The following is a 72,089-nucleotide window of genomic DNA, read 5'->3' as shown; positions in this document are numbered from 1 at the left end:
ACTATTTTGCAATCTTTACTTTTTTATCTATACAACAAAACTACCAAAAATATTTATCTTATTATCTCTATCAGATCTCACTTTTGCAAGTGGGCGTGAAGAGATTGACAACCCCTTTATCGCGTTGGTTGCAAGGTTCTTATTTGTTTGTGTAGGTACTAGGCGACTTGTGTGTAACCTCCTACTGGATTGATACCTTGATTCTCAAAAGCTGAGGGAAATACTTACGCTACTTTGCTGCATCACCCTTTCCTCTTCAAGGGAAAACCAACGCATGCTCAAGAGGTAGCACACCCCACTCCGCCAGCGCGGCGCTGGTGGCCCTCGGAGAAGAGCGCCAGGTCGAGGGCCTGCCAAGTGGAACCACCAAGCCGGACGAGGCAGCGCAACACCAAGGTGATGCTCCTGAGGCAGCGGCAGCCCCAGCGAGTCATCAAGCCCTTGAAGCCGGAGATCCACAAGAAACACCTCAGCCCCCGGGAGCCGAAGACTCCGTCAGCTCTCCCGCCCTTATCGAGCACCCGGTGTACTTCGTCAGCACAGTGCTACGGGATACGAGAGCACGATACCCCATGCCTCAGAAACTCTTGCTTGCGCTCCTGGTGGCCTCGCGTAAGTTGCGCCACTACTTCCAGGGTCACCCCATAAAGGTCGTCTCAGCCAACCCGCTGGAGAGAGTGCTATGAAGCCCCAATGCTGCGGGAAGAGTTGCCGAATGGAACATCGAGCTGCAAGCATTTGATTTGGAGTTCAGCACAGCCAGGGTCATCAAGGGGGCTGCACTCGCCGACTTCGTGGCAGAATGGACCGACACCCCAGAACTCGAAGCGGGCGAGAACCGATCCCTCTCGCCAGGGAGTGAAGCGCCAGATGGCTGGGTCATGTACTTCGACGGTGCGTTTGCACGCCAGGACTAGAGCTGTTGCTACCTCTTGAGCACTGCGTTGGTTTTCCCTTGAAGAGGAAAGGGTGATGCAGAAAAGTAGCGTAAGTATTCCCCTCAGTTTTTGAGAACCAAGATACCAATCCAGTAGGAGGCAACGCACGAGTCCCTCGCACCTACACGAACAAATAAATCCTCGCAACCAACGCGATAAGGGGTTGTCAATCCCTTCACGGTCACTTACGAGAGTGAGATATGATAGATATGATAAGATAATATTTTTGGTATTTTTATGATAAAGATGCAAAGTAAAGGAAACAAAATAAAAGGCAAGGAAATAGCTTGTTGATGGGAGATTAATATGATGGAAAATAGACCCGGGGGCCATAGGTTTCACCAGTGGCTTCTCTCAAGAGCATAAGTATTTACGGTGGGAGAACAAATTACTGTTGAGCAATTGACAGAATTGAGCATAGTTATGAGAATATCTAGGTATGATCATGTATATAGGCATCCCGTCCGAGACAACTAGACCAACTCCTGCCTGCATCTACTACTATTACTCCACACATCGACCGCTATCCAGCATGCATCTAGAGTATTAAGTTCATAAGAACAGAGTAACGCTTTAAGCAAGATGACATGATGTAGAGGGATAAACTCATGCAATATGATATAAACCCCATCTTGTTATCCTCGATGGCAACAATACAATACGTGCCTTGCTGCCCCTACTGTCACTGGTAAAGGACACCGCAAGATTGAACCCAAAGCTAAGCACTTCTCCCATTGCAAGAAAGATCAATCTAGTAGGCCAAACCAAACTGATAATTCGAAGAGACTTGCAAAGATAACCAATCATACATAAAAGAATTCAGAGAAGATTCAAATATTGTTCATAGATAAACTTGATCATAAACCCAAAAGAAGATTACATCGAATAGATCTCCACAAGAGAGGGGGAGAACATTGTATTGAGATCCAAAAAGAGAGAAGAAGCCATCTAGCTAATAACTATGGACCCAAAGGTCTGAGGTAAACTACTCACACATCATTGGAGAGGCTATGGTGTTGACGTAGAAGCCCTCCGTGCTCGATGCCCCCTCCGGTGGAGCTCCGGAACAGGCCCCAAGATGGGATCTCACGGGTACAGAAGGCTGCGGCGGTGGAATTAGGTTTTTGGCTCCGTATCTGGTAGTTTGGGGGTACGTAGGTATATATAGGAGGAAGGAGTATGTCGGTGGAGCAACAGGGGGCCCACGAGGGTGGAGGGCGCGCCCCCTACCTCGTGCCCTCCTGGTTGATGTCTTGACGTAGGGTCCAAGTCCTATGGATCACGTTCGTTCCGAAAATCACATTCCCGAAGGTTTCATTCCGTTTGGACTCCGTTTGATATTCTTTTTCTGCGAAACTCTGAAATAGGCACAAAAACAGCAATTCTGGGCTGGGCCTCCGGTTAATAGGTTAGTCCCAAAAATAATATGAAAGTGTATAATAAAGACCAATAATGTCCAAAACAGAATATAATATAGCATGGAACAATCAAAAATTATAGATACGTTGGAGACGTATCAAGCATCCCCAAGCTTAATTCCTGCTCGTCCTCGAGTAGGTAAATGATAAAAACAGAATTTTTGATGTGGAATGCTACTTGGCATAATTTCAATGTAATTCTTCTTAATTGTGGTATGAATATTCAGATCCGAAAGATTCAAGACAAAAGTTTAATATTGACATAAAATTAATAATACTTCAAGCATACTAACTAAGCAATTATGTCTTCTCAAAATAACATGGCCAAACAAAGTTATCCCTACAAAATCATATAGTCTGGCTATGCTCTATCTTCACCACACAAAATATTTAAATCATGCACAACCCCGATGACAAGCAATTGTTTCATACTTTTGACGTTCTCAAACTTTTTCAATCTTCACGCAATACATGAGCGTGAGCCATGGACATAGCATTATATGTGGAATAGAATGGTGGTTGTGGAGAAGACAAAAAGGAGAAGATAGTCTCACATCAACTAGGCGTATCAACGGGCTATGGAAATGCCCATCAATAGATATCAATGTGAGTGAGTAGGGATTGCCGTGCAACAGATGCACTAGAGCTATAAGTATATGAAAGCTCAACAAAAGAAACTAAGTGGGTGTGCATCCAACTTGCTTGCTCACGAAGACCTAGGGCATTTTGAGGAAGCCCATCATTGGAATATACAAGCCAAGTTCTATAATGAAAAATTCCCACTAGTATATGAAAGTGATATCATAGGATTCTTTATCATGAAGATCATGGTGCTACTTTGAAGCACAAGTGTGGTAAAAGGATAGTAGCATTGCCCCTTCTCTCTTTTTCTGTCTTTCATTTTTTATTTGGGCCTTTTTTTATGGCCTCTTTTTTTTAGTCCGGAGTCTCATCCCGACTTGTGGGGGGATCATAGTCTCCATCATCCTTTCCTCACTTGGGACAATGCTCTAAAAATGATGATCATCACACTTTTATTTACTTACAACTCAAAAATTACAACTCAATACTTGGAACAAAATATGACTCTATGTGAATGCCTCCGGCGATGTACCGGGATATGCAATTAATCAAGAGTTACATGTATGAAAGAATTATGAATGGTGGCTTTGCCACAAATACAATGTCAACTACATGATCATGCGAAGCAATATGACAATGATGGAGCATGTCATAATAAACGGAACGGTGGTAAGTTGCATGGCAATATATCTCGGAATGGCTATGGAAATGCCATGATAGGTAGGTATGGTGGCTGTTTTGAGGAAGGTATATGGTGGGTGTATGATACCGGCAAAAAGTGCGCGGTATTAGAGAGGCTAGCAATGGTGGAAGGAAGAAAAGTGTGTATAATCCATGGACTCAACATTAGTCATAAAGAACTCATATAATTATTGCAAAAATCTACAAGTTATCAAAGCAAAGTATTACGCGCATGCTCCTAGGGGGATAGATTGGTAGGAAAAGACCATCGCTCGTCCCCGACCGCCACTCATAAGGAAGACAATCAATAAATAAATCATGCTCCGACTTCATCACATAACGGTTCACCATACGTGCATGCTACGGGAATCACAAACTTTAACACAAGTATTTCTCCCCCTCACTTCTGGTGGCACCAGAGCGCCACCGGGGCCATCATCATCACCGCAATCTACACCACAACTTCACCGCCCTCATCACCAACTCTTCCCCCCTCTATGCAGCGGTGTAACCCCTCTTTTACCCGCTGTAATCTCTACTTAAACATGGTGCTCAACACTATATATTATTTCCCAATGATGTATGGCTATCCTATGATGTTTGAGTAGATCCGTTTTGTCCTATGGGTTAATTGATGATCATGATTGGTTTGAGTGCATGTTTTATTATTGGTGCTGTCCTATGGTGCTCTCCGTGTCGCACAAGCGTGAGGGATTCCCGCTGTAGGGTTTTCAATATGTTCATGGTTTGCTTATTGTCTGCGTTGCGTGAGTGACTGAAACACAAACACGGATAAGTGGGTCATGGCTGCTACCTCTTGAGCACTGTGTTGGTTTTCCCTTGAAGAGGAAAGGGTGATGCAGCAAAGTAGCGTAAGTATTTCCCTCAATTTTTGAGAACCAAGGTATCAATCCAGTAGGAGGCCACGCACGAGTCCCTCGCACCTACACAAACAAATAAATCCTCGCAACCAACGCGATAAGGGGTTGTCAATCCCTACACGGTCACTTACGAGAGTGAGATCTGATAGATATGATAAGATAATATTTTTGGTATTTTTATGATAAAGATGCAAAGTAAAATAAAAGGCAATGGAAATAGCTTGTTGTTGGAAGATTAATATGATGGAAAATAGACCCGGGGCCATAGGTTTCACTAGTGGCTTCTCTCGAGAGCATAAGTATTTACGGTGGGTGAACAAATTACTGTTGAGCAATTGACAGAATTGAGCATAGTTATGAGAATATCTAGGTATGATCATGTATATATGCATCACGTCCGAGACAAGTAGACCGACTCCTGCCTGCATCTACTACTATTACTCCACACATCGACCGCTATCCAGCATGCATCTAGTATTAAGTTCATAAGAACAGAGTAACTCTTTAAGCAAGATGACATGATGTAGAGGGATAAACTCATGCAATATGATATAAACCCCATCTTGTTATCCTCGATGGCAACAATACAATACGTGCCTTGCTGCCCCTACTGTCACTGGGAAAGGACACCGCAAGATTGAACCCAAAGCTAAGCACTTCTCCCATTGCAAGAAAGATCAATCTAGTAGGCCAAACCAAACTGATAATTCGAAGAGACCTGCAAAGATAACCAATCATACATAAAAGAATTCAGAGAAGATTCAAATATTGTTCATAGATAAACTTGATCATAAACTCACAATTCATCGGTCTCAACAAACACACCTCAAAAGAAGATTACATCGAATAGATCTCCACGAGAGAGGGGGAGAACATTGTATTGAGATCCAAAAAGAGAGAAGAAGCCATCTAGCTAATAACTATGGACCCGAAGGTCTGAGGTAAACTACTCACACATCATCTACATTCTATTCAACGACTCGGCATGTGGGGCCTTAGCACAATGACTTCTCGACTGTGTAAAACAAAGATTTTCCCGTCGCTGACAAGGAGGGGGTGACGGCGGCGCGCTTTTTGGCTTGCTCTAGTCCTAGTAGTCATACTAGGTGGTCTAAGCATGTGTAGATTTATTCTTTTTCACATCTCGTGTTCGCCATACTGCCATGACTGTTGATGAATAAACGGTAAGTTATTCACGGGGAAACCCTTGTTGAGCGTGTTTGCGAGAGAGAGAGAGACAGTGTGCGTGTGTGATATGTTAGAGACTGAGGCAATGATAACAGATTCTTTGTGTCTATGTGTGTGGAGGATAGAGAGAGACATGTACATGGGGCTTTGTGTTGTGTAACGTGGAGACACATATACATAATTAGAGAGTGAGTGTGTGAGATACACATGCGGACATGAGGAGAGATGAGGATCCAGATAAATGGGTGTTTGTGCGTGTCTGTGTGTGTTTGTGCATGCGTTTGTGTGTGAGAGGGAGAGAGTGTATGTGGATTAGAGAGACCACTGATGATGTAAACCTAGTATAAGGGAAGGGGGAATGGTGTGACATGTGTAGTAGCGAGATAGCATGGGTGCGGGCGGGGGGAGCAGACTATTTGGAAGAGACATCGAGTGTGTGTGTGGGAGAGGGGTGTGAGAGCGAGAGAAAGAGAGAGCTAGCGACGGAGAGAGAGAGAGGAAGGGAGGGGGCGAGAGGGGTCGTTTGTGTCCATAAATGGTGTATAGATAGGGAGACAATGTTGATGTTGTCCGAAATTGGCCTGTGAACGGAGACGCAAGGGAAGCGAGTCATCGTGTGTGTGATAGGGACTTCATGAGAGATCTAGAATAGATGGTGTAGAGAACAATGTGCGAAATCGAGAACGATTATACATTAGGGAGCTATGCAAAGAGTCACGACATATATGTATACAGGGAAGGAGCTGGGGCGGGTCCGCATGTGGGAGAGATAGAAAGAGGAGAGTGGTGCACAAGGAGACAAAGTGTGCTTGTTTGCAATGGGGGTGGTGTGTGAGGTGAGTGCGCGAGAACCACATAACTAGGGAGATAGACGTTTGGGGGCGACGTTTTGTGTGTATGGGAAATATACACTCTACATAGTGCGTGTGCTTGCGTAAGAGAGATAGCGGGAGACCTAGAGAGTGAGGGAAGAGATGTGTGCATGCCCGAGACTCCGAGAGACAAAGTGATAGAGACCTATGTTGGGGTCCAGACTTTACAAGAGAGAGGGGTGTTAATGTGCCCGTGTGTTGGTGTTTGGGGGAGAGAACGACTTCTCTATGTGTGTGTGTGTGTGTGTGTGTGTGGTGGGGGGGGTTGACTTCAGGTAAAGACTGAGGTGTCTATATTTGAGGGACTTTAGCGTAATTGAGATATTGTGTACTCATGGTTGATCAATTTGTTTCACACTTTGTACTATGAGATAACGATACTTTTGAACATGCGTGATATACCTTGATGTACCAGAATTACAAACCTAATATTGGAATTTTGGAATTCGACTCCATCATTAGCTTTTGTAATTCATTTAAACGGAGGTACATTTTTTAAGCCGGGATTTCGTGATTTCAAATTCATATATCAAACCTAGAGATATACACATACGGGCATGTTCAAACTTTATAATCATCCACTTTATTCATACACATACACATTTTTGCTTTTGTCATCATATTTAGGATAAACACATTTGGAATTTCATTTGAATTGGACCGTATGATGGTATTTGCTTGTAGTAGCTCAATGATCCATATTTGAATTGAATGGACAATCTAAGTTTCGAGTTGGAGACATTGATTTTCAAAACTTGCACTTTTTTTTGCGTGCAAAACAAACAAATTGTCGGCCATGATATCATAGTCGGCCGTGCGAGAGCAGAATACTTATAATTTTAGGCGCCAAAAGCTTTCAAACTTCCCGCTCACATCGAAATATCACGCGCCCGAAAGTTTAGCCCTGCGATATTCCTGTTTTACCCCTGCCACATGAACGGAAAAGGGCTGCTTTGGTAACTCCATTGTTTTCCCCTCTTTGCCCCCAACATTCTTCACCGGAGCCCCTCCCCTTCCCCTCCCCGACCCCCCCAACCACGGCAAGCCGCCGAATCTAGTCCTCCGCCGCAGCGGTGGACCTCACACCCCGCCGGACCTACCTTCCGCACCTTGGAACCCCCAACTGCCAACTCTCCACTTCACCGGAGCCACTTCAGCGACTGGCTTGTCCACCGCTCCAGATCTCCTTGACCGCCATCATGGTCCACCGCACCGGATCTGTTTAACCAGCGCCCTCGTCCACCACAGCGTAGGCCCTTCACTGACTCCCTCGTCCGCCCCTTCGCTGGCCCTTCATACAAGCCCTCGTCCGCCGCAACAGATCCGCCTCACCGAAAGCACTGTACAACACGCCCGCCGAAGCCTTCGTCCACTGCACCGGACCCGCTCCACGGACGCCATATTCAACTCCACCGGCCCTGCTTTACCGACGCCGCAGCCTCATCAGGTTATTTCGATTTGTACTCCTTCGGTTTTTCCCTTTATCGTGCAACTGTTCACTTACCACAGATGAGCTTTCTTGTATGTCGACAGGCGCCGCAATCGTAGCACCGGAGCCGCTTCAGCGACGGCGACAGCCGGCCCAAACTCAACCGCAACACGAGCACCATCAACGATCCTTAGCTATCAAGTATGACAACGATACCCATACGCCGCCGAGGATCAGGTACTATTATCCAACGGCCGGCGCCTACGTTCACTTTCCTAGCATAAGCACCGCACCTTTGAATTTCTTCAGGGCATCATTCAGTTTTTCATGAGACGCGTTATTCTGCTTGCACCTGTAGGGCCATACTTCTGGCAATGAACATGTTACATGTGCTAAATTGCATACCAGTGCACATATAGTTAATATGCTTTAGTTTTGTTCTGATGCCACCTGTTGGTTCCATCAGACTGCTTAATGTTCTCTATGCTTAATTACACATCAGCAAACTAGCATGTGGTTCCGCTGCTTTTTGTTCGTTTTACCCTACATTTTCTGATGCTAGCTATTACATCACTGCTCCGAGCCTCTGTTCATTACTTGTTTGTGTGTTCTTGATCTTCCCAAGTTGCATGACTAATTTGATGCTTCTATTAATTATGGAGCTGCCAACCCCATCAAGCAAAATATTTGTTCTTTGGGGGCTGGCACCTCGAACAAGCATAAAAATAGAGGGAAGCAGGTATATTGTCGTGTATGCACACACCCTTCTTTCATTAGTTTAGATGAACCATTGATGATCAATTCGGACCAGTGCATGCGATTAAAATTAATTTTACCTAAATAGATGGTGCAGAATAAACTACAACAACTAGATTTGCAACCACGGGATGCTGACGATATCTTCAAAGAACATTGCAACAGCAGCTAGGCTTCACAGCAACATATGGTAAGCCAGTGTGTTTTAGTACATGTGAAATGTAATGCGAGTGGGCTGCTTTCTTGGCTTGTGCCCTCAACGTGTAATCCTACCGAATTACAAATAGTTCAGTTGTCTGCTTAGCTGTATTGCTTGATTCGAATGCTTATTTGTTGTTACGCTATACCTGAGTTGGCCAATATGTCAGCAGTGCCTGCTGTACTATCATAAAGAAATGCATGCCTATTTCATTTGAGTCCTTAACTTTTCCTCTCAACTTCATCACAAGACTGTCTTCGTAGTTTATATGAGGCCACACTGTTAAGTGCTTTCTCAGATTATTTCAACTGCTTAGATGCCTTGGCAACTTAAATATAGTGGTTGTACACTCCCTTTCAACTAGGGATGTCAACTGGGTCCCGTTTAATCCCGATTAAAGTCCACTACTGGTATGATAGTTCAAAAGAGTTTTTGTTTTTTGAGGAAAATGAACTAGGGAGGTAGCAAAAACTAACTAGATGGGACTGGCGGATGTCGTTTATTTGCCACTTACATCCCTAGTTTCATCTTACCATTTTAATTTCTTTTCGGCTGATGCTGCTTCGAACCATTTAAATATAGTTTGCCATGCTCGGCAATAATTCGTCCTTCGTTTACCATGTAAGCTTACTGCCTGGATCATACGATAACTATCTCTTACTGATGTCCAGCGGAAACCTTTCAGGATGCCGTTCACACTAGGACACAATGTACAACCCCAGAATCTATTTGTGGAAGCAGTGCGCCATCCATGATACCAGATGGTAGCAGTTCAGAGGCAACACCGCCGGAGAGCAGTCTGAGCACAGATATTATAGTGCTTGAGGCTCTACTAGAGGCAGAAAGAGATGGTGTGGCTGCCATGAATGAGGTAATCTTTATCTTGAGGCTGGAAATTACGGAATTAGCGGCACGCATTATGCAAGCAACCAAGAATTGGAGGAAGTAAGAATGTTGCATTTGAAGACGGAGGAGGTCCTGCAGTTTCTGCTATCTGAAGCCCAAGGTAATCCCGGTTCTTCTTTAGATACCAGTTGAAATTGTCATTAGATTATTGTACTTGCATGTTGTGTCATGTCTCTGAATGGATTATGTTGCAAGACCCCCTATGTTGTCCATGTGTTGTAATGATCCAAATTTTTTAGGCGAGGTAATCCTCAGTACTTATATGATTGACATAAGGTGAACTGTTTTTCGTGTGAGCATATAGTATTGGATGAAATAACTGTTTGACTCAGAGTGTATCCAACCTACTGAATTTGAAGATCACGGCATTTCTAAATCATTATCATATATAAAGGTGGAATAAATCTTTGTTGTGGTTTTGAAGAAATAAATAACAAAACGTATAATTATCTGTGGATATTCGTAATCAAATACAAATTGGATTTGAATTTAGTTTGCCAGGTCCCAGGGCAAACGTGAATGCTAATTCTCCCAAGTTTTGAACGAAGCGGCTAAACACCCACTATAATTTGTGGGCTTCCCGAAGCAAGTGTTTGCGAGATGGAAATTATTGTCTACCCCTGACACTTGACATCCTTATCGACCGGTTTTACACTCCTGTCGATAGGGGTAGACTAGTAACTTCAATCAGACGTGACACGGTGGGCGCCAAACGTGGGCGGCAAAACACATTTGATTCAAGCTCGTCCGAAAGACATGTGTCTCTTCCTCCATTTCCCCATTCATACACGGTGGGCGGCAAAACAAACTCTCCTCGTCCGAAATCGATGTAGGCTAATATTTTAAATAGGGGCAGATGTGTAACTTCCATCAGACGTGACACAACCGCCCTACCTGTCAGCCCCGTTCATACACCGTGGGCGCCAACCGTGGGCGGCAAAACACCCTCTCCTCGCCCGAAATAGTTACCGGCAGATATTTGGGAGATGCGAGATTACCGTCCTATCCCCAACCGACGCAATGTCCGAAATTTTAAACGGGGGATAAGTTCGTAACTTTCCCCCATTTCAGAGAAGCGCGTCCCAAAGTTTGAGATCCCCCCTCCCCTCCATTTCCCCATTCATACACCATCGGCGGCACGACAACCTCCGCACTACGGCCAGCCTCCTCCGTCCGCCACCCCATCCTCCACCTTGCCGGAGCCGCTACCCCTACCCCGTCGTCCACTACAAGAGGTGGACGTCTCTCATCCACGGCGCTGGACTAGGATCCTTTCATCGCCTCCTCTCGCTTCATTGGCGCCGTCGTCCACCTTGCCGTTGCCGCTCCTACGACCGCCTCGTCCACGGCAACAGGATATATCCCCCGACCCGTCCGTCTGCCGTCTAAAGTCTTCTTCCCCGCCGCTGACAGCCATCGCACCTGCAGCACCCTCAACGTATCAGCATAGGCTTACACGGCGTCGCAAGAGAGGTGGTACTCTTCCGTATGTGCTTAAGTTATTGATCTCACCCGAAAAATAGATCGTAATTTGTTTACTGTACTTTTCTTGTCCGTACCAAATCGTAGTGGCTAGTTGAAAGCAAACATTGGTTGCAAAGTAGCTTTGTCCGGTTTGCACCTTCAGATCCGCCATGGCACGGGCACTATACTCGTAAAGCTTATGGTTTCCCCCCTTTATATTCACTACCATCATCGTAGGTGCTTCGTGTCGTGCTAGCACTGCTCCTCAAGACCTCAACCCAAAGCTTACGTGTTGAAATACGAATCTGATATGATGCTCATATCACTAAAACAGAGAACATTTAATTGGTCACCTAATGTTCCTATATTCGTTTCGAAAAGCATGTGCGCCACCCACTGGTCCAGCTAGCTCCACTTTCCTGATTTTTCTCTTGATGCTTAGGGTTTTCCCCTTTTATCTACTCTACTATGATCTGCGTAGGTGCTTTTTGTCGTACTAGCATTACTCCACCCTTCAAGCTAAACAACACAACACTCATAATTCGAAAGCTTAGTTGTTCAAATATGATTGTGATATGATGCTGATATTAGTTAACCGACACATTTAATTGGTTAGCTAAAGGTCCCACTTGAGTTTCCAAATGCATGTCGCGACATATAGAGAGACAACATAATTGCATTTCTTTGTCACTTCTTGACCGTACTTTCTTGTCCATACCAAATCTTAGTTGGTATTTCAAAGCAAACATCGGTTGCTAACTACCCTTTGCGCGGTTTGCAGCTTCAGATCTGCCATCCCACTGCCACGGTCAACACTGTACTCATCATGCTTATGTTTTCCCCATTTTATGATGACCACAATCAACCTACATGGTTCGTGTCGTAATAGCACTGCTCCACCCATCGAGCTAAACAATCTTAGTTGTAAAAATTCATATCTGATATTATTGCTGATATTAGTAAAACTGAGAGATGTTTAATTGGTTAGCTAAATGTTCCTACTTTAGTTTCGAAATGCATGTGAGCCACATATGGAGAGACCGGAAAGAATAGTATTTCTCTGTGCGCTCTGGTTCATCATGGGTGGCCAACCGACATTGTATTGAAAGACTTATAATATCTTCAATCTGCTTGCTCTTCTTTAAGATGATACTCTTCTCTTGCGGTCGACTGGTCAGGTCGAGTTGTTCTCCCTTAGTATATTTTGAATCTGTCAGGTCAGGTCGACTTGTTCTTCTTTACTATATGTTGAAGCTATCATCTGCGAAGTGTCATCACTTCTAGAGCTCTCATATTTTGAGTAGTAGGCCACATTATATTAATGCACACAACAAATTACAGCATGCATGGCATCTTTTAAAAGAATTGCAGAGATAGCACAAAGGGGTTTACAGGGAGGCAGTATTGGATTAGAATCACTTCTGCATTACAAAGAAAATCTCACTTGTTTTTATGTTTTCATGCATGTCAGATATTGAACATTATCAAAATGAATATGAGAATGGGCGCATGAGAGGAATATTGCGGAACGATCCACTGGCTAACAAACTTGGCATGGTGGAGGATGGCCTATCTTATTCACCCATCAAGGTGCTTGCTCTAACTTTGCAAAGTTGTATTGGTCGCACATATTTTGCATCTGACCTCTTGCATTACTTCTACTTTGTTACACCATCTGCTTAGTTTAAGCATCATATATGAGTATATGCCATACCTATCCATTTTCTGTACCTATTCCATGTGTCGTCACACTATGTTTTTCCAGTCAAATTTGTTCTTTCGTAATAGATGTCCAAAAGGAAGAGGGTGAGTGCAGATCCTCAAGGAGTACAAACTAGGTATTTGGAAAAGGTAGTGATACCTGTTAAATCAGATAGATCAGCAGCCATAGAAAACACAGGCCCAACTGTACCACACTTTACCCCTACTCCAGTGGCCAAACCCCTATTAGAACTGCTGGGAGCCCAGCGTCAGGTACTGTCTATGATATCAATTCAAAATTTGAACTCCTAAATTTCTGCTTGTGCCTTACCTTCTCTCTTGTATGAAAACTAATTTCAAATGAATCTCCTTGCTCAAAGGATCATACGATCTCAAAACAATAATGGGCTCTGCATTGCTCTTGTCAGTACCTCTCTCCCTTTTGCCTTGTAACGCTGTACTTAATTAATTGCTATTTGATTATGTATCATCAGTCTGCACCTGAGCTTCATTATCATCTGTTTCTTCCAATATTATTTGATCTATATTTACTCTTTGCAAAATGTAGAATAATGGCAACGCTTATAAAGAATTTTCTTTGGGGAATTTATTGAATTATCCTTCCATCAACATGGAGAAGGGCTTTGTCCAGCCCGTGTTAACATGTAATGTAAGTTCATCCTTCTCAAGCCTTCAAACTTTGTTCTAGTATAGATTTGGATAGGCATCATTTCCTCCACTGCTGTTTGCTTTGCTGTTTACATCTGATTGGATGTTTGCAACAACTACCAGTTTCAAATTGTAGTTGTAAAAACATGTTCCTTATGTAGAACAGATCCATTTATTTGCTTATATAATTGTGAAACCTGTTACGTGTCTCCTTGTTTCTCTTTCAGACTCGTATCTCTTACGCCAGGCAGAACTTTAGGGAAGATAGTGAGCCAAACCATCTTGAGGACAGCGAGATGACCCCAAGGTCCTGTCTTGATGAAGACAGTGAGTTGAAGCTACTCACCAGCAGGTGTGAGACAACCTCTGTGCAGTCGCTGCCTCAATCAGTTCGACTTCTTCAGTCTCAACTTAAAGCGGAAAGGCTTGCTTCAGCTCAGCTCCGACTTGAAGTCAAAGATGCAATGAAGATGTCAGAGGACTGTCGTGCGCACCATCATGCCTTAAATCTAGTGTTGATGCATCTATCGTTGACACAACTGAGGTCTACTCATCTTCTTCAGCTGTTTGGGGGGCCTGACGTGGCCAGGCATAGTGCCTTCTGAAGTGCTCTCAGTTTTGTATATTCTTTTGTCGGCGCGTTTATTTGCACTGGTGGCGAACTTTGATGCTCAGTGGATGTAATATGTGTGATAGCCGTGATAGCCTAGCGTAAGTTGCTTGCTTATTTATTTCCTTGTTGTCTTGTTTATTTGTTTGCTTGTAGTCATTGCAGTTCTTTTTCCACGGTTTGCTAGTGGCTGCAATAACCTATTTTTTAAAACTAGGCCACAATAACCATGGGCTAATATTTACTGTAGTGACATTGGGCCTCCTACGAGCCGTAGAAACAGTGGGCCTTCTACGGGCCGTAGAAACAATGGACCTTCTACGGGCCGTATCATCAATGGGCCTTATACCGGCTGTATGATCGATTGGCCAAACATGGGCCAAACAGACCGCATTCTGGCCGTAAATGGGCTAGAGTTGGAATCGTCCGTTCATTGGCCGACCATAACGGTGTTGGGGAACGTAGCAGAAATTCAAAATTTTCTACGCATCACCAAGATCAATCTATGGAGTCATCTAGCAACGAGAGAGACGAGTGCATCTACATACCCTTGTAGATCGCGAGCGGAAGCGTTCAAGAGAACGGGGTTGATGGAGTCGTACTCGTCGTGATCCAAATCACCGATGATCCTAGCGCCGAACGGACGGCACCTCCGCGTTCAACACACGTACGGAGCAGCGACGTCTCCTCCTTCTTGATCCAGCAAGGGTGGAGGAGAGGTTGATGGAGATCCAGCAGCACGACGGCGTGGTGGTGGAAGTAGCGGGATCCCGGCAGGGCTTCGCCAAGCGCAAGCGGGGAGGAGGGAGATGTGTCACGGGAGGGAGAGGGAGGCGCCAGGGCTTAGATATTGCTGCCCTCCCTCCCCCCCCCACTATATATATGGCCAAGGGAGAGGGGGGCGCAGCCTTGGCCCTTCCTCCAAGGAAGGGTGCAGCCAGGGAGGAGTCCATCCTCTCCAAGGCACCTCGGAGGTGCCTTCCCCCTTTAGGACTCTCCCTTTCCCTTATCTCTTGGCGCATGGGCCTCTTGGGGTTGGTGCCCTTGGCCCATATAGGCCAAAGCGCACACCCCTACAGCCCATGTGGCCCCCCGGGGCTGGTGGACCCCCTTGGTGGACCCCGGGACCCCTTTCGGCACTCCCGGTACAATACCGATAATGCGTGAAACTTTTCCGGTGACCAAAATAAGACTTCCCATATACAAATCTTTACCTCCGGACCATTCCAACTCCTCGTGACGTCCGGGATCTCATCCGGGACTCCGAACAACTTTCGGGTTACCGCATACTAATATCTCCATAACCCTAGCGTCACCGAACCTTAAGTGTGTAGACCCTACGGGTTCGGGAGACATGCAGACATGACCGAGACGACTCTTCGGTCAAAAACCAACAGCGGGATCTGGATACCCATGTTGGCTCCCACATGTTCCACGATGATCTCATCGGATGAACCACGATGTCGGGGATTCAATCAATCCCGTATACAATTCCCTTTGTCTACCGGTATGGTACTTGCCCGAGATTCGATCGTCGGTATCCCGATACCTTGTTCAATCTCGTTACCGGCAAGTCTCTTTACTCATTCCGTAACACATCATCCCGTGATCAACTCCTTGGTCACATTGTGCACATTATGATGATGTCCTACCGAGTGGGCCCAGAGATACCTCTCCGTTTACACGGAGTGACAAATCCCAGTCTCGATTCGTGCCAACCCAACAGACACTTTTGGAGATACCTGTAGTGCACCTTTATAGCCACCCAATTACGTTGTGACGTTTGGTACACCCAAAGCATTCCTACGGTATCCGGGAGTTGCACAATCTCATGGTCTAAGGAAATGATACTTGACATTAGAAAAGCTCTTAGAAAACGTACTACACGATCTTGTGCTAGGCTTAGGATTGGGTCTTGTCCATCACATCATTCTCCTAATGATGTGATCCCGTTATCAACGACATCCAATGTCCATGGTCAGGAAATCGTAACCATCTATTGATCAACGAGCTAGTCAACTAGAGGCTTACTAGGGACATGGTGTTGTCTATATATCCACACATGTATCTGAGTTTCCTATCAAAATACAATTCTAGCATGGATAATAAACGATTATCATGAACAAGGAAATATAATAATAATCAATTTATTATTGCCTCTAGGGCATATTTCCAACAGTCTCCCACTTTCACTAGAGTCAATAATCTAGTTCACATCACCATGTGATTAACACTCACAGGTCACATCACCATGTGACCAACATCCAAAGAGTTTACTACAGTCAACAATCTAGTTCACATCACTATGTGATTAACACTCAATGAGTTCTGGTTTGATCATGTTATGCTTGTGAGAGAGGTTATTAGTCAACGGGTCTGAACCTTTCAGATCCGTGTGTGCTTTACGAATATCTATGTCATCTTGTGAATGCTACCACGCGCTACTTGGAGCCATTTCAAATAACTGCTCTACTATACGAATCCGGTTTACTACTCAGAGTCATCCGGATTAGTGTCAAAGTTCGCATCGACGTAACCCTGTACGACGAACTCCTTTTCACCTCCATAATCGAGAAAATTCCTTAGTCCACTAGATACTAAGGATAAGTTCGACCGCTGTCATGTGATCCATTCCCGGATCACTATTGTACCCCTTGACCAACTCATGGCAAGGCACACTTCATGTGTGGTACATAGCATAGCATACGGTAGAGCCTACGTCTAAAGCATAGGGGACGACCTTCGTCCTTTCTCTCTCTTCTGCTGTGCTCAGGCCTTGAGTCCTACTCAATACTCACACCTTGTAACACAGCCAAGAACTCCTTCTTTGCTGATCTATTTTGAACTCTTTCAAAATCATGTCAAGGTGTGCGTTCTTTGAAAGTATCATCAGGCGTCTTGATATATCTCTATAGATCTTGATGCCCAATATGTAAGCAGCTTTATCCAGGTCTTCCTTTGAAAAACTCCTTTCAAACAACCCTTTATGCTTTCCAAAAAAATTACATCATTTCGGATCAACAATATGTCATTCACATATACTTATCAGAAATGTTGTAGCGCTCCCACTCACTTTATTGTAAATACAAGTTTCTAACAAACTTTGTATAAACCCAAAAACTTTGATCACTCCATCAAAGCATATATTCTGACTCCGAGATGCTTGCTCTAGTCCATGGAAGGATCGCTGGAGCTAGCATACCTTTTAGCATCCTTAGGATCGACAAAACCTTTCTGATTGTATCACATACAACCTTTCCTTACGAAAACTGGTAAGGAAACTTGTTTTGACATCCATCTGCCAGATTTCATAAATGCAGCTAATGCTAACATGATTCCGACGGACTTAAGCATCGCTACGGATGAGAAAATCTCATCGTAGTCAACTCCTTGAACTTGTGAAAATACTCTTTGCCACAAGTCGAGCTTCATAGACGGTAACATTACCGTCCACGTCCGTCTTCTTCTGAAAGATCCATTTATCTCAATGGCTTGCCGATCATCGGGCAAGTTCACCAAAGTCCATGCTTTGTTCTGATACATGGATCCTATCTCGGATTTCATGGCTTCTAATCATTTGTCTGAATATGGGCCCACCATCGCTTCTCCATAGCTCGTAGGTTCAGTATTGTCTAACAACATGATATCTAAGACAGGATTACCGTACCACTCAGGAGTAGTACATGTCCTTGTCGACCTACGAGGTTTGGTAGTGACTTGATCCGAAGTTTCATGATCACTATCATAAGCTTCCACTTCAATTGGTGTAGGTGCCACAGGAACAACTTCCTGTGCCCTGCTACACACTAGTTGAAGTGACGGTTCAATAACCTTATCAAGTCTCCACCATCCTCCCACTCAATTCTTTCGAGAGAAACTTTTCCTCGAGAAAGGACTCGTTTCTAGAAGCAATTACTTTTGCTTCCAGATCTGAAATAGGAGGTATACCCAACTGTTTTGGGTATTCTTATGAAGATGCATTTATCCGCTTTGGGTTCGAGCTTATCAGCCTGAAACTTTTTCACATAAGCATCGCAGCCCCAAACTTTTAAGAAACGACAACTTAGGTTTCTCTAAACGGTGTCGTCTCACCGGAATTGCGTGGTGCCCCTTTTAAAGTGAATGCGGTTGTCTCTAATGCCTAACCCATAAACGATAGTAGTAATTCGATAAGAGACATCATGGTATGCACCATATCCAATAGGGTGCAGTTATGATGTTCGGACACACCATCCCACTGTGGTGTTCCACGCGGTATTAATTGTGAAACGCTTTCCACAATGTCTTAATTGTGTGCCAAACTCGTAACTCAGATATCTCTATGATCATATCATAGACATTTTATCCTCTTGTCACGACGATCTTCAACTTCACTCTGAAATTACTTGAACCTTTCAATAATTCAGACTTGTGTTTCATCAAGTAAATACACTCAGCATCTACTCAAATCATCTGTGAAGTAAGAACATAACGATATCCACTGCATGCCTCAGCACTCATTGGACTGCATACATCAAAATGTATTACTTCCAACAAGTTGCTTTCTTGTTCCATCTTACCGAAAACGAGGCCTTTCGGTCATCTTGCCCATGTGGTATGATTTGCATGTCTCAAGTGATTCAAAATCAAGTGAGTCCAAACGATCCATCTGCATGGAGTTTCTTCATGCATATATACCAATAGACATGGTTCGCATGTCTCAATCTTTTCAAAAACGAGTGAGTCCAAAGATCCATCTACATGGAGCTTCTTCATGCGTTTTATACCAATATGACTCAAGTGGCAGTGCCACAAGTATGTGGTACTATCATTACTATCTTATATCTTTTGGCATGAACATGTGTATCACTACGATCGAGATTCATAGGTGCAAGACCATTGAAGGTATTATTCAAATAAACAGAGTAACCATTATTCTCCTTAAATGAATAACCGTATTGCGATAAACATAATCCAATCATGTTTATGCTCAACACCAAATAACAATTATTTAGGTTTAACACCAATCTCGATGGTAGAGGGAGCATGCGATGCTTGATCACATCAACCTTGGAAACACTTCCAACACATATCGTCATCTCACCTTTAGCTAGTCTCCGTTTATTCCGCAGCTTTTATTTCGAGTTACTAACACTTAGCAACCGAACCGGTATCTAATACCCTGGTGCTGCTAGGAGTACTAGTAAAGTACACATTCATATAATGTATATCCAATATACTTCTGTCGACCTTGCCTGCCTTCTCATCTACCAAGTATCTAGGGTAGTTCTGCTTCAGTGACCGTTTCCCTCATTACAGAAGCACTTAGTCTCGGGTTTGGGTTCCACCTTGGGATTCTTCACTAGAGCAGCAAATGATTTGCTGTTTCATGAAGTATCCCTTTTGCCCTTGCCCTTCTAGAAACTAGTGGTTTTACTAACCATCAAAAATTGATGCTCCTTCTTGATTTCTACTTTCGCGGTGTCAAACATCGCGAATAGCTCAAGGATCATCATATTTATCCCTGATATGTTATAGTTCATCACGAAGCTCTAATAGCTTGGTGGCAGTGACTATGGAGAACCATCACTATCTCATCTGGAAAATTAACTCCCACTCGATTCAAGCGATTGTGGTACTCAGACAATTTGAGCACATGCTCAACGATTGAGCTTTTCTCCCTTAGTTTGCAGGCTTAAGAAACTTGTCAGAGGTCTCATACCTCTTGACGTGGGCACTAGTCTGAAATCCCAATTTCAGTCTTCGGAACATCTCATATGTTCTGCGACGTTTCAAAAAACTGTCTTTGGTGCCACAATTCTAAACCGTTAGCATTACACACTGAACTATCACGTAGTCATCAAAACGTGTATGTCAGATGTTTCGCAACATCTACAGACGACGCTGAGGTTCAGCACACCGAGCGGTTTATTAAGGACATAAGCCTTCTGTGCAGCAATGAGGACAATCCTCAGTTCACGGACCCAGTCCGCATAATTGCTACTATCAACTTTCAACTAAATTTTCTCTAGGAACATATCTTAAATAGTAGAGCTAAAGCGTAAGCTATGACACAATTTGCAAAGACCTTTTGACTATGTTCATGATAATGAAATTCATCTGATTATTTAATGAACTCCCACTCAGATAGACATCCCTCTAGTCATCTAAGTGATACATGATCCGAGTCAAACTAGGCCGTGTCCGATCATCACGTGAGACGGACTAGTCATCATCGGTGAACATCTCCATGTTGATCGTATCTACTATACGACTCATGTTCGACCTTTCGGTCTCTTGTGTTCCGAGGCCATGTCTGTACATGCTAGGCTCGTCAAGTCAACCTAAGTGTTTCTCATGTGTTCCGAGGCCATGTCTGTACATGCTAGGCTCGTCAACACCCGTTGTATTCGAACGTTAGAATCTATCACACCCGATCATCACGTGGTGCTTCGAAACAACGAACCTTCGCAACGGTGCACAGTTAGGGGGAACACGTCTCTTGAAATTTTAGTGAGTGATCATCTTATTTATGCTACTGTCGTTCTAAGCAAATAAGATGTAAACATGATAAACATCACATGCAAATCATAAAGTGACGTGATATGGCCAATATCATCCTGCGCCTTTGATCTCCATCTTCGAGGCGCGGCATGATCACCTTCGTCACCGGCATGACACCATGATCTCCATCATCATGATCTCCATCATTGTGTCTTCATGAAGTTGTCTCGCCAACTATTACTTCTACTACTATGGCTAGCGGTTAGCAATAAAGTAAAGTAATTACATGGCATTTTCATTGACACGCAGGTCATACAATAAATTAAGACAACTCCTATGGCTCCTGCCGGTTGTCATACTCATCGACATGCAAGTCGTGATTCCTATTACAAGAACATGATCAATCTCATACATCACATATATCATTCATCACATCCTTTTGGCCATATCACATCACATAGCATACCCTGCAAAAACAAGTTAGACGTCCTCTAATTGTTGTTGCATGTTTTACGTGGCTGCTATGGGATTCTAGCAAGAACGTTTCTTACCTACGCAAAAGCCACAACGTGATATGCCAATTTCTATTTACCCTTCATAAGGACCCTTTTCATCGAATCCGATCCGACTAAAGTGGGAGAGACAGACACCCGCTAGCCACCTTATGCAACTAGTGCATGTCAGTCGGTGGAACCTGTCTCACGTAAGTGTACGTGTAAGGTCGGTCTGGGCCGCTTCATCCCACGATGCCGCCGAATCAAGATAAGACTAGTAACGGCAAGTAAATTGACAAAATCGACGCCCACAACTACTTTGTGTTCTACTCGTGCATAGAAACTATGCATAAACCTGGCTCTGATACCACTGTTGGGGAACGTAGCAGAAATTCAAAATTTTCTACGCATCACCAAGATCAATCTATGGAGTCATCTAGCAACGAGAGAGACGAGTGCATCTACATACGCTTGTAGATCGCGAGCGGAAGCGTTCAAGAGAACAGGGTTGATGGAGTCGTACTCGTCGTGATCCAAATCACCGATGATCCTAGCGCCGAACGGACGGCACCTCCGCGTTCAACACACGTATGGAGCAGCGACGTCTCCTCCTTCTTGATACAGCAAGGGGGGAGGAGAGGTTGATGGAGATCCAGCAGCACGACGGCGTGGTGGTGGAAGTAGCGGGATCCCGGCAGGGCTTCGCCAAGCGCAAGCGGGGAGAAGGCAGATGTGTCACGGGAGGGAGAGGGAGGCGCCAGGGCTTAGATATTGCTGCCCTCCCTCCCCCCACTATATATAGGGCCAAGGGAGAGGGGGGCGCAGCCTTGGCCCTTCCTCCAAGGAAGGGTGCGGCCAGGGAGGAGCCCATCCTCTCCAAGGCACCTCGGAGGTGCCTTCCCCCTTTAGGACTCTCCCTTTCCCTTATCTCTTGGCGCATGGGCCTCTTGGGGCTGGTGCCCTTGGCCCATATAGGCCAAGGCGCACACCCCTACAGCCCATGTGCCCCCCCCCCCGGGGCTGGTGGACCCCCTTGGTGGACCCCCGGACCCCTTTCGGCACTCCCGGTACAATACCGATAATGCGCGAAACTTTTCCGGCGACCAAAATAAGACTGCCCATATATAAATCTTTACCTCCGGACCATTCCGGAACTCCTCGACGTCCGGGATCTCATCCGGGACTCCAAACAACTTTCTGGTTACCGCATACTAATATCTCCATAACCCTAGCGGCACCGAACCTTAAGTGTGTAGACCCTACGGGTTCGGGAGACATGCAGACATGACCGAGACGACTCTCCGGTCAATAACCAATAGCGGGATCTGGATACCCATGTTGGCTCCCACATGTTCCACGATGATCTCATCGGATGAACCACGATGTCGGGGATTCAATCAATCCCGTATACAATTCCCTTTGTCTACCGGTATGGTACTTGCCCGAGATTCGATCGTCGGTATCCCGATACCTTGTTCAATCTCGTTACCGGCAAGTCTCTTTACTCGTTCCGTAACACATCATCCCGTGATCAACTCCTTGGTCACATTGTGCACATTATGATGATGTCCTACCGAGTGGGCCCAGAGATACCTCTCCGTTTACACGGAGTGACAAATCCCAGTCTCGATTCGTGCCAACCCAACAGACACTTTCGGAGATACCTGTAGTGCACCTTTATAGCCACCCAGTTATGTTGTGACGTTTGGTACACCCAAAGCATTCCTACGGTTTCCGGGAGTTGCACAATCTCATGGTCTAAGGAAATGATACTTGACATTAGAAAAGCTCTTAGCAAACGAACTACACGATCTTGTGCTAGCCTTAGGATTGGGTCTTGTCCATCACATCATTCTCCTAATGATGTGATCCCGTTATCAACGACATCCAATGTCCATGGTCAGGAAACCGTAACCATCTATTGATCAACGAGCTAGTCAACTAGAGGCTTACTAGGGACATGGTGTTGTCTATATATCCACACATGTATCTGAGTTTCCTATCAATACAATTCTAGCATGGATAATAAACGATTATCATGAACAAGGAAATATAATAATAATCAATTTATTATTGCCTCTAGGGCATATTTCCAACAAATGGGCCATCGTTAATAGGCCATATTTGATGACACTATGAAAACGGCCCAACGTATTAACGGACCACAAACGGGCCGACTATAACGACAGACTGAATTTGGCCCACAAGCAGAAAATGACAGTAACGGGCCGTAAGTAAACGAATGCTGGAAAATAGCCCAAGAATAAATGGGCTCTGAGAAGGCCGAAAGATAACATGGGCTGGAAACGGCCCAACGGAATAACGGGCCGTTAATGGGTATAAAGTGATACACTGTTCATTACGGGCGAGTTTCACCATAGGCCGTTAATGGGTGTAAAGTAATACACTGTTCATTACGGGCCAGTTTCAGCACGGGTCGTTAATAGGCCAAGAGTTACATAGGGCCTCATATGGGCCAAAAGACATCATGGGCCATACATGGGCCAGAAGTGAAAACGGGCTGGAATCATATTGGATGGCCCAGATGACGCTACCGGGCCTAATTCGAATAGGGCGTAACGGGCCTTGGGTTAGCGGGCTGTAAATGGGCTATATGCGAACATGCCGTTAACAGGCTTTCCAAGGGCCGGCCCGCCAGCTTTTGACCAAGTCAAACGGGCCGGCCTTTTCACAGGAATGGGCCACTGTTGGGCCGTGCCACATGTCGACGTATCATAGGCGCCTTCTGTCCAATGAGTGGATGACATCTGTCCCAGCGATGAGCCGACACGTGTTTCCTCCAGCCAATGATGATTTTACACGTGGAAAATCCCCATTGGTCGGGGCTGTTAACGGGTTATCGGATCCAAAACCCGACCCGATAGCTTAACGGCGTTCCGTTACGGTGGATGCCACGTGTCGGTCACCCTTGACGAAAGCACTTCTGTGACGCGCGATTTATCGTCATGGAAGTGGACACTTCCATGATGATAATTTTGGTAATGTCATGGAACACTTCTACGACAGCACAGGTATGACTATCTTGATTCTGTCATAAATTTGTCATGGATGTACATGCATGAAAAAAAACGCGACCTACTGTGACAAACACGTATCATCACGGAAGTGTATTTTTTTGTAGTGATGTTCGTACATGCTAGGCTCGTCAAGTTTAACCCGAGTATTCTTCGTGTGCAAAAATGCCTTACACCCATTGTATGTGAACGTAGAGTCTATCACACCCGATCATCATGTGGTGTCTCGAAACGACAAATTTTCGCAATGGTGCATACTCGGGGAGAACACTTCTACCTTGAAATTTTAGTAAGGGATCATCTTATAATGCTACCTTCGATCTAAGCAAAATAAGATGCATAAAAGATAAACATCACATGCAATCAAAACATGTGACATGATATGGCCATCATCATCTTGTGCTTTTAATCTCCATCTCCAAAGCATCGTCATGATCTCCGTTGTCACCGGCTTGACACCTTGATCTCCATTGTAGCGCCGTGGTCGTCTCGCCAACTATTACTTCCACGACTATCGCTGACGCATAGTGATAAACTAAAGCAATTACATGGCGTTCACAATCCATACAATAAGAAGACAACCATATGGCTCCTGCCGATTGCCGATAACTTACAAAACATGATCATCTCATACAACAACGTACATCATGTCTTGACCATATCACATCACAGCATGCCCTACAGAAACAAGTTAGACGTCCTCTACTTTATTGTTGCAAGTTTTACGTGGCTGCTACGAGCTTCTAGCAAGAACCATTCTGAACTACGCACAAAAACACCACAACGATGATTTATCAAGTTTGCTGTTTTAACCTTCAACAAGGACCGGCCGCAGTCAAATTTGATTCAACTAAAGTAGGAGAAACAGACACCCGCCAGCCACCTGTGTGCAAAGCATGTCGGTGGAACCGGTCTCATGAACGCGGTCATGTAAGGTTGGTTCGGGCCGCTTCATCCAACAATACCGCCGAATCAAAATAAGACTTTGGTGGTAAGGAGTATGACGATCATCGCCCACAACTGTTTTGTGTTCTACTCGTGCATATCATCTACACATAGACTTGGCTCATGATGCCACTGTTGGGAACGTAGCATGCAATTTAAAAAATCCTATGATCACGCAAGATCTATCTAGGAGATGCATAGGAACGAGAAGGGAGAGTGTGTCCACGTACCTTTGTAGACTGAAAGCGGAAGCGTTAGCTTAACGTAGTTGATGTAGTCGAACGTCTTCTCGATTCAACCGGTCAAGCACCAAACATACGACACCTCTGAGTTCTGCACACGTTCAGCTCGATGACGTCCCTCGAACTCTTGATCCAGCAAAGTGTCGAGGGGGAGTTTCGTCAGCATGACGGCGTGGTGATGGTGATGTGATCCACGCAGGGCTTCGCCTAAGCACTACGACAATATGACCGGAGGAGTAAACGGTGGAGGGGGCACCACACACGACTAAGAACAATTGATGTGCCTTAGAGGTGCCCCCTGCCCCGTATATAAAGGAGGGAGAGGGGAGGAGGCCGGCCTGGGGGGCGCGCCAAGTGGGAGGAGTCCGCCGAGTGGAAGCGCGGCCGGGGAGGCCGCGCGACCATGGCGCGCCTCCCTTCATCGACGACGCTGCCACGACATGGGCGACTCCCACCACGCGAAGAGGTGCCGCCGCGGCCGCGAGGGACCACGGCAGGGGTCGCGGTGTGCTTGCGGGGGCGGCCACGCCCCTTCTTGGGCAGCGGTGAGCCGGGCCCCTCCTGGCGGGCCTTCCCCTTCTCTACGACCGAGAACCTCTTCGTGGGCGCCATGGGTGTCGCTGCTAGCCATGAAGCAAGGAAGAAGGGGAAAGTGGAACGGGAAGAGATGGGCGACGGGGGCTCCGCCCCCCTCCTCATTTATAGCCTGGAGGAGGCCAACCGTCGACCTCCACGATCGCAGGTAATGATAACCCTTTTTTGCATGCAGCGGGGACTCGTCAAGTCGGGCAGTTGCCGAGGCAGTGTGGGGAAGCCAAGACGCCCACGTCCAATCAATTGCCACGCGTCAAGCGGGCCCACGGGCTGTTGGGGCCCGCGGCGCTCCGCACTTGCCCTTTGGCTTCGCCTCAAAGCCAAGTCCGAGCGCGCCTTGGGCCCGGGGGCTACTGTCGGCGTTCTGGGAACGGGGGTCCCCATACTTGCTTGCCTGCAGCCCATGGCGTGGCTCCACCAGCGGCCCTGTATGACCCATCTTCACCAGCAAACACTCAAGACCCTCGCGAGGGGCCAAGCCTCGCGAGGCGGATGACACAAGACCTCCTCAGGGGCGGCCTCACCAGGATGGCTCGCGAGGAGCGGAGAGATCAAGGCAAGGGGCACCTCGCGAGGTCCCTGTGATGCAAGCCATGACGACCATGACCAGGCGGGCGCCAGCACATAGTTTCCTTGTTTCCTCTTTGGTGCAAAAGAGGCAAGCGCAGGCGAGGAGCCCCGAGGCATCAGGCAAAGGTTTCCATATCGGTGCAACAAGACCAAGACCAGCAGGACGGCAGGACGGAGGTCACCGTGGAGCCCAAGACAGCATCACCACCAGAGCCTTTGGCAAGCGGAGACTACTTTTGTCAGGATAGCTTGTACTAGTTGTCCCCCTTCAAACTTGGCCGTTGTGGGATCCCTTCCCGCTCAATATTTGGGAAGAGGACCAAGGCCTTTATAAATAGGACTAGCCACCACCGTAGGAGGCAACTCATATGGCATCAGATCTAGACTGGCTGGAGAGACACCACACCAGCTCACCAAGCACAAGAACACCTCTCCTCAGGAGGTTGTTCTTCCCTTGTAACTGTTCATCCTCAGCCCAAGAGGCAATCCACCACACCACACTGGAGTAGGGTATTACACCACATCGGTGGCTCGAACCAGTATAAATCTTGTGTCCCTTTGTTCTTTGGGTTCGTGGAGCTAGGCCGTGAGATCGTGGAGCGTGTGAGCTAGGCGGAGGAGAGATCTTCGTGCGCACCCCAGTGTTCAAACCTTAAGGGTTTTGCCGGAACCCGTGGTCCGACATTTGGCATGCCAGGTAGGGGTGCGCCGAAGCTTCACCCCTCCCCCCCCCCCCCGACAGCTTCGCCTCTCCGACCAGCTCTCATGGACGGCGCCGCTTCTCCGACTGGATCGACGGGCGCACTCAGCAGTGATGTGGGGCTCCGGGCTTTTACCCCTGCCTTGCAGCGAGTGCGGTGGCCGCACAAGTTCAAGCCGGAGATGCCGCCCCGCTACGACGGTGCGGCAGATCCGGCGGCCTTCCCGCTGGCGTACGAGGAGGCCGTTCTGGAGGCCGGGGGAGACGATAAGGTCATGACCAACTGGCTCCCCATGGCCCTTGCTGGCGTGCCGCGTGCTTGGCTCCGCCATCTGCCGGGGTCTTCTGTGGCCTCCTAGGGGGAGCTGTGCGACCTCTTCGTCGTGCGCTTTGGGGGACCAGCGCCCCCCGCCGTCGCGGCCCTCCTCGGTGGCTCGCAAGCGCCGCCCGCGGACCATCATACCAAGTCGTTCTTTCACCAGATCGGTGCCGCCTCCACGCGGCAGGGGGCTCCCCTAGGTTGGGGGGCGCCCAAGGCCGACCTGACCTTCGACTCGGGGGATCGCCCTGTCACCACTGTCGGCTCGGGCGTGCTCCCAATGCTTTGAGGGCCCACCATCTGTAGTATAGCCGTCACCAAGACCCTCATCGACGGTGGCACCGGCCTCAACATGCTCTCTGTGGAGGCTTTTAGCCTCCTCCACGTACCGCTTGAGCGGCTCCGTCCCAGCAAGCCCTTCTCCGGGGTCGGCGGCGGCTCCTCCAACCCCCTGGGGCAAATCCGTCTCCCCGTGACCTTTGGCACACACGACAACTACCGCACCGAGCTAATCGACTTGGACATCGCCCGCATCGACCTACCGTACAACGCCATCCTCGGGTACCCGGTGCTGGCCCAATTCATGGCAGCTACTCATCCTGCCTACAACCTCATGAAGATGCCAGGGAGAAAGGGTGTCCTCACCGTGGCCGGAGACACCAAGGAAGCCTTGGCAGCCCTCAAACTTGCTTTCAGGGCCACGGCGGCAGCTTGTCCGGCCGGCAAGGCTGAACCCAGGGCCAAGGGGGCTACGCCGACCAAGAAGAAGCAGTTGTTCACTCAAGGTCAAGCCAAGACGAAACAAATACCGGTCGACGAGGACGGGGCCTCAGGCGCCACCTTCACTATAGGCGCCGACCTCGCCCTAGATCAAGAGAGGGAGTTGGTGGACTACTTGCGGGCAAACAAGGAAGTGTTCGCCTGGGAGTCCAAGCAGCTAGTTGGGGTCCCGAGAGGAGTGATTGAGCATCATCTAAAGGTATGCCCTAACGTGCGCCCTGTGAAACAGAGGGCACGGCGGCAATCCACGAAGAAGCAGTCTTTCATCGTCCAGGAGACCCACGAGCTGGAGGCAGCAGGTGTCATTCATGAGGTCCGATACCCAAAGTGGCTAGCAAACCCGATCGTCGTGCTGAAGAAAGGAGGGAAGGAGCGCATGTGCATCGACTTCACCAACCTCAACAAGGCCTGCCCTCAAGACCCATTCCCGCTACCGCACATCGACCAGATTGTTGACTCCACCGCAGAGTGCGACCTGCTATGCTTCCTGGATGCATTCTCAGGCTATCATCAGATCAAGATGGCGGTGGAGGATGAGGAGAAGACGGCCTTCCTGACCCCATGCGGGGTGTACTGCTATACTTGCATGCCGTTCGGACTATGCAACGCGGGAGCGACCTTCCAGCGGCTGATGCACATCGCCTTGGGACGGTAGCTCGGGAGAAACGCTGAGGCCTACGTCGACGACATTGTGGTGAAGTCTCGGGAGGCGAGAACTTTGATTCAGGACCTGGAGGATACCTTCGCGAGCCTGCGCCAAGTGGACTTGCGGCTCAACCCAGAGAAGTGCGTGTTTGGTGTCCCTTCCGGCAAGCTACTGGGCTTCCTCGTGTCCCACAGGGGGATCGAGGCCAACCCGGAGAAGGTCAAGGTGATCAAAGACATGAGCCCACCGCAAACCCTCAAGGAGATGCAGAAGCTCACGGGTTGCGTGACTTCGCTGGGGCGCTTCATCTCAAGCTAGGGGAGCGCGCTTTGCCGTTCTTCAAGCTGATGAAGAAGAAGGGTTCGTTCGAGTGGACCCCCGAGCCGACCTGGCATTTCAAGACCTCAAGAGATACTTGACCAGCCCACCGGTGATGGTGGCACCTCGTCCTCTCGAGCCCTTGGTACTCTACCTGTCTGCCACACCCTGATACGTCTCCAACGTATCTATAAGTTTTTTTATTGTTCCATGCTATTATATTATCTGTTTTGGATATTTAATGGGCTTTATTATACACTTTTATATTATTTTTGGGACTAACCTACTAACCGGAGGCCCAGTGCAAATTGCTGTTTTTTGCCTATTTCAGTGTTTCGCAAAAAAGGAATATCAAACGGAGTCCAAACGGAATGAAACCTTCGGGAGAGTTATTTTTGGAACAAACACAATCCAGGAGACTTGGAGTGGACGTCAAGGAAGCAACGAGGCGGCCACGAGGTAGGGAGGCGCACCCAGGGGGTAGGCGCGCCCCCACCCTCGTGGGCCCCTCGTGGCTCCCCCAACCGACTTCTTTCGCCTATATATACTCATATACCCCGAAAACATCCGAGAGCACCACGAAACCCTATTTCCACTGCCGCAACCTTCTGTACCCGTGAGATCCCATCTTGGGGCCTTTTCCGGCGCTCCGCCGAAGGGGGAATCGATCACGGAGGGCTTCTACATCAACACCATAGCCTCGATGATGTGTGAGTAGTTTACCACAGACCTTCGGGTCCATAGTTTTTAGCTAGATGGCTTCTTCTCTCTCTTTGATTCTCAATACCAAGTTCTCCTCGATCTTCTTGGAGATCTATTCGATGTAATACTTTTTGCGGTGTGTTTGTCGAGATCCGATGAATTGTGGGTTTATGATCAAGATTATCTATGAACAATATTTGATTCTTCTCTGAATTCTTTTATGTATGATTTGATATCTTTGCAAGTCTTTTCGAATTATCATTTTGGTTTGGCCTACTAGATTGATATTTCTTGCAATGGGAGAACTGCTTAGCTTTGGGTTCAATCTTGCGGTGTCCTTTCCCAGTGACAGCAGGGGCGTCAGGGCACGTACTGTATTGTTGCCATCGACGATAAAAAGATGGGGTTTATATCATATTCCTTGAGTTTATCCCTCTACATCATGTCATCTTGCTTAATACGTTACTCCGTTCTTATGAACTTAATACTCTAGATGCATGCTGGATAGCAGTCGATGTGTGGAGTAATAGTAGTAGATGCAGAATCGTTTCGATCTACTTGACACGGACGTGATGCCTATATACATGATCATGACTAGATATTCTCATAACTATGCGCTTTTCTATCAATTGCTCGACAGTAATTTGTTCACCCACCGTAAGATATACTATCTTGAGAGAAGCCACTAGTGAAACCTATGGCCCCCGGGTCTCTTTTCTATCATATTATATCACTTTTATTTATATCGCATCTCATTTACTATTTTGCAATCTTTACTTTTCAATCAATACAACAAAAATACCAAAAATATTTATCTTATTATCTCTATCAGATCTCACTTTTGCAAGTGGCCGTGAAGGGATTGACAACCCCTTTATCGCGTTGGTTGCAAGGTTCTTATTTGTTTGTGAAGGTACTAGGCGACTTGTGCGTAACCTCCTACTGGATTGATACCTTGGTTCTCAAAAGCTGAGGGAAATACTTACGCTACTTTGTTGCATCACCCTTTCCTCTTCAAGGGAAAACCAACGCATGCTCAAGAGGTAGCACACCCCACTCCGCCAGCGCGGCGCTGGTGGCCCTCAGAGAAGAGCGCCAGGTCGTGGGCCTGCCAAGTGGAACCACCCTTTCCTTGTTGCAATCCGTGCTAAATTCTACTCATGCTTATAGTCAAAATAAAGCCTTTACTAAACACATCGTTGATGCTTTAATGCAATCTTATGAAGAAAAACTTGAATTAGAAGTTTCTATCCCTAGGAAACTCTATGATGAGTGGGAACCTATTATTAAAATTAAGATTAAAAATCATGAATGCTATGCTTTGTATGATTTGGGTGCTAGTGTTTCCACGATTCCTAAAACTTTGTGTGATATACTAGGTTTCCATGAATTTGATGATTGCTCTTTAAATTTGCATCTTGCGGATTCCACCGTTAAGAAACCTATGGGAAGGATTAATGATGTTCTTATTATTGCAAATAGGAATTATGTGCCCATACATTTCATTGTTCTCGATATAGATTGCAATCCTTCACGTCCTATTATTCTTGGTAGACCTTTTCTTAGAATAATTGGTGCAATTATTGATATGAAGGAAGGAAATATTAGATTCCAATTTCCATTAAGGAAAGGCATGGAGCACTTTCCTAGGAAGAAAATCAAATTACCTTATGAATCTATTATGAGGGCCACCTATGAATTGCAAACCAAAGATGATAATACCTAGATCTATTTTTGTTTTTATGCCTAGCTAGGGGCGTTAAACGATAGCGCTTGTTGGGAGGCAACCCAATTTTATTTTTTCCTTGCCTCTTTTTCCTGTTTAGTAATAAATAATTCATCTAGCCTCTGGTTAGATGTGGTTTTGTGTTTTAGTTAGTATTTGTGCCAAGTAGAACCTTTAGGACAACCTATGGTGATAGTTAATTTGATCTTGCTGAAAAACAGAAATTTTTGCATGCACGAGATTAGTTTTCATAAATCACAGAAACGTGCTTTTCAGTTGATTCTTTTTGCAGAAGATTAATAAACAATTTATCTAGGACTTCCTAATTGATCAGAATGTTTTGGGTTACAGAAGTTTGAGTTTGATACAGATTGCTATAGACTGTTCTCTTTTTGACAAATTCTGTTTTTTCGTGTGTTGTTTGCTTATTTTGATGAATCTATGGCTAGTATCCGGGGGTATGAACCATAGAGAAGTTGGAATACAGTTGGTTTAACACCAATATAAATAAAGAATGAGTTCATTACAGTACCTTACTATGGTGGTTTGTTTTCTGGCACTAACGGAGCTCATGAGATTTTCTGTTAAGTTTTGTGTTGTGAAGTTTTCAAGTTTTTGGGTAAAGACTTGATGGATTATGGAATAAAGAGTGGCAAGAGCCTAAGCTTGGGGATGCCCAAGGCACCCCAAGGTAAAATTCAAGGACAACCAAAATCCTAAGCTTGGGTATGCCCCGAAAGGCATTCCCTCTTTTATCTTCGTCTATCGGTAACTTTACTTGAGGCTATATTTCTATTCACCACATGATATGTGTTTTGCTTGGAGCATCTTGTATGATTTGAGTCTTTGCTTTTTATTTTACCACAATCATCCTTGCTGTACACACCTTTTGGGAGAGACACACATGAATCGGAATTTATTATAATACTCTATGTGCTTCACTTATATCTTTTGAGCTAGATAGTTTTGCTCTAGTACTTACTTATATCTTTTTAGAGCACGGTGGTGGTTTTAGTTTATAGAAATTATTGATCTCTCATGCTTCACTTATATTATTTCGAGAGTCTTTTAGAACAGCATGGTTATTTTCTTTGGTTATAAAACTAGTCCTAAAGTGATGAGCATCCAAGATAGGTATACTAAAAACTATCATATAAAGTGCATTGAATACTATGAGAAGTTTGATTCTTTATGATTGTTTTGAGATATGAGGATGGTGATATTAGAGTCATGCTAGTTGAGTAGTTGTGAATTTGAGAAATACTTGTGTTAAAGTTTGTGATTCCCGTAGCATGCACGTATGGTGAACCGTTATGTGATGAAGTTGGAGCATGATTTATTTATTGATTGTCTTCCTTATGTGTGGAGGTCGGGATCGCGCGATGGTTAACTCCTACCAACCCTTCCCCTAGGAGCATGCGTGTAGTACTTTGTTTTGATGACTTGTAGATTTTTGCAATAAGTATGTGGGTTCTTTATGACTAATGTTGAGTCCATGGATTATACGCACTCTCACCCTTCCACCATTGCTAGCCTCTCTAATACCGCGCACCTTTCGCCGGTATCATACACCCACCATATACCTTCCTCAAAACAGCCACCATACCTACCTAATATGGCATTTCCATAACCATTCTGAGACATATTGCCATGCAACTTTCCACCGTTCCGTTTATTATGACACGCTCCATTATTGTCATATGGCTTTGCATCATCATGTAGTTGACATCATATTTGTGGCAAAGCCACCGTTCATAATTTTTTATACATGTCACTCTTGATTCATTGCATATCCCGGTACACCGCCAGAGGCATTCACATAGAGTCATATTTTGTTTTAAGTATCGAGTTGTAATTCTTGAGTTGTAAGTAAATAAAAGTGTGATGATCTTCATTTTTAGAGCATTGTCCCAGTGAGGAAAGGATGATGGAGACTATGATTCCCCCACAAGTCGGGATGAGACTCCGGACGAAAAAAAAAGAGGCCATAAAAAAGAGAAAATGCCCAAATAAAAAAATAAAAAAATGAAAAAAAGAGAGAAAAAGAGAGAAGGGACAATGTTACTATCCTTTTACCACACTTGTGCTTCAAAGTAGCACCATGATCTTCATGATAGAGAGTCTCTTATTTTGTCACTTTCATATACTAGTGGGAATTTTTCATTATAGAACTTGGCTTGTATATTCCAATGACGGGCTTCCTCAAATTGCCCTAGGTATTCGTGAGCAAGCAAGTTGGATGCACACCCACTTAGTTTGTTTTGTTGAGCTTTCATACACTTATATCTCTAGTGCATCCGTTGCATGGCAATCCCTACTCACTCACATTGATATCTATTGATGGGCATCTCCATAGCCCATTGATACGCCTAGTTGATGTGAGACTATCTTCCTCCTTTTTGTCTTCTCCACAACCACCATATTCCATTCCACATATAGTGCTATGTCCATGGCTCACGCTCATGTATTGCGTGAAAGTTGAAAAAGTTTGAAAAAATTAAAGTATGAAACAATTGCTTGGCTAAAACCGGGGTTGTGCATGATTTAAATATTTTGTGTGATGAAGATAGAGCATAGCCAGACTATATGATTTTGTAGGGATAACTTTCTTTGGCCATGTTATTTTGAGAAGACATGATTGCTTTATTAGTATGCTTGAAGTATTATTATTTTTATGTCAATACTAATCTTTTGTTTTGAATATTTCGGATCTGAACATTCATGCCACAATAAAGAAAATTACATTGAGAATTATGTTAGGTAGCATTCCACATCAAAAATTCTGTTTTTATCATTTACCTACTCGAGGACGAGCAGGAATTAAGCTTGGGGATGCTTGATACGTCTCCAACGTATCTATAATTTTTGATTGTTCCAAGCTATTATATTATCTGTTTTGGATGTTTAATGGGCTTTATTATACACTTTTATATTATTTTTGGGACTAACCTACTAACCGGAGGTCCAGTGCAAATTACTGTGTTTGCCTATTTCAGTGTTTCGCAGAAAAGGAATATCAAACGGAGTCCAAACGGAATGAAACCTTCGGGAGAGTTATTTTTGGAACAAACGCAATCCAGGAGACTTGGAGTGGACGTCAAGGAAGCAACGAGGCGGCCACGAGGTAGGGAGGCGCGCCCCCACCCTCGTGGGCCCCGGCTCCCCCAACCGACTTCTTTTGCCTATATATACTCATATACCCCCAAAACATCCGAGAGCACCACGAAACCCTATTTCCACTGGCGCAACCTTCTGTACCCGTGAGATCCCATCTTGGGGCCTTTTCTGGTGCTCCGCCGGAGGGGGAATCGATCACGGAGGGCTTCTACATCAACACCATAGCCTCTCCGATGATGTGTGAGTAGTTTACCACAGACCTTCGGGTCCATAGTTATTAGCTAGATGGCTTCTCCCTCTTTGATTCTCAATACCAAGTTCTCCTCGATCTTCTTGGAGATGTAATAATTTTTGTGGTGTGTTTGTCGAGATCCAATGAATTGTGGGTTTATGATCAAGATTATCTATGAACAATATTTGATTCTTCTCTGAATTATTTTATGTATGATTTGATATCTTTGCAAGTCTCTTCGAATTATCAGTTTGGTTTGGTCTACTAGATTGATCTTTCTTGCAATGGGAGAAGTGCTTAGCTTTGGGTTCAATCTTGCGGTGTCCTTTCCCAGTGACAGCAGGGGCAGCAGGGCACGTATTGTATTGTTGCCATCGAGGATAAAAAGATGGGGTTTATATCATATTGCTTGAGTTTATCCCTCTACATCATGTCATCTTGCTTAATACGTTACTCCGTTCTTATGAACTTAATACTCTAGATGGATGCTGGATAGCGGTCGATGTGTGGAGTAATAGTAGTAGATGCAGAATCGTTTCGATCTAGTTGACACGGACGTGATGCCTATATACATGATCATGCCTAGATATTCTCATAACTATGCGCTTTTCTATCAATTGCTCGACAGTAATTTGTTCACCCACGATAAGAGATGCTATCTTGAGAGAAGCCACTAGTGAAACCCATGGCCCCCGGGTCTCTTTTCTATCATATTATATCACTTTTATTTATATCGCATCTCGTTTACTATTTTGCAATCTTTACTTTTTTATCTATACAACAAAACTACCAAAAATATTTATCTTATTATCTCTATCAGATCTCACTTTTGCAAGTGGGCGTGAAGAGATTGACAACCCCTTTATCGCGTTGGTTGCAAGGTTCTTATTTGTTTGTGTAGGTACTAGGCGACTTGTGTGTAACCTCCTACTGGATTGATACCTTGATTCTCAAAAGCTGAGGGAAATACTTACGCTACTTTGCTGCATCACCCTTTCCTCTTCAAGGGAAAACCAACGCATGCTCAAGAGGTAGCACACCCCACTCCGCCAGCGCGGCGCTGGTGGCCCTCGGAGAAGAGCGCCAGGTCGAGGGCCTGCCAAGTGGAACCACCAAGCCGGACGAGGCAGCGCAACACCAAGGTGATGCTCCTGAGGCAGCGGCAGCCCCAGCGAGTCATCAAGCCCTTGAAGCCGGAGATCCACAAGAAACACCTCAGCCCCCGGGAGCCGAAGACTCCGTCAGCTCTCCCGCCCTTATCGAGCACCCGGTGTACTTCGTCAGCACAGTGCTACGGGATACGAGAGCACGATACCCCATGCCTCAGAAACTCTTGCTTGCGCTCCTGGTGGCCTCGCGTAAGTTGCGCCACTACTTCCAGGGTCACCCCATAAAGGTCGTCTCAGCCAACCCGCTGGAGAGAGTGCTATGAAGCCCCAATGCTGCGGGAAGAGTTGCCGAATGGAACATCGAGCTGCAAGCATTTGATTTGGAGTTCAGCACAGCCAGGGTCATCAAGGGGGCTGCACTCGCCGACTTCGTGGCAGAATGGACCGACACCCCAGAACTCGAAGCGGGCGAGAACCGATCCCTCTCGCCAGGGAGTGAAGCGCCAGATGGCTGGGTCATGTACTTCGACGGTGCGTTTGCACGCCAGGACTAGAGCTGTTGCTACCTCTTGAGCACTGCGTTGGTTTTCCCTTGAAGAGGAAAGGGTGATGCAGAAAAGTAGCGTAAGTATTCCCCTCAGTTTTTGAGAACCAAGATACCAATCCAGTAGGAGGCAACGCACGAGTCCCTCGCACCTACAGGAACAAATAAATCCTCGCAACCAACGCGATAAGGGGTTGTCAATCCCTTCACGGTCACTTACGAGAGTGAGATATGATAGATATGATAAGATAATATTTTTGGTATTTTTATGATAAAGATGCAAAGTAAAGGAAACAAAATAAAAGGCAAGGAAATAGCTTGTTGATGGGAGATTAATATGATGGAAAATAGACCCGGGGGCCATAGGTTTCACCAGTGGCTTCTCTCAAGAGCATAAGTATTTACGGTGGGAGAACAAATTACTGTTGAGCAATTGACAGAATTGAGCATAGTTATGAGAATATCTAGGTATGATCATGTATATAGGCATCCCGTCCGAGACAACTAGACCAACTCCTGCCTGCATCTACTACTATTACTCCACACATCGACCGCTATCCAGCATGCATCTAGAGTATTAAGTTCATAAGAACAGAGTAACGCTTTAAGCAAGATGACATGATGTAGAGGGATAAACTCATGCAATATGATATAAACCCCATCTTGTTATCCTCGATGGCAACAATACAATACGTGCCTTGCTGCCCCTACTGTCACTGGTAAAGGACACCGCAAGATTGAACCCAAAGCTAAGCACTTCTCCCATTGCAAGAAAGATCAATCTAGTAGGCCAAACCAAACTGATAATTCGAAGAGACTTGCAAAGATAACCAATCATACATAAAAGAATTCAGAGAAGATTCAAATATTGTTCATAGATAAACTTGATCATAAACCCAAAAGAAGATTACATCGAATAGATCTCCACAAGAGAGGGGGAGAACATTGTATTGAGATCCAAAAAGAGAGAAGAAGCCATCTAGCTAATAACTATGGACCCAAAGGTCTGAGGTAAACTACTCACACATCATTGGAGAGGCTATGGTGTTGACGTAGAAGCCCTCCGTGCTCGATGCCCCCTCCGGTGGAGCTCCGGAACAGGCCCCAAGATGGGATCTCACGGGTACAGAAGGCTGCGGCGGTGGAATTAGGTTTTTGGCTCCGTATCTGGTAGTTTGGGGGTACGTAGGTATATATAGGAGGAAGGAGTATGTCGGTGGAGCAACAGGGGGCCCACGAGGGTGGAGGGCGCGCCCCCTACCTCGTGCCCTCCTGGTTGATGTCTTGACGTAGGGTCCAAGTCCTATGGATCACGTTCGTTCCGAAAATCACATTCCCGAAGGTTTCATTCCGTTTGGACTCCGTTTGATATTCTTTTTCTGCGAAACTCTGAAATAGGCACAAAAACAGCAATTCTGGGCTGGGCCTCCGGTTAATAGGTTAGTCCCAAAAATAATATGAAAGTGTATAATAAAGACCAATAATGTCCAAAACAGAATATAATATAGCATGGAACAATCAAAAATTATAGATACGTTGGAGACGTATCAAGCATCCCCAAGCTTAATTCCTGCTCGTCCTCGAGTAGGTAAATGATAAAAACAGAATTTTTGATGTGGAATGCTACTTGGCATAATTTCAATGTAATTCTTCTTAATTGTGGTATGAATATTCAGATCCGAAAGATTCAAGACAAAAGTTTAATATTGACATAAAATTAATAATACTTCAAGCATACTAACTAAGCAATTATGTCTTCTCAAAATAACATGGCCAAACAAAGTTATCCCTACAAAATCATATAGTCTGGCTATGCTCTATCTTCACCACACAAAATATTTAAATCATGCACAACCCCGATGACAAGCAATTGTTTCATACTTTTGACGTTCTCAAACTTTTTCAATCTTCACGCAATACATGAGCGTGAGCCATGGACATAGCATTATATGTGGAATAGAATGGTGGTTGTGGAGAAGACAAAAAGGAGAAGATAGTCTCACATCAACTAGGCGTATCAACGGGCTATGGAAATGCCCATCAATAGATATCAATGTGAGTGAGTAGGGATTGCCGTGCAACAGATGCACTAGAGCTATAAGTATATGAAAGCTCAACAAAAGAAACTAAGTGGGTGTGCATCCAACTTGCTTGCTCACGAAGACCTAGGGCATTTTGAGGAAGCCCATCATTGGAATATACAAGCCAAGTTCTATAATGAAAAATTCCCACTAGTATATGAAAGTGATATCATAGGATTCTTTATCATGAAGATCATGGTGCTACTTTGAAGCACAAGTGTGGTAAAAGGATAGTAGCATTGCCCCTTCTCTCTTTTTCTGTCTTTCATTTTTTATTTGGGCCTTTTTTTATGGCCTCTTTTTTTTAGTCCGGAGTCTCATCCCGACTTGTGGGGGGATCATAGTCTCCATCATCCTTTCCTCACTTGGGACAATGCTCTAAAAATGATGATCATCACACTTTTATTTACTTACAACTCAAAAATTACAACTCAATACTTGGAACAAAATATGACTCTATGTGAATGCCTCCGGCGATGTACCGGGATATGCAATTAATCAAGAGTTACATGTATGAAAGAATTATGAATGGTGGCTTTGCCACAAATACAATGTCAACTACATGATCATGCGAAGCAATATGACAATGATGGAGCATGTCATAATAAACGGAACGGTGGTAAGTTGCATGGCAATATATCTCGGAATGGCTATGGAAATGCCATGATAGGTAGGTATGGTGGCTGTTTTGAGGAAGGTATATGGTGGGTGTATGATACCGGCAAAAAGTGCGCGGTATTAGAGAGGCTAGCAATGGTGGAAGGAAGAAAAGTGTGTATAATCCATGGACTCAACATTAGTCATAAAGAACTCATATAATTATTGCAAAAATCTACAAGTTATCAAAGCAAAGTATTACGCGCATGCTCCTAGGGGGATAGATTGGTAGGAAAAGACCATCGCTCGTCCCCGACCGCCACTCATAAGGAAGACAATCAATAAATAAATCATGCTCCGACTTCATCACATAACGGTTCACCATACGTGCATGCTACGGGAATCACAAACTTTAACACAAGTATTTCTCCCCCTCACTTCTGGTGGCACCAGAGCGCCACCGGGGCCATCATCATCACCGCAATCTACACCACAACTTCACCGCCCTCATCACCAACTCTTCCCCCCTCTATGCAGCGGTGTAACCCCTCTTTTACCCGCTGTAATCTCTACTTAAACATGGTGCTCAACACTATATATTATTTCCCAATGATGTATGGCTATCCTATGATGTTTGAGTAGATCCGTTTTGTCCTATGGGTTAATTGATGATCATGATTGGTTTGAGTGCATGTTTTATTATTGGTGCTGTCCTATGGTGCTCTCCGTGTCGCACAAGCGTGAGGGATTCCCGCTGTAGGGTTTTCAATATGTTCATGGTTTGCTTATTGTCTGCGTTGCGTGAGTGACTGAAACACAAACACGGATAAGTGGGTCATGGCTGCTACCTCTTGAGCACTGTGTTGGTTTTCCCTTGAAGAGGAAAGGGTGATGCAGCAAAGTAGCGTAAGTATTTCCCTCAATTTTTGAGAACCAAGGTATCAATCCAGTAGGAGGCCACGCACGAGTCCCTCGCACCTACACAAACAAATAAATCCTCGCAACCAACGCGATAAGGGGTTGTCAATCCCTACACGGTCACTTACGAGAGTGAGATCTGATAGATATGATAAGATAATATTTTTGGTATTTTTATGATAAAGATGCAAAGTAAAATAAAAGGCAATGGAAATAGCTTGTTGTTGGAAGATTAATATGATGGAAAATAGACCCGGGGCCATAGGTTTCACTAGTGGCTTCTCTCGAGAGCATAAGTATTTACGGTGGGTGAACAAATTACTGTTGAGCAATTGACAGAATTGAGCATAGTTATGAGAATATCTAGGTATGATCATGTATATATGCATCACGTCCGAGACAAGTAGACCGACTCCTGCCTGCATCTACTACTATTACTCCACACATCGACCGCTATCCAGCATGCATCTAGTATTAAGTTCATAAGAACAGAGTAACTCTTTAAGCAAGATGACATGATGTAGAGGGATAAACTCATGCAATATGATATAAACCCCATCTTGTTATCCTCGATGGCAACAATACAATACGTGCCTTGCTGCCCCTACTGTCACTGGGAAAGGACACCGCAAGATTGAACCCAAAGCTAAGCACTTCTCCCATTGCAAGAAAGATCAATCTAGTAGGCCAAACCAAACTGATAATTCGAAGAGACTTGCAAAGATAACCAATCATACATAAAAGAATTCAGAGAAGATTCAAATATTGTTCATAGATAAACTTGATCATAAACTCACAATTCATCGGTCTCAACAAACACACCTCAAAAGAAGATTACATCGAATAGATCTCCACGAGAGAGGGGGAGAACATTGTATTGAGATCCAAAAAGAGAGAAGAAGCCATCTAGCTAATAACTATGGACCCGAAGGTCTGAGGTAAACTACTCACACATCATCGGAGAGGCCATGGTGTTGATGTAGAAGCCCTCCGTGATCGATGCCCCCTCCGGCGGAGCTCCGGAACAGGCCCCAAGATGGGATCTCACGGGTACAGAAGGTTGCGGCGGTGGAATTAGGTTTTTGGCTCCGTATCTGGTAGTTTGGGGGTACGTAGGTATATATAGGAGGAAGGAGTGCGTCGGTGGAGCAACAGGGGGCCCACGAGGGTGGAGGTCGCCCCCAGGGGGTAGGCGCGCCCCCTACCTCGTGACATCCTGGTTGATGTCTTGATGTAGGGTCCAAGTCCTCTGGATCACGTTCATTCTGAAAATCACGTTCTCGAAGGTTTCATTCCGTTTGGACTCCGTTTGATATTCTTTTTCTGCGAAACTCTGAAATAGGCAAAAAAACAGCAATTCTGGGCTGGGCCTCCAGTTAATAGGTTAGTCCCAAAAATAATATAAAAGTGTATAATAAAGCCCAATAATGTCCAAAATAGAATATAATATAGCATGGAACAATAAAAAATTATAGATACGTTGGAGACGTATCAGCTGTGCTCATCTCGCCCACTCAGGACAAGCTTTACTACGCCATGCAGCTCTGCTTCCAGCGGGGCGAGAAGGTCTCCAACAACATCGCAGAATACGAGGGCCTCATCGCCGGCCTTAAGGCTGCGGTGGCCCTGGGGGTGAAACGCCTCACCATCAGGGGAGACTCACAGCTCCTCGTCAACTTCTCCAACAAGGTGTACGAGCCGAAGGATGAGCACATGGAGGCATACCTCGCGGAGGTACGCCTGGGCCTGGAGCTACAGCATGTGTCTCGTGACACCAACAAAGAGGCCGACTACATCGCAAAGAGGGCGTCCAGGCGCCTGCCCCAAGAGCCCGGCGTCTTTGAGGAACGACTCTTCAAGCCTTCGGCAGCGCCTCCGCCTGCGGAACCGGCGCCCCCTCAGGAGGAACTCCCCCAGCCACTGGCCTCGGGAGCCCCCGCCTGCGGCCCGACCTCGGGAGCGCGCCTGCTCCTGGCCCTCGAGCCTCAGGAGGGGTGCTAGACCGATGAGTTCAAGGCATACCTGACGCAAGGCACGTTGCTGGAGAAGGAAGAGGACGCGGAGCGTGTGGCCCGGCAGGCTACGGCGTACTGCATTCGGGACGGTGAGCTATACAGAAAGCGGCCAAATGATGTTTCTCTATGATGCATCTCCAGGGAGCAGGGGAATGAGTTGCTGGCTGACATACATGGCAGAGACTGCGGGCATCACTCGTCGTCACGCACCCAGGTTGGCAAGGCTTTCCGCAGTGGGTTCTACTGACCCACGACACTCAACGACGCGGCCGAGCTGGTGAAATCCTGCGAGGCCTGCCAATTCCACGCCAAGCAGATCCACCAGCCAGCTCAGGGCCTCCAAACTATCCTGCTTTCATGGACATTCGCGGTCTGGGGGCTAGATATCCTGGGCCCATTCCCTCGAGCGCCTGGAGGATACCGCTACCTCTACGTCGCCATCGACAAATTCACCAAATGGGCGGAAGTGGAAGCCGTCCGCACCATCCCAGCCGGGTCAGCAGTTAAATTCATCAAGGGCCTCGTAAGCCGCTTTGGGGTCCCTAACCGCATCATCACCGACAACGGCTCACAGTTCACTAGCAATCTCTTCAAGACATATTGTGCTAACCTTGGAACGCAGATCTGCTACGCTTCTGTGGCGCACCCCAGGAGCAATGGCCAAGCCGAACGCGCCAACGCGGAAGTCCTGAGGGGTCTCAAGACCAGGACCTTCAAGAAGAAGCTCGAGGCCTGCGGCAGGGGCTGTCATGACGAGCTCCAGTCCATGCTATGGTCCATCCGCACCACCGCCGCCAAGCCGACAGGCGAGACCCCATTCTTCCTCGTCTATGGAGCAGAAGCGGTTCTCCCACACGAGGCCAGGCATCGCTCCGCGCGGGTCCTGGCGTTTGATGAAACGCAGCAGGATGCCATGCAGGGGATGTACCTCGTGCTGGGGGAGGAACACCGCCGTGAAGCCTCGCTCCGAGCAGCAAGGTACCAGCAGGCGCTGCGGCGGTACCACTGCCGCAGCGTCCGCTCCAGGATGCTCGAGCTGGGTGATCTCGTCCTGAGGCGGGTGCTCTCCAGGGAAGGGCTGCACAAGCTCTCACCCATGTGGGAGGGCCCGTTTTGGGTCACCCACGTCTCCAGGCCTGGCGCCACGCACCTGGAGACGTAGGACGGGATCCCCATCCAGAACGCCTGGAACATCCAGCACCTCCGGAAGTTCTACCCATGAAGCAAGGCCCAGTGCCTATGAAGGTCTACACTCGTGACACTCTCACGTAATAATGAGTGGGGCTGTACACGCCCCGGAATCTCAGGAGTGCCGCCCTCGGGCCTCGGGGGCTCCCTCCCGCGTCCTAGTGGCAGCACTTAGCTCCGTGCTGGTGAGAAGAAAAGAAGACTAGACTAGGTGCCGGACGTGGCTTTTCATTTGCTTTCCGCAGTTGGCTTGCCCCTCTTTAATGAAAATTTGCTTTCTGGTGTTCCTTGCCAGCTTGGTTCCATCACCTTTTGCCTCCTTTTTCTGCCCTCGGTTCCTCGTTTTGGCCCGTACTCCTCGCATGCCTCGCGAGGGGGCTGGACAGGTGCCCTCGTGAGCATTTTTCCTGTTCTTCGCAAGGCACCCTCACTCGAGCTCGCAAACTGGTGCACCTCTCTCAATCCGTGCCCCTCGGGTACCGCGATGCGAAGCGCTGGGTCATGGCCGGTTGCGCCTGCGACCAGGATTCAGAAGGGCTCGGAGAATAAGAGTTTCCTAATGAATTTTTGCAGTCCCCAGACGCCCCAAGCCATGGAGGCCTCGCCAGGTACTGGGAAATGCGTGCCTCATGAGGCAGAAACTACTACTTCGAACGCATCAAGCTAAGTTATTCCTACGCGCCTACATAAAACGTTGATGCTGCAACATGACACAGGAACGATAAACATAGCATAGCAACTTGGAAATCATGGTTCGTTGCACGCCCCTGCGGAGCCGCCATACTTGTCTCTGTCTTAATGCAGGAAGAAAAGGAAGAACGAAACAAAAGTGGCGCGCGCTCCCGCGGCAGTTCACGAGGATGGGCCCATGGCGCTCTCCTGAGCTTAGCCAGACCCCTCCTCGCACTTCATTGGGGCGCGGCGACGAGACGACCCACTGCCGCCCTCGAAGCGGGCGCGGCGACCTGGCGGCTGGTCGTAGCAGCCGCTGCTGGAGCTGTCGCCAGAGGAAGAATCGCCGTAGCTGGACGAGCAGCGGCCAGCACCGAGGGCAAGACCATCCTCACCCTCGTCACGACCGTCGCCAAGGCCGAGCACCTCGCCGCTATCGTTGTCCTCGGGGCAGCACCCGACGCGACGGTCGTCTTCTCCGAATACCCTCACCTAGAGGGTCGCGTTGCCATAGTACTTGAAGTGGAGGGTGCACCACCTGCCCAGGCCACGCGCGTGGGCAAATGTCTGCCAGCCGCGGGCCAGGGCTGCATTGCCTGCGACGGAGACCTCCACCGCGACCCACGAAGCCTTGCTGCTGCAGCCGTCAGCCTGCAACCAGAGCCCGCCTGAACTCGTGGCCGGCAGCTCGCCGGCGAGGAAGCGTGGGAGCTGAAGCTAGGTGCTGCCCGTTTTCTCCGACCACACGACGAACTCCGGCAGCACTTCCGCCTAGTGGAAACGTGGCCAGGGAGGCCGCGCGACCATGGCGCGCCTCCCTTCATCGACGAGGCTGCCACAACATGGGCGACTCCCACCAGGCGAAGAGGCGCCGCCGCGGCCGCGAGGGACCATGGCAGGGGTCGCGGTGTGCTTGCGAGGGCGGCCGCGCCTCTCTTGGGCGGCGGTGAGCGGGGCCCCACCTGGCGGGCTTTCCCCTTCTTTGCGGCCGAGAACCTCTTCGTGGGCGCCATGGGTGTCGCTGCTAGCAATGAAGCAAGGAAGAAGGGGCGAGCGGAACGGGAAGAGATGGGCGACAGGGGCTCCGCCCCTCCTCATTTATAGCCTGGAGGAGGCCAACCGTCGACCTCCATGATCGCAGGTAATGATAACCCTTTTTTGCATGCAGCAGAGACTCGTCAAGTCGGGCAGTTGCCGAGGCAGCGTGGGGAAGCGGAGACGCCCACGTCCAATCAATCATCACGCGTCAAGCGGGCCTGCAGGCTGTTGGGGCCCGCGGCGCTTCGCACTTGCCCTTTGGCTTCGCCTTGAAGCCAAGTCCGAGCGCGCCTTGGGCCCGGGGGCTACTGTCGGCGTTCTGGGAACGGGGGTCCCCAGACTTGCCTGCCTGCGGCCCACGGCGTGGCTCCACCAGCGGCCCTGTACGGCCCATCTTCACCAGCAAGCACTCACGACCCTCGCGAGGGCCCAAGCCTCGTGAGGCGGACGACACAAGACCTCCTCAGGGGTGGCCCCACCAAGCTAGCTCGCGAGGAGCGGAGAGATCAAGGCAAGGGGCACCTCGCGAGGTCCCTGTGAGACAAGCCATGATGACCATGACCAGGCGGGCGCCAGCGCACGCAGTGTCCTCGTTTCCTCTTTGGTGCTAAAGAGGCAACCGCAGGTGAGGAGCCCCGAGGCATCACGCAAAGGTTTCCATATCGGTGCAACAAGACCAAGACCAGCAGGACGGAGGTCACCGTGGAGCCCAAGACGGCGTCATCACCAGAGCCTTTGGCAGGCGGAGACTACTTTTGTCAGGATAGCTTGTACTAGTTGTCCCCCTTCAAACTTGGCCGTTGTGGCATCCCTTCCCGATCAATATTTGGGAAGAGGACCAAGGCCTCTATAAATAGGACTAGCCACCATCGTAGGAGGCAACTCATCTGGGATCAGATCTAGACTGGCCGGAGAGACACCACACCAGCTCACCAAGCACAAGAACACCTCTCCTCAGGTGGTTGTTCTTCCCTTGTAACTGTTCATCCTCAGCCCAAGAGGCAATCCACCACACCACACTGGAGTAGGGTATTACACCACATCGGTGGCCCGAACCAGTATAAATCTTGTGTCCCTTTGTTCTTTGGGTTCGTGGAGCTAGGCCGTGAGATTGTGGAGCGTGTGAGCTAGGAGGAGGAGAGATCTTCGTGCGCACCCTAGTGTTCGAACCTTAAGGGTTTTGCCGGAACCCGTGATCCGATAGAGAGGGAGGAGGAGAAGGAAATGGGGGGCCGCGCCCCCTCCCCTAGTCCAGTTCGGACTCCCCATGGGGGGCACCCCCTTATGGGCTGCCTCGCCTCCCTCCTATGGCCCATATCTTCCCCCGGGGGGTTCCGGTAACCCCCTCGGTACTCCGATATGTACCCGATACATTCCGAAACACTTCCGGTGTCCGAATACTATCGTCCAATATATCAATCTTTACCTCTCGACCATTTCGAGACTCCTCGTCATGTCCGTGATCTCATCCGAGACTTCGAACAATCTTAGGTCACCAAAAACACATAACTCATAATACAAATCATCATCGAACATTAAGCGTGTGGACCCTACGGGTTCGAGAACTATGTAGACATGACCGAGACATATCTCCGGTCAATAACCAACAACGGAACCTGGATGCTCATATTGGTTCCTACATATTCTACGAAGATCTTTATCGGTCAAACCGTAATGACAACATTCGTTGTTCCCTTTGTCATCGGTATGCTACTTGCCCGAGATTCGATCGTCGATATCTTCATACCTAGTTCAATCTCGTTACCGGCAAGTCTCTTTACTCGTTCCGTAATACAACATCCCGAAACTAACTTATTAGTCACTTTGCTTGCAAGGCTTCATATGATGTGCATTACCGAGAGGGCCCAGAGATACCTCTCTGATACTCGGAGTGACAAATCCTAATCTCGATCTATGCCAACCCAACAGACACCTTCGAAGATACATGTAGAGCATCTTTATAATCACCCAATTACGTTGTGACGTTTGATAGCACACAAGGTATTCCTCCGGTGTCCGGGAGTTGCATAATCTCGTAGTCGGAGGAACATGTATTTGACATGAAGAAAGCAGTAGCAAATAAAACTGAACGATCAATATGCTAAGCTAACGGATGAGTCATGTCCATCACATCATTCTCATAATGATGTGATCCCGATTATCAAATGACAACACATGTCCATGGTTAGGAAACTTAACCATCTTTGATCAACGAGCTAGTCAAGTAGAGGCTTACTAGGGACACAATGTTTTGTCTATGTATCCACACATGTATCAGGTTTCCGGTTAATACAATTCTAGCATGAATAATAAACATTATCATGAATAAGGAAATATAAAATAACAACTTTATTATTGCCTCTAGGGCATATTTCCTTCAATTTTTTCGATGAGGGAGAACAAGAAGGAGGAGACGTACAAGCTCATGTTGGATGCGCAAAAGGAAAGGATGGAGTGGGACCGGAAGAGGGCGGAGAAGAAGCTGGAAATTGAGAGGGAGAAGATCGAGTTGGAGAAGCAACAGGCGGCGATCAAACGGGAGCTCGAGAAGGCCTAAACATTTGGCGACATAGAGCTTGAGAAGAAAAGGTTGCAACTCGCATGGGACGCGGAAGATGCGAGGATCATGTTGGCGGACGAGACCCTCTATGATGAGCATGCGAAGAAGTGGCTTGTGGACAAGAAGGTGGAGATCAACGCACGTAGAAGTACGAGGTGGCGAGGGCGGCTGCGACCCGGATGCAGGCCGAGGAGGCTGCCCGGATGAAGGCAGAGCAGGACGCATTCCGCCTGGAGCAGGACGCATTCCGGGCGGAGCAGGCGCCAAGTCAGTGATCCGAGGCCATCCGTCATGCTGGGACATTGATTTCATTTTGCCATATCCGGTTTGTTGAACTATGATTTGCTTTGCTTTGTTTCTTTTTTTTCGAGCCTTAGCTTTATAGAAGAGAGAAATATATGCACAAGAGTTTGTATGGTAGATCGTCACAAACCGACGATCTCACCCAACCACTCCCCTACCCTAAACGGACTACTCACAAAAACGTTGGGACTCCTACCACTCCCGCTAACTTCCAGAGGTGTATCTCCTGGAAGATTAGATTCACCGTCGCGAACTCATCGCAAATAGCACCGGATTGAAAAAAACATAGCATTCCTTTGCTTCCATAACGTCCGGCAGATCAACATGACAAACGCGTCGAAGCCCTTCTATAAAGCTAGTTTCGAATTTTGGCATTCAGACAATTTGTACCGTATGATCGGCATGCATGGATTGCATGGATTTGAGGATCGAACTTTGCGGTATGTGGATATGCGGCGCAACATTTGAGGTGTGCCCCGTCAGTGCCCGCGGACGCGTCCGCGGGCGTTTGAGGGCCAGATTTGCTAAGTCCGGCTGCTCTAACTGTCCAGATGCATTACGCCTGCACTTAGAATTCGGTCTGCACCCACCCTGGTGTCATTTTCGTCGTCTCATCAAGTCAAATTCGAACGGCATGGGACCAGGGCACATACAAAAACCTAGCAAGATTCCTTTAAAGGAAAGTGTGCTGCTTGTTCGCCTTAAACTAGAAAGGCGTTACGATCCCATGGTATGGGGGATATGCTATGCATGGATGGGCACGTCCGACGAGACATATGCAATCCGATTCCCAGATCGCTCGGCTCAACCAACCTTTTGCCAGACGGATCAAATAATATCCGTTCTTTCTCCAAGTAGGTATAGTGCTACAAATACTAGTACAATGGTTCGTCCGAGAGCCAGCATACATCCGATCTGAATCTCACTGCATTTGAGGTCTGCATCTCATCTGATCTTGCCCATTCACTACCCAAGATCATTTCCGTCCGGGGCAACTTTGCGGCCTGCAAAATCGATGCACGTATCTTGAAGCTGATCCGAATTTGACCATCCTTATAATATGCAAATGCATTTCCCACGACGTGCATGGAGGAAATAGTATTAAAAGAAGAAGAGATCTGACCAAATCCTCATCAATTATATACAACCGAATCGTTGTTCATAACCCCCATACAAAGCCGTGATTAGTATATAATCCACCAAACTAATTCCGTGACCTCAGCATGCAGGTCAGGCCCCGCTTTTCGTTTGATTGGCGCTTCTTCTACAAGTGGCAATACTTTGTCCACCATATTAGTCCGTTAGCATTGACACTGAGCACCATAGGCATCTGATTGTGACTACGCGCTTGTCCAATTATTTGCCATGGTGAACGGTCCTAGGAACCTCGTACGAAATTGAGGGTTGAGTTTTTTTTTTCCGGGTTGAGTTTACTCTCTCATCCAGATCTCCGCACTATATAGTTACTACACAATTAGGATATACTCCTTCCGTCCGAAATTACTTGTCATCAAAATAAATAGAAATAAATGTATTTAAAACTAAAATACATTTAGATATATACATTCCTGCGACAAGTAATTTGGAACGAAGGAAGTACTTTTTATGATAGCAAACTATAACCACAACAAGTAAGAAGAAAAAGCTAAAGACATCAACTTTATGTCGTATATAATACACCCTCCGCCCAAACTACTTTCTGCAGAAATATATTCATTTCTGGGACAAGTAATTCGGGACGGAGAGAGTACGGTGAAAATGTCCACTTCCTTATGTGCAAGTCATTTTAAAACAGGAGGGCGTACACATAAACCATGTATATTCCTCCAAACAGAATGTGGCTCTAAATGATTTTACTGACCACGCCAGTGACGGCAAACAGCACGTCGCCCAAACCTGGCCGCGGTAAAATCAAATCAGCCTCGAACAAAACGTGCCTTTCCTTCGTCGTCGCCCCGACCGGGCAGCAGCAACGCTGGCCCAAGGAAGTCAGCAGTGAATGGCATGCTCGTGAAAAACAAAGAAACGCCACAGTAGTAGACCGACCCCACATGTCGGTGACCCACTCGCCCCAACCACCTCAGGGGCCCCGCGCCACCCCCAACGCCCAGACCCGGGACCCGACCCGTCACCGGCCCTCGTCATCCGCACCAGCACGGCCGCGCGCGTTCCACCCAGCCCACCACCGACCGGACCCAGACCCAGACCCAGAAGAGGTCGACGACGACGAAGGCCGGCCGGCGGGACCACGGGCGGCTCGTGCCGCCCCACGGAGCCAGATAGGGGCAGTTCCGTAAACTCCCCCCGGCCCCCAGATGCGGTATGCCGAGGAGCGGCCTCCCGTTGGGGGCAGTACGGTAAAAGCGCCTGTCCCCCTCACTCCTCTTCCATCCATCCCCATCCCCTTCCCCTTCCACAGTACTACTACTAGCCAGCCAGCCCAGTGCCACCACCACCACCGCCGCTAGCCCAAATCAAACCGCCAGCGAGAGCGCACAGAAAAAAACAGAGGCGAAAAGGGGAGGGAGAGAGGCTTTAGGAGGGGAGGGAGGCCGCCCCGAATCGCAAACCCTAGCCGCCCCGATCTGCAATGCCGGCGGCGTGCGGATGAGGCGGGTGGCGCCGGCGATGGTCCTCGCCTCCGCGGGCGGCGGAGGCGGGGGCGAGGGGGAGGGGGGCGAGGCGGCGTTCGTGGAGAAGGCGCTGCCGAACGGGGACGTGTACCGCGGCGGGTTCGCGGGCGGCGCGCCGCACGGCAAGGGCAAGTACGTGTGGGCGGACGGGTGCATGTACGAGGGGGAGTGGCGGCGCGGCAAGGCGTCCGGGAAGGGCCGCTTCTCCTGGCCGTCGGGCGCCACCTTCGAGGGCGAGTTCCGCGGGGGCCGGATCGAGGGGCAGGGCGTCTTCGTCGGGCCCGACGGCGCCACCTACCGCGGCGCCTGGGCGGCCGACCGCCGCCACGGGGCCGGCGCCAAGAGCTACGCCAACGGGGACTACTACGAGGGCCAGTGGCGCCGCAACATGCAGGACGGCCACGGCCGCTACGTCTGGGCCGCCGGCAACCAGTACGTCGGGGAGTGGCGCGGCGGCGTCATCTCGGGCCGCGGCGTGCTGATCTGGGCCAACGGCAGCCGCTACGACGGCGTGTGGGAGAACGGCGTGCCCAGGGGGACCGGGGTCTTCACCTGGCCCGACGGGAGCCGCTACGTCGGCTCCTGGCCGAGGAGCTGCGTGGACCTGCCGGCCATAAGCGGCACCTTCTTCCCGCCGGTTGGCCTCGGGGGTGCGGCGCGGAAGAGGTCCTCCGTGGAGGGGATTGGGGAGAAGGCGGCGGCCGTGCCGCGGATCTGCATCTGGGAATCGGAGGGCGAGGCAGGGGACATCACCTGCGACATTGTGGATGCGCTCGAGGCCTCCATGCTCTACCGGGAGGCCGCGCCCGCTGGAGGTGGGCCGACGTACATGCGGACGCAGCGCAGCGCCCGGCGAGGGGCCAACGGAGGGCCGTGCTGGTCGTCGTCGGCCGCTACCACGCCTGAGGGGAAGCGACCTGGGCAGACCATCTCCAAGGGGCATAAGAACTACGAGCTCATGCTGCAGCTGCAATTGGGCATCAGGTGATTCCTCGATATTTAGTTGTTGCCATGCTAAAATGCTGGCAATGTGGCTTGTATTTCAGCGAATTTCTGGATTTGTGGGTGTTTATTGTGTGCATCTTTCAGGCATTCGGTGGGGAAATCTGCGGCGGTGCCGATGAGGGAGCTTGCACTGGCAGATTTTGATCCTAGGGAGAAGTTCTGGACGCGGTTCCCTCCTGAGGGGTCAAAAGTCACGCCACCACATTCCTCCCCAGATTTCCGGTGGAAGGACTACTGCCCGATGGTGTTCGGGTGCTTGCTTGCGATTCCTTCTAAGCAATGTTCTCTGGATTGCTGTGTTTTCTTGCTACTGTATTACTGACTGGGATACTGGGTTATGCAGACATTTGAGGAAGTTGTTTGCTGTTGATCCGGCGGATTACATGCTCGCTATCTGTGGAAATGATGCCCTGAGGGAGCTGTCTTCGCCTGGGAAGAGCGGAAGTTTCTTTTACCTCACCCAAGATGACCGTTTCATGATTAAAACAGTGAGAAAATCAGAAGTCAAGGTAATTTTCTTGCTCATGCCATCGTTATGAACTGCACTTGTTTACAGCCTGTATGAAGTAGGTAACCTTTTATTTGGATTGGAGGTTCTGTCACTTGTGAAATGATTGACATTGTTTGAATTGCATCGTGGAAATGGCATCAAATTTGGAAAATCTTGTTTCTCACATAGGGTTTCAAGCCTTGCGAATGTGCGTCATTGTTTTGGCATTGTCTTCTTAGTCCTTATGTTTCGATGCATATAATTTAAAGCTAAATGTGCTGCCAAGTAGAAATACTTTGAGAGAAACGGTTTGTTTGTTAAATGGTATCTCATCACCTTGCTATTTGCCTGCGCAGTTGCTTATTCGGATGTTGTCTAGCTACTACCAACATGTTAGTCGATATGATTACTCTCTAATTACAAGGTTCTATGGTGTCCACTGTGTAAAGCCTATCAATGGACCGAAGGTGCGCAATATTTGCAATTCCTTGCCAGAAAATGTTTTTATGTTAGTTACTGATTAATCACAACCTCTCCAGGTCCGTTTTATTGTCATGGGAAATTTGTTCTGCTCGGACTATCAGATTCATCGCCGTTTTGATCTTAAAGGTTCATCATATGGCCGAACGGCAGACAAATTTGAAGAAGAGATCGATGAGACAACTACACTTAAAGACTTGGACCTCAACTTTGTATTTCGGTTGCGGCGGTCTTGGTATAGAGATCTCCATGAGTAAGTTCAATCCCTTACGATATCTGTGGTGTTGGAATTACTTTCAAGCCAATAACTCAATCGGTAATACTAACTTGATGTGTGGATTTATTCTCCAGGCAACTCCAGAGAGATTGCGAATTTTTGGAGTCTGAAGGTATTATGGACTACAGCTTCTTGGTGGGAGTTCACTTTTGTGATGATGTCTCTGCCTCGAAGATGGGATTGTCTACTTTTACGGCTTCTCCAAGTAAGTTCCTTCTTCTTTACCCAGAAAAGTTAAAAGATTGCCCATATGTGCTAACCTAAGCGATTATCCTTAAGCAGAGCTATCAATGAAGTGTGAGACATTTCAAGTTGGTGGTGGTGGCATGCCAGAGCTGTGCTTCTCAGATAACGATTATGATAGGATACCTGACTGCCGGTATGTTGCCGTGTTTTCTTTTGAACTGTTTCCTATCTTTTTCTTGCAAAACTCATTTGAATCCATGCATTCCAAACAAGCCTGGGTTAATGTTAGTGTAATTCTACCAACTTTTCTCAAAATGACCACATGAAACAGAAGTAGTTCTTTGCATCCTTTCAACGTTATGTACCTTGTGTTTAGATTCCTTTCAGACATTTGTTGTTTGCTGAAGATAAAATTGCAAGACTGCAATTTCATATTAGAAAATGGAAGCAGATAGTGCAACTTCAACAACCTGAAAGCAATTAGTTTAGTTTACCTTACTAGCCCATCCTTGTGCTTTGTCATGCCTAAAAGCATGGCTTTTGTGCTTTGTCACGGGTTCTACACTTGGCTCACGCCTTATACAAGCTGTACCTGGCTCAGTGCCCATCTTAGTTGACACTTTGAGCAGCCATCATACTGCAAAATCTTCATTGCTCTCCACTTTGTTAACACATATGCATTGTTGGGTCCTAGCTGTTTGCTCAGCTGCATTAGAGATGATTGTCCTGTCCTGTTTAAGAGCAACAAATGCTCCACAGCTTATTTGTTAACTCCATTAATCTGTGTTCTCTAATGCCATATTCCTACTTTTTCTTGATTTCAGGAAGCCATTGATTAGGTTGGGTGCGCACATGCCAGCCCGAGCAGAGCAAGCATCCAGAAGAAGCGAGTTCGACCCGTTTCTCCTCAGTGGTGGGGGATTCCTGGCCCCGAACCAGACCGGCGAAGTGCACGACGTGATTCTGTATTTCGGGATAATCGACATTCTCCAAGACTATGACATCACCAAAAGGCTAGAGCATGTTTACAAGTCGTTGCAGACTGACCCCAATTCGATATCTGCGGTGGACCCGAAGCTCTATTCCAAGAGGTTTCAGGATTTCATCGGCAGAATTTTTGTGGAAGATGGCTAAGAATTGGGGTCAAAGATATGCATGCAACAGGAATTCCATATGAAGTCCAGTCCAGAGCGAGCACCTGCGACGATTGATTCCATGGTGGTTTTGGTAGATTTTCTGCATGGTCAAAGGAACTCCATATATTTAAAATGCCAACAAGCATCATCAGCCGCTGGAATCAGGTAAAAATCAGCTCGTCGACCGGGTAATCACTGTTGAACTCTCGATTCAGCAGTGAAGGGAGACGAGGTTGCAAAGCAATTCGCCGCGACCAGGAGAATGTGGACTGTGGCTCGATTTTGGAAACGCGGCCACGAGGATCGGAACTAGTAGGCATCTGTACATTTTGTGATTTGGTGGGTGGTGAGAGGTTGGTCCTTCCAGCTCCCTTGGTAGCATGGCAGTCCTCTTTTTTATTCTCTTCTTTTTTAGTTAGGAATAGGATTCTTTTCATGGCTGGTTTAATTTATTTCCCCTTTTTATATATCTGTTGGATGTAAAGAAGGGGGGATAGGGAATTTTTGTTTCCAAAAGGAGGGTAATTTAAGGCAGTGAATAAGGAGAGAGATCATGTACAGATACAACATTTTCGATCCAGTGAATGGTGGGTGGTGGATCAGAATTGAATTCGGCATCTTCTTCCTTCGCTGCACTGCTTCTCCCTCTCCCTCTCTTTCGTGTTGTTGGCTTCTTCCTTTCCCAGTATATATTGGCCCCTCGGGTAGCTTTTTGCAGGCCAGAGAGAGAAGGTAGGGTAGAGCTTGGCTTGCAACTCTCCTTCCTTGACCTGCTGTGACCGAGGCCGGCCTGCCTGCCTGCCTGCCTGCCTGTGATGCCTCAGAGAGGGAGTGTTGGAAGTGGGGAAAAGTGATAGGAGGGGAGGTGCATGGAAAGAAGAGAAAGGAAAGCACAGCACGGAACAGCAGATGGATAGATGGTTAAGATCGGAACGGTGATCCTCTCTATCCTTTCCACTCCTATAATGCCCAAACCTGGAATCGCTTTATCGGTATCCACTGCTTATTCCATTCAAAGATCGTCGGATCAGCCACACCGATTGCGGATCATCAGATGGCTAACTCCGTCGGGCCGTATGGGCATCTCGAGTCCTCCACAGCGGCTGCGCTGCGAGAGCCAGATGTGTCACTGTGGCCTACGCTTCATGGTCGGGAGGAGTACCACATGATGCTCCAGCAGGGACAGTATCTTGTGTTCTGCCTACCCATGTTAACCACGTGTGATTCTAGCTCAGACTCCAGTATGTGCGAATCTCTCTATTCACTCGCGTAGGGGACCGTGCCGACGTGTTGGCTGGTGCCACGTGGACGTCGGGATGCCTGGGTTGCAAGAAATGAACGTTTGTTTCTTCTGGCAGATTCCATCCGCGATTGCCATTTTCTTTTGTGATGAAATTTGTTTGCCTATATGTTAGAGCATCTGCAACCGGACTCCTCGATCACGGACGCGCTGACTTGTCAAGGGCGTGTTTGGTTTAAGTTGTGAACAGTTTCTGCATCGCATACACTTCTCAACCCAGCCTGGTTGAGCAAAAACAGGCCCTAATGCGCCATCTGTAAGTTTTTTGGTTGCCTGCATCTAGGGTCCCTGCATTAGGTAATACGCAAGTGCACTTAGTTTGGTTGCCTGCATTGGCCCAAGCGGCACATGAACACGGCGTCGGTATACATGGTGTGCTTACCTTGTACCCTAGTAGGTGAGCTTACCCACAATGATCAACCTAGCACACCAACGCCACAAAATAGCAATGGCGATGAACCGGGCGAAGATGATGAAGTTCTTCAACTTCAACCCAAACTGACGATCCACCTTAGCACCTTCCAGTTTGACACCTCCAACCTTGCCACTGTCAACACTGCTGCCTCTGTGCTTTCGCACCCAGTTAGAGTAAGCTTGTTCTGCTGCCTGCATAGTCTTGAACCCTCTATTGTTGCTGTTGCTATACGACGCCACTTGTGCACTGGCTTCTTCCCATGAACTGTAAACCCCTGGAGCCTTACCGATGAACATGGCATGCCACTTGCCCTAGCAATGCAAGAGCAAGAGTTGAAGCAGCAAATCAATGGAGCAGACAAAGTAGCACACAAACAACAATGGAGCAGAAGAGAAGAAGTAAAGCATGCACGATCATACAGCATATCAAGTTCTACCTAGCACTACCATAGTGTTATCCTACCACCACATCCAAAAGAGGGTGTCGTCCTACCACCGCAAGTTCACCATCATCGTGAGGGGTTAGTATATACCACCTCACCAAAATATACAGACCATCGAATAGTTTTTCAGCCCTAGCTACACAAAATGTATGTCGTCATCGTCATCGTCGTCGTCGTCGCCACCGCCATCGCCGTCGGGGATAATGCACGCTCACAGGCAGCACTACTCTAGTAGTAGTGCTTGCCCAGCCAGCTCCTGAGCCACAGCACCCTGTGAGCGTCTGCCATGGCAACGAACCCAACACCCTGGGCCTTGTTGTCAAGCAGGTGGTTGAGAGCTGCCATGAGAGCCTCGTCGCTGAAGCCACCTTGGGTCATGACAGCGCCATACAGGTCAGGGTGAACGTCGAGGGGCTTGCACTCCCTGATGGCTGTTGCCACCTCCTTCACCGCCTCAGTCATGCTGCAAAAGACATTGACCTCCTCCTCCATCAGGCCTCCTCTCTTCCTCTTCCTATCATGGACGGGTTCAAATTGCTTGTCGAAGGGCTTCTCGAAGGACTTGTCAGGGCCATCAAGGACCTCGACGTCCGGGGTCCCAGGGAAATGTTGGGGAACGTAGTAATTTCAAATATTTCCTGCGCACACGCAAGATCATGGTGATGCATAGCAACAAGAGGGGAGAGTGTTGTCCACGTACCCTCGTAGACCGAAAGCGGAAGCGTTAGCACAACGCGGTTGATGTAGTCGTACGTCTTCACGATCCGACCGATCAAGTACCGAACGCGCGGCACCTCCGAGTTCAGCACACGTTCAGCCCAATGACGTCCCTCGAACTCCGATCTAGCCGAGTGTTGAGGGAGAGTTTCGTCAGCACGACGGCGTGGTGACGATGATGATGTTCTACCAACACAGGGCTTCACCTAAGCACCGCTACAGTATTATCGAGGTGGACCATGGTGGAGGGGGGCACCGCACACGGCTAAAAGATCAAACGATCAATTGTGGTTCGTAAAAGCAATATTAGAACTTATACACCTCCTGAGCAAGTTAAAGTTGAACCTAATATTGCTATGGTTAAAGATCTCTTGGTTGATAATATTGATGGGCATGTTATTTACTTCTGTGAAGAGACTGCTAGAATAGCTAAACCTAGTGCTAAACATAAGCATAGACCTGTGGTAGGCATGCCTGTTATTTCTGTTAAAATAGGAGATCATTGTTATCATGGCTTATGTGATATGGGTGCTAGTGCTAGTGCAATACCTATTTCCTTATACAAAGAAATTATGCATGATATTGCACCCGCTAAGTTAGAAGATATTGATGTCACCATTAAACTTGCCAATAGAGATACTATTTCACCAATGGGGATTGTTAGAGATGTTGAGGTCTTGTGTGGGAAAGCTAAATATCCTGCTGATTTTCTTGTTCTTGGTTCCCCACAAGATAGCTTTTGTCCCATTATATTTGGTAGACCCTTCTTGAATACTGTTAATGCTAAGATAGACTGCAAAAAGGATGTTGTTACTATTGGCTTGGATGATATGTCTCATAAGTTTAATTTCTCTAAATTTCGTAGACAACCTCGTGATGAGGAATTGCCTAGTAAAGATGAAATTATTGGTCTTGCTTCTATTGCCGTACCTCCTAGTGATTCTTTAGAACAATATTTGCTAGACCATGAAAATGATATGTTTATGAAAGAAAGAAGGGAAATAGATGAAGTATTCTTTAAACAGGGACCTATTCTGAAACACAACTTGCCTGTTGAAATCCTAGGGGATCCTCCTCCACCCAAGGGTGATCCCGTGTTTGAGCTTAAACCATTACCTGATACTCTTAAATATGCTTATCTTGATGAAAAGAAGATATATCCTGTTATTATTAGTGCTAACCTTTCAGAGCATGAAGAAGAAAAATTATTGAAAACTCTGAAGAAGCACCGTGCTGCTATTGGATATACTATTGATGATCTTAAGGGCATTAGTCCCACTCTATGTCAACACAAAATAAAATTGGAGAAAGATGCCAAACCAGTTATTGGTCACCAACGACGGCTGAATCCTAAGATGAAAGAAGTGGTAAGAAAGGAAATACTGAAGCTCCTTGAGGCAGGTATAATTTATCCCGTTGCTGATAGTCAGTGGGTAAGTCCTGTCCATTGTGTCCCTAAGATGGGAGGTATTACTGTCCTTCCTAATGATAAAGATGAATTGATTCCGCAAAGAATTAGTACAGGTTATAGGATGGTAATTGATTTCCGCAAATTAAATAAGGCTACTAAAAAGGATCATTACCCCTTACCTTTTATTGATCAAATGCTAGAAATATTATCCAAACATACACATTTTTACTTTCTAGATGGTTACTCTAGTTTCTCTCAAATACATGTTTCAGCTGATGATCAAGCAAAGACCACTTTTACTTGCCCTTTTGGTACTTTTGCTTATAGACGTATGCCTTTTGGTTAATGTAATGCTCCTGCTACCTTTCAAAGATGCATGATGGCTATATTCTCTGACTTTTGTGAGAAGATTTGTCAGGTTTTCATGGATGATTTCTCTATTTATGGATCCTCTTTTGATGATTGCTTGAGCAACCTTGATCGAGTTTTGCAGAGATGTGAAGAAACTAATCTCATCTTGAATTTGGAGAAATGCCACTTTATGGTTAATGAAGGCATTGTCCTGGGGCATAAAATTTTGGAAAGAGGTATTGAGGTTGATAAAGCTAAAGTTGATGTGAACAGATGCCGTGTCCCAAGGACATCAAAGGTATAAGATGTTTCCAGGGTCATGCCGGTTTTTATAGGAGGTTCATTAAGGACTTCTCAAAAATTTCCCGGCCTCTGACTAATCTATTACAAAAAGATATACCTTTTGTCTTTGATGATGATTGTGTGGAAGCATTCGAAATACTTAAGAAAGCATTGATTTCTGCACCTATTGTTCAGCCACCTGATTGGAATTTACCTTTTGAAATTATGTGTGATGCTAGCGATTATGCTGTAGGTGCTGTTCTAGGGCAAAGAGTTGATAAGAAATTAAATGTTATCCAATATGCTAGTAAAACTCTAGACAATGCCCAGAGAAATTATGCCACTACTGAAAAACAATTCTTAGCAGTTGTATTTGCTTGTGTTAAGTTCAGACCTTATATTGTTGATTCCAAAGTAAGTATTCACACTGATCATGCTGCTATTAAATATCTTATGGAAAAGAAAGATGCTAAACCTAGACTTATTAGATGGGTTCTCTTGCTACAAGAATTTCATTTACATATTATTGATAGAAAGGGAGCTGAGAACCCCGTTGCAGATAACTTGTCTAGGTTAGAAAATGTTCTTGATGACCCACTACCTATTGATGATAGCTTTCGTGATGAACAATTAAATGTCATAAATGCTTCTCGTACTGCTCCATGGAATGCTGATTATGCTAATTACATTGTTGCTAAATTTATACCACCTAGTTTCACATACCAGCAAAAGAAAAAGTTTTTCTATGATTTAAGACATTACTTCTGGGATAACCCACATCTTTATAAAGAAGGAGTAGATGGTGTTATTAGACGTTGTGTACCTGAGCATGAACAGGAACAGATCCTACGCAAGTGTCACTCGAGGCTTATGGAGGGCACCACGCTGGAGATAGAACTGCACATAAGGTATTGCAATCCGGTTTTTATTGGCCTACTCTCTTCAAGGATGCCCGTAAGTTTGTCTTATCTTGTGATGAATGTCAAAGAACTGGTAACATTAGTAGATGTCAAGAAATGCCTATGAATTATTCACTTGTTATTGAACCATTTGACGTTTGGGGCTTTGATTATATGGGACCTTTTCCTTCCTCTAATGGGTATACACATATTTTAGTTGCTGTTGATTACGTTACTAAGTGGGTAGAAGCTATTCCAACTAGTAGTGCTGATCATAACACCTCTATTAAGATGCTTAAAGAAGTTAATTTTTCCGAGGTTTGGAGTCCCTAGATATTTAATGACTGATGGTGGTTCACATTTTATTCATGGTGCTTTTCGTAAAATGCTTGCTAAGTATGATGTTAATCATAGAATTGCATCTCCTTATCACCCACAGTCTCGTGGTCAAGTAGAATTGAGTAATAGAGAGCTCAAATTAATTTTGCAAAAGACTGTTAATAGATCTAGAAAGAATTGGTCCAAGAAAGTAGATGATGCATTATGGGCCTATAGAACTGCATATAAAAATCCTATGGGTATGACTCCGTATAAAATGGTTTATGGAAAAGCATGTCACTTACCTCTCGAGCTAGAACATAAGGCATATTGGGCCATTAAAGAGCTCAATTATGATTTCAAACTTGCCGGTGAGAAGAGGTTATTTGACATTAGCTCACTTGATGAATGGAGAACCCAAGCCTATGAGAATGCCAAATTGTTTAAAGAAAAAGTTAAAAGATGGCATGACAAAAGGATACAAAAGCGTGAGTTTAATGTAGGTGATTATGTGTTGCTATACAACTCTCGTTTAAGATTTTTTGCAGGAAAACTTCTCTCCAAATGGGAAGGCCCTTACGTTATCGAGGAGGTCTATTGTTCCGGTGCCATAAAAATCAACAATTTCGAAGGCACAAACCCGAAGGTGGTAAACGGTCAAAGAATCAAACATTATATCTAAGGTAATCCCATAAATGTTGAAACTAATATTATTCAAACCGTAACCCCGGAGGAATACATAAGGGACACTTTCCAGAACGTTTCAGACTCCAAAAAGGAATAGGTATGTGGTACGGTAAGTAAACCGACTCCAAAACAGTTCTAATGGCAATTTTTCTCCGATTTGGAATATTTAGAAAAATAGGAAAATAAGAAGCAGCCCGGGAAGGACACGAGGCCTCCATGAGGGTGGAGGGCGCGCCCTACCCCCCTGGGCGCGCCTCCCTGCCTCGTGGGCACCTCGTGTGCGCTCTGGACTCTGTTCTCTTGCACGATACTTCTTTCGGTCGGTAAAATTTCATTATATATTCTCCCGAAGGTTTTGACTCTCGTATCACGCAAATATCCTCTGTTTTCGTTTCGAGCTGTTTCTGCCGCAGATTAGAGCAAGATGTCTTCTCAAGAGTCGGTCGGGGAGAGTCGGGTGTCTCATCCGACACCGGGACTAGGAACAAGCAGCGATGCTGACCACTTTGGGCCAGCAACGGAGGAAGAGATGGAGGCCGATTTGAAAAGGATAGATGCCATGGAGGAGGATCAAGAAGTCACTTCTCGCTACCGGGCCGGATTCACGATGGGGGAACTATAGAGCTCGGCTATTCCAAACTCGGTTATCCCTTCCAATGTTAGATTTATTTCTTATGAAAATATGAAGAAGAGTGTTACTTGTTCTCCCGCAGCTATGCAGCATCCATGGGTGCAAGGAGCTTTAACCGTCACGGGTAAGCTCCGTAAGGAAATAATGGATCTTAAGCGGCAAGTCAATAAGCTCGAGGAGGAGAATCGTATCCTAAGGGGTATCATAGCCAAGAATATCACATCACCACCCCCGAAGAAGGAGACATAATCACATGGGTATGGGCACTCCCCTTGGCAACTGCCAAGCTTGGGGGAGGTGCCCCAGTATCGTATCACCATCACACTCCTATCTTTACCGTTTTTCTTAGTTCGATCCTTTTGGTAATATCTTGATCTAGTAGAATAAAGTTTTAGTATGATTTAGCTTTGAGTTTTGAGTTTTCCTTTATGATTCCTCTATGTAATCGAGTCCGTGAGCTATATAATAAAGATTAGTGTTGAGTCAAGGGCTTGATTATCTTGCTATGATCTTGAGGGATTAAAAGAAAAAGAAAGAATAAAAAGAAATAAAAAGAGATCATATTGATCTTATGGAGAGTAATGACTTCACATATAAGGAGTATGATGATTAAAAGTTGTTGAGAGTTGAGAAACATAGTTTTGGTCATTGTTGCAATTAATAGGAAGTAATAAAGAAAGAGAGGTTTCACATATAAATGTTGGAAATATGCCCTAGAGGCAATAATAAAATGGTTATTATTGTATTTCCTTGTTCATGATAATTGTCTATTGTTCATGCTATAATTGTATTGACTGGAAACTGTAATACATGTGTGAATACATAGACCACAACATGTCCGCCTCTAGTTGACTAGCTCGTTGATCAATAGATGGTCATGGTTTCCTGACCATGGACATTGGATGTCATTGATAACTGGATCACATCATTAGGAGAATGATGTGATGGACAAGACCCAATCCTAAGCATAGCACAAGATCGTGTAGTTCGTTTGCTAAGAGCTTTTCTAATGTCAAGTATCATTTCATTAGACCATGAGATTGTGCAACTCCCGGATACCGTAGGAATGCTTTGGGTGTACCAAACGTCACAACATAACTGGGTGGCTATAAAGGTGCATTACAGGTATCTCCGAAAGTGTCTGTTGGGTTGGCACGAACGTATGACGGAGAGGTATCTCTGGGCCCACTCGGTAATGCATCATCATAATGAGCTCAATGTGACTAAGTAGTTAGTCACGGGATCATGCGTTACGGAACGAGTAAAGTGACTTGCCGGTAACAAGACTGAATGAGGTATTGGGATACCGACGATCGAATCTCGGGCAAGTAACATACCGATTGACAAAGGGAATTGTATACGGGATTGATTGAATCCCCGACATCGTGGTTCATCCGATGAGATCATCGTGGAACATGTGGGAGCCAATATGGGTATCCAGATCCCGCTATTGGTTATTGGCCGGAGAGATGTCTCGGTCATGTCTGCATGGTTCCCGAACCCGTAGGGTCTACACACTTAAGGTTCGGTGACGCTAGAGTTGTTATGGGAAATAGTATGTGGTTACCGAAGGTTGTTTGGAGTCCCGGATAGGATCTCGGACGTCACGAGGAGTTCCGGAATGGTCCGGAGGTAAAGATTTATATATGGGAAGTCATCATACGGTCACCGGAAGTATTCGGGGGTATGCCGGTATTGTACCGGGGCCACCGAAGGGGTTCCGGGGGTCCACCGGGAGGGTCCACCTGCCCCGGAGGGCCTTATGGGCTGTAGGTGGAAGGGAACCAGCCCCTAAGTGGGCTGGGCACCAACCTCCCCCAAGGGCCCATGCGCCTAGGGTTGGGGGAAACCCTGGAGGGGGTGCCCCCCTTGACTTGGGGGGCAAGCCACCCTCCCTGGCCGCCGCCCCTCCCACCAGATGGGATCTGAGGGGCCCGGCCCCCCTCTCCCTTGCCCCTATATATAGTGGAGGGGTGGGAGGGCAGCCATACCTTTCCCAAGGCGCAGCCCTCTCCTCATACACCTCCTCCTCCTCCTTCGTAGTGCTTAGCGAAGCTCTGCCGGAGAACCACGAGCTCCATTGCCACCACGCCGTCGTGCTGCTGTAGTTGTCCCTCAACTTCTCCTCTCCCCTTGCTGGATCAAGAAGGAGGAGACGTCCCCGGGCTGTACGTGTGTTGAACGCGGAGGCGCCGTCCGTTCGGCGCTAGATCGGATCTTCCGCGATTTGAATCGCTGCGAGTACGACTCCATCAACCGCGTTCTTGTAACGCTTTCGCTTAGCAATCTTCAAGGGTATGAAGATGCACTCCCTCTCTCTCGTTGCTAGCATCTCCTAGATTGGTCTTGGTGACACGTAGGAAAATTTTGAATTATCGCTACGTTCCCCAATAGTGGCATCATGAGCTAGGTCTATGCGTAGATTCTATGCACGAGTAGAACACAAAGTAGTTGTGGGTGATGATTTGTTCAATTTTCTTGCCGTTACTAGTCTTATCTTGATTCGGCGGCATTGTGGGATCAAGCGGCCCGGACCGACCTTACACGTACTCTTACGTGAGACAGGTTCCACCGACTGACATGCACTTGATGCATAAGGTGGCTAGCGGGTGTCTGTCTCTCCCACTTTAGTCGGATCGGATTCGATGAAGAGGGTCCTTATGAAGGGTAAATAGAAATTGGCATATCACCGTTGTGTCCTTTGCATAGGTAAGAAACGTTCTTGCTAGAAACCCATAGCAGCCACGTAAAACATGCAACAACAATTAGAGGACGTCTAACTTGTTTTTGCAGGGTATGCTATGTGATGTGATATGGCCAAAAGGATGTGATGAATTATATATATGTGATGTATGAGATTGATCATGTTCTTGTAATAGGAATCACGACTTGCATGTCGATGAGCATGACAACCGGCAGGAGCCATAGGAGTTGTCTTAATTTATTGTATGACCTGCGTGTCAATGAAAAACGCCATGTAATTACTTTACTTTATTGCTAACCGTTAGCCATAGTAGTAGAAGTAATAGTTGGCGAGACCACTTCATGGAGACACGATGATGGAGATCATGATGATGGAGATCATGGTGTCATGCCGGTGACGAAGGTGATCATGCCGTGCCTCGAAGATGGAGATCAAAAGGCGCAAGATGATATTGGCCATATCATGTCACTTTATGATTTGCATGTGTTGTTTGTCATGTTTACATCTTATTTGCTTAGAACGACGGTAGCATAAATAAGATGATCCCTCACTAAAATTTCAAGAGATGTGTTCCCCCTAACTGTGCACCGTTGCGAAGGTTTGTTGTTTCGAAGCACCACGTGATGATCGGGTGTGATAGATTCTAACGTTCGCATACAACGGGTGTAAGCCAGATTTACACATGCGAAACACTTAGGTTGACTTGACGAGCCTAGCATGTACAGACATGGCCTCGGAACACAAGAGACCGAAAGGTCGAACAGGAGTCGTATAGTAGATACGATCAACATGGAGATGTTCACCGATGATGACTAGTCCGTCTCACGTGATGATCGGACACGGCCTAGTTGACTCGGATCATGTATCACTTAGATGACTAGAGGGATGTCTATCTGAGTGGGAGTTCATTAACTAATTTGATTAGATGAACTTAATTATCATGAACATAGTCAAAAGGTCTTTGCAAATTATGTCGTAGCTTACGCTTTAGTTCTACTAAGATATGTTCTTAGAGAAAATTTAGTTGAAAGTTGATAGTAGCAATTATGCGGACTGGGTCCGTAAACTGAGGATTGTCCTCATTGCTGCACAGAAAGCTTATGTCCTTAATGCACTGCTCGGTGTGCTGAACCTCGAGCGTCGTTTGTGGATGTTGCGAACATCTGACATACACATTTTGATGACTACATGATAGTTCAGTGCGTAATGTTGAACGGTTTAGAATTGAGGCACCGAAGATATTTTGAAACGTCGCGGAACATATGAGATGTTCCAAGAGCTGAAATTGGGATTTTAGGCTCGTGCCCACGTCAAGAGGTATGAGACCTCTGACAAGTTTCTTAAGCCTGCAAACTAAGGGAGAAAAGCTCAATCACTGAGCATGTGCTCGGATTGTCTTAGTACTACAATCGCTTGAATCGAGTGGGAGTTGTCTTCCAGATGAGATAGTGATGGTTCTCCATAGTCACTGCCACCAAGCTATTAGAGCTTCGTGATGAACTATAACATATCAGGGATAGACATGATGATCCTTGAGCAACTCGCGATGTTTGACACCGCGAAAGTAGAAATCAAGTAGGAGCATCAATTGTTGATGGTTAGTAAAACCACTAGTTTCAAGAAGGGCAAGGGAAAGAAGGGATACTTCATGAAACGACAAATCAGTTACTGCTCTAGTGAATAAACCAAAGGTTGAACCCAAACCCGAGACTAAGTGCTTCTGTAATGAGGGGAACGGTCACTGAAGCAGAACTACCCTAGATACTTGGTAGATGAGAGGGCAGACATACCTTTCCCAAGGCGCAGCCCTCTCCACATACACCTCCTCCTCCTCCTTCGTAGTGCTTAGCGAAGCTCCGCCGGAGAACCACAAGCTCCATTGCCACCACGCCGTCGTGCTGCTGGAGTTCTCCCTCAACTTCTCCTCTCCCCTTGCTGGATCAAGAAGGAGGAGACGTCCCCGGGCTGTACGTGTGTTGAACGCGGAGGCGCCGTTCGTTCGCCACTAGATCGGATCTTCCGCGATTTGAATCGCTGCGAGTACGACTCCATCAACCGCGTTCTTGTAACGCTTCCGCTTAGCGATCTTCAAGGGTATGAAGGTGCACTCCCTCTCTCTCGTTGCTAGCATCTCCTAGATTGGTCTTGGTGACATGTAGGAAAATTTTGAATTATCGCTACGTTCCCCAACAATAAATATACTATCTTGGACATCTTTTATGATTGTGAGCACTCATTAAAATATGACATGCTAAAGAGTTGATGTTGGACAAGGAAGACAACATAATGGGTTATGTTTTCTTATATCTGAGATAAAGTATATTGTCATGGATCATCCAACGTGTTGAGCTTGCCTTTCTCCCTCATGCTAGCCAAATTCTTTGCACCAAGTAGAGATACTACTTGTGCTTCCAAATATCCTTAAACCCACTTCTGCCATGAGAGTCCACCATATCTACCTATGGATTGAGTAAGATCCTTCAAGTAAGTTGTCATCGGTGCAAGCAATAAAAATTGCTCTCTAAATATGTATGATTTATTTGTGTGGAGGAAATAAGCTTTATACGATCTTGTGACGTGGAAGAAATAAAAGCGACGGACTGCATAATAAAGGTCCATATCACAAGTGGCAATATAAAGTGACGTTCTTTCGCATTAAGATTTTGTGCATCCAACCCTGAAAACGCATGACAACCTCTGCTTCCCTCTGCGAAGGGCCTATCTTTTACTTTTATCTTCTACCTTATGCAAGAGTCATGGTGATCTTCACCTTTCCTTTTTACGTTTTATCCTTTGCCAAGCACAGTGTGTTGGAAAGATCCTGATATATATATCCAATTGGATGTAAATTAGCGTGAACTATTACTGTTGACATTACCCTTGAGGAAAGGTTGGGAGGCGAAACTATAAGCCCCTATCTTTCTCTGTGTCCGATTAAAACTCCGTAACCACAAGTATTGCGTGAGTGTTAGCAATTGTGAAAGACTAAATGATAGTTGAGTATGTGGACTTGCTGAAAAGCTCTTATATTGACTCTTTCTGATGTTCTGATAAATTGCAATTGCCTCAATGACCGAGATTATCGTTTGTTAGTTCTCAATGAAGTTTCTGATTCACACTGGACATTGTGGATAGATTGTTACTTTATCATAAGAAATCATATGACAATATCCATATTGCTGTTATAAGAATGATCATGATGCCCTCATGTCCATATTTTATTTTATCGACACCTCTATCTCTAAACATGTGGACATATTTATCGTTATCGGCTTCTGCTTGAGGACAAGCGAGGTGTAAGCTTGGGGGAGTTGATACGTCCATTTTGCATCATGCTTTTATATCGATATTTATTGCATTATGGGCTGTTATTACACATTATGTCACAATACTTATGCCTATTCTCTCTTATTTTACAAGGTTTACATAAAGAGGGAGAATGCTGACACCTGGAATTCTGGGCTGGAAAAGGAGCAAATATTAGAGACCTATTCTGCACAACTCCAAAAGTCCTGAAACTCCACGGAAGTTATTTTTGGAAATAATAAAAAATACTGAGCGAAGAAAATACCAGAGGGGGCCCACACCCTGGCCACGAGGGTGGGGGGCGCGCCCTACCCACCTGGGCGCGCCCCCCTGCCTCGTGAGCCCCCTGGTGGCCCTCCGGTGCCCATCTTCTGCTATATGAAGTCTTTCATCCGAGAAAAAATCATAAGCAAGCTTTCGGGAAGAAACTCCGCCGCCACGAGGCGGAACCTTGGCGGAACCAATCTAGGGGTCCGGCAAAGCTGTTCTGCCGGGGAAACTTCCCTCCGGGAGGGGGAAATCATCGCCATCGTCATCAGCAACGATCCTCTCATCGGGAGGGGGTCAATCTCCATCAACATCTTCACCAGCACCATCTCATCTCAAACCCTAGTTCATCGCTTGTATCCAATCTTTGTCCCAAAGCCTCAGATTGGTACTTGTGGGTTGCTAGTAGTGTTGATTACTCCTTATAGTTGATGCTAGTTGGTTTATTTGGTGGAAGATCATATGTTCAGATCCATTATGCATATTAATACCCCTCTGATTATGAACATGAATATGCTTTGTGAGTAGTTATGTTTGTTCCTGAGGACATGGGAGAAGTCTTGCTATTAGTAGTCATGTGAATTTGGTATTCGTTCGATATTTTGATGAGATGTATGTTGTCTCTCCTCTAGTGGTGTTATGTGAACGTCGACTACATGACACTTCACCATTATTTGGGCCTAGAGGAAGGCATTGGGAAGTAATAAGTAGATGATGGGTTGCTAGAGTGACAGAAGATTAAACCCTAGTTTATGCGTTGCTTCGTAAGGGGCTGATTTGGATCCATATGTTTCATGCTATGGTTAGGTTTACCTTAATACTTCTTTTGTAGTTGCGGATGCTTGCAATAGGAGTTAATCATAAGTGGGATGCTTGTCCAAGTAAGGACATCACCCAAGCAACGGTCCACCCACATATCAAATTATCAAAGTACCGAACGCGAATCATATGAACGTGATGAAAACTAGCTTGACGATAATTCCCATGTGTCCTCGGGAGCGCTTTTCTCTATATAAGAGTTTGTCCAGGCTTGTCCTTTGCTACAAAAAGGATTGGGCCATCTTACTGCACTTTATTTACTTTTGTTACTTGTTACCCGTTACAAATTATCTTATCACAAAACTATCTGTTACCTATAATTTCAGTGCTTGCAGAGAATACCTTGTTGAAAACCGCTTGTCATTTCCTTATGCTCCTCGTTGGGTTCGACACTCTTACTTATCGAAAGGACTACGATAGATCCCCTACACTTGTGGGTCATCAGACACCTCCTGCCCACAGAACTCGAACACCCGCTTCGCAACGGTGTTCAAGTGCACCTCCTTGAAGCCCTTGTCAGTCCTAACTCCACTAGAGATGAGCTCACACATCTTGTTCAGCACGAGCGTGGACATGAACGGCTGCCACTTCATGTTGTTCGACCTACCATCCTTCTTTGCATTTGATGTTGCTACCTTGAGTGCAGCGGCAGCAACCGCAGCAGCAAAGTTTGCTCAACGAGCACTACTGCCACATAGACAGAATCAGACGCGAACACCTCTGAATCCGGTGCCATCTCGGACATATGTTGTGAGTCCTCGACAAACGATGGTGCAAACTGGCTGTTGGATAGGACAAGGGCCTGACTAAGATCATGAGTCTGCGTGGTCATGTCCAACAATCGTAACACGCATTGACAGTAAGCATAGCACACAACATACCGGATAATCCATGAAAGCAAGAGCATACATGTACATGGTTCATCACTATCATACCAAGCACATGCTTCATCACTATCATACTAAGCACATGGTTCGTCGCTATCATACTAAGCATACCGGACAATCTATGAGCACGAACATACATCTATAACAAACAACATGCTACAAATGGACCACAAATAGCTACAAATCACAGATCTAAGCACGAATCAACACAAGCACAAGGTTCAACATCAAACTCTACTACTAATCTAGCCTACCACATGCTTGAACATCTAACCCTACCACAAATTGCAACCGCAGCATAGCAATCAACCATATGAGCTCACAGATCAGACCACTAATCAACCATGCATCTAGCTCAAACCCCAGCTGCAGCTCAGATCTAGCTAGAAGGAACATAGAGAAAGGGGGATTGAACTCACAGAGGCCATGGTTGTAGCTCGAGGACAAGGGGGGACGGTCGTAGAAGATCACCGCCGGCCGGTGAAGGACCGCCGACGTCGTGGACCGCCAGCCAACGAAGATGCGCCGCTTACCTGCTAGTCGGTGTCGATGTGCGTCGGCGGGAAAGCTCGAAGGGAGGGAGAATGGTGGCGGGAGTTGGGGCGGTGAGGGAGGGGCTAAATAGGGGCGGACTCGGTGGGAGGTGAGCCGTAATCCTCCCGCCGATTTTCCGACGACGCGGGCGAGCTCGCGCCATCTCCCTGGTCGCACGAGGAGAGAAGCGCGTCGCCCTCCCCTGCGTCGCCCAAGCCAGGCTCGCGAGCTACTGCCGATTCGGGCGTTTCCCCTGGGCCTGGCCTGGAGCTGCTTTAAGTTTCGTGCTATGTGGGCCGCACAGTAAATGCACGCAACCAAACGGGTCAATTTCTTCCAGCGTGGGCCAGGCTGGGCCATATGGAGGCAACCAAACACGCCCCAAGCCTCATTGTTTTCTTCTCGCACCCGGACATCCCAATTAGCATACCTCAAATTCATACGAACTCATGCAACTACGTAAATGATGCATTACATACATCGTCGGCTATTACATCACAACAATTGCATCGAACTAACAAAAATTGCCATGTTTGGCTATGGTGGAGGAGATCATCCACGACTCCCGTTGCCCTTCCCAACGCCATTGCCGTCCTTCTCGTAGAAGTACCGGTCGAAGACGCAGTAGGGATCGAGCTGTTGGGGAACGTAGTAATTTCAAAAAAATTCCTACATAGCAAGATCATGGTGATGCATAACAACGAGAGGGGAGAGTGTTGTCCACGTACCCTCGTAGACCGAAAGCGGAAGCGTTAGTACAACGCGGTTGATGTAGTCGTACGTCTTCACGATCCGACCGATCCAAGTACCGAACGTACGGCACCTCCGAGTTCAGCACATGTTCAGCTCGATGACATCCCGCGGACTCCGATCCAGCAGAGCTTCACGGGAGAGTTCCGTCAGCACGACGGCGTGATGACGGTGATGATGTTGCTACCAACGCAGGGCTTCGCCTAAGCATCGCTACGACATGACCGAGGTGGAATATGGTGGAGGGGGCACCGCACACGGCTAAGAGATCAAGAGATCAATTGTTGTGTCTAGAGGTGCCCCCTGCCCCCGTATATAAAGGAGCAAGGGGGGAGGCGGCCGACAAGGAGGAGGGCGCGCCAAGAGGGAGTCCTACTCCCACCGGGAGTAGGACTCCTCCTTTTCCTTGTTGGAGTAGGAGAGGGAAGGAAGGGAGAGAGAAGGAGAAGGAAAAAGGGGGGCGCCGCCCCCCTCCTTGTCCAATTTGGACTAGAGGGGGAGGGGGAGCGCGGCTGCCCTGGCCGCCCCTCCTCTTCTCCCACTAAGGCCCATGAGGCCCAATTAACTCCCCGGGGGGTTTCGGTAACCCCCCGGTACTCCGGTAAATGTCTGAAACCTCCCGGAACCTTTCCGGTGTCCGAACATAGTCGTCCAATATATCGATCTTTACGTCTCAACCATTTCAAGACTCCTCGCCATGTCCGTGATCATATCCGGGACTCTAAACTACCTTCGGTACATGAAAACACAAAAACTCATAATACTGATCATCACCAAACTTTAAGCGTGCGGACCCTACGGGTTCGAGAACTATGTAGACATGACCGAGACACGTCTCCGGTCAATAACCAATAGCGGAACCTGGATGCTCATATTGGCTCCCACATATTCTATGAAGATCTTTATCGGTGAAACCGCATAACAACATACGTTGTTCCCT

General features: G+C 46.9%; 1 protein-coding gene across 1 annotated transcript; it reads left to right on the top strand.

Moving 5' to 3' along the window:
• Positions 1-50,661: 50,661 nt before the first annotated feature.
• On the top strand, positions 50,662-55,039 carry LOC109756902 (phosphatidylinositol 4-phosphate 5-kinase 1). Its single transcript, XM_020315742.4, has 8 exons — positions 50,662-51,839; positions 51,945-52,112; positions 52,204-52,369; positions 52,707-52,817; positions 52,890-53,083; positions 53,182-53,312; positions 53,390-53,486; positions 54,118-55,039. The coding sequence occupies exons 1-8, from the start codon at positions 50,830-50,832 to the stop codon at positions 54,425-54,427; spliced, it is 2,187 nt and encodes a 728-aa protein (XP_020171331.2). The 5' UTR covers positions 50,662-50,829; the 3' UTR covers positions 54,428-55,039.
• Positions 55,040-72,089: the final 17,050 nt, after the last annotated feature.

This window comes from Aegilops tauschii, chromosome 4 (assembly GCF_002575655.3).
Source record: "Aegilops tauschii subsp. strangulata cultivar AL8/78 chromosome 4, Aet v6.0, whole genome shotgun sequence".
Lineage (NCBI taxonomy): Eukaryota > Viridiplantae > Streptophyta > Magnoliopsida > Poales > Poaceae > Aegilops > Aegilops tauschii.
Note: the sequence above shows the minus strand (reverse complement) of the source record. Positions and strands in the feature narration are given on the sequence as shown.

What these genes read in the sequence shown, in the direction of transcription:
- LOC109756902 (XM_020315742.4), top strand. Translation starts at nt 50,830, where the DNA reads ATGAGGCGGGTGGCGCCGGCGATGGTCCTCGCCTCCGCGGGCGGCGGA. An exon ending in CAGCTGCAATTGGGCATCAG is followed by an intron (nt 51,840 to 51,944) that starts GTGATTCCTCGA and finishes TGCATCTTTCAG; the next exon opens with GCATTCGGTGGGGAAATCTG. An exon ending in TACTTTTACGGCTTCTCCAA is followed by an intron (nt 53,313 to 53,389) that starts GTAAGTTCCTTC and finishes ATCCTTAAGCAG; the next exon opens with AGCTATCAATGAAGTGTGAG.